At 34.7% G+C, this 72,089-nt stretch overlaps 1 non-coding gene and 1 pseudogene across 1 annotated transcript; both read left to right on the top strand.

The window, feature by feature from the left end:
* Positions 1-23,690: 23,690 nt before the first annotated feature.
* LOC121211578 (small nucleolar RNA R71) lies at positions 23,691-23,797 on the top strand. The gene has a single exon (XR_005906800.1). It is a non-coding gene; the product is annotated as a small nucleolar RNA R71 (small nucleolar RNA).
* Positions 23,798-46,181: 22,384 nt separating this feature from the next.
* On the top strand, positions 46,182-57,259 carry LOC107925760 (phosphoenolpyruvate carboxylase 1-like; annotated as a pseudogene).
* The last annotated feature ends 14,830 nt before the right edge of the window (positions 57,260-72,089 follow it).

The following is a 72,089-nucleotide window of genomic DNA, read 5'->3' as shown; positions in this document are numbered from 1 at the left end:
TAGCATCTCCATTCCCTTGAACTTCGTTTCAAATTTCAGGGTCCATTTCTGCGACTTTTCTCTGGGCTAATATTTCTCGTCTCCTTTGTCTAAATTTCCACTTGATTTCAAAGTCTACAATGAGTAATTTGATGATTCAATCAATACTCATAAACACTTGAAAAGAAAATACAAAAATAAAAAATTAATTAAATAAAATAAATAAACCAAATTGCCCGTATGTACTCCAGCCAGAGAAGTTAAGGAGGTCTGAAATAAAAGAATTCCCTTGGTTAAGGTTTTATGGAGGAATCATAATACTGAAGAAGCTACCTAGTAAAGATAGAGCTTAATGAAAGATGAAAACCCTCAGTTATTTTCAGGTACGAATTTCAACGATGAAATTTCCTAAGTGGGGGAGAGTTGTAACATCCCACCCGTCGAAGACCTAATGTTCGACTACTATTTATAGAAGTAAGGCATATAGAGTAAGTTCAGAGCAAGTAGGTGATCTATCGAAATTTGATGCAGCAGATTAAACTAGTTTTCACACTTTAGGAGCTTGAGCATAAGCATTTTAGTAATGTTTTAATTACATTTCAACAAATTTAGTTAAGTGTAATAAAATGTGTTATTCGAGTCTTTTTTTGACTTCAGGGACTGAATGATGCCTAAGGGTGAGCTAATATACCTTGTGAGTATATAGGAGACTATTAGAAGGCGTATTAACTCAATCCTGGTCATTAAGTTTGTAACACCCCAAACCTAGGCTAGACGTTATGGCTGAATCTTGGAAATTACATTAACGACACTCGAATTTATTTGCTTCTTGAAAATCAAAAGATTTGAGTTGTTTTGAGAAAACTTAAAAATTTAAAGATTGAATAATTTTATTTATTTTTTAAAAAAATACTTAATAATATATTTATTCAAAAAAAGAAACATTTATTGAAATATCGTTTTAAGTTATTTAAAATAAAGAATTTTGCATTATAATTATAAAAATGGTTTTTGGAAGAACTTCGCAGCGAATTTCAATAAAACTATTTAGAAAATTTATGAGCTATTGTTTTTTTTTAAAAACCAAGTAAAATCATATATAGTTTAGATAAATTTTATAATTTAAAAATACTTGAAATCTTATAAATTGCATGCATGTATGATAGTTCTAAAGTTTTAAAAACAAACCACATCCCAAAATAAAAAGTAATGTCCAAAGTCTACAAACCAAAATCCAAACAGCTTTTAAAATTCATAAAAATGTTCATAAGGTAAAAATATCTGAGAGGCTCCAAGTCTTATGTCTGAGTGTTACTTGAAAGATTATAACACTAACGGGGTGAACTTTTTTAGCCCGGTGTGAGATTAACATAAACACAATCACAAACATATGAACATATACAATATACAATCAGAATAATCATATCAGTTTCATATAACTCAATATTTCACATTTATACTATGCATGATCATGTTAATGCACATTTTGTAAAACGATGCAAATTTTATAAAAATGGTCCTACCCATCTCCGCTACACACCACAATCGAGTTTCCCCGAACTCATCCATCCGATAACACCCCAAGTTGTGAACAATGTCACGGTAATGCAGATAAACTGCCACAAAATCAAATTGTGGACAAGCCACCACTTTTGCAAATAAACTACACATTTTTTAACCTTTCACATATCTCACCCCATGCATGTGATATGGCCACAAAATCAGTTTTCACTTTGGCATGTGAGACATGCTCATTATATCATGATCACGTGATTTTGTGATATGTTTTAAATATTTATTGTGACAGCCCAAAATTGACCCTAGCCGGGAAGTGGTTTCGGGACCGCTAAACCGAGTCACCGAAAGGTTTGAATGTGATGTTTATTGTCTAGAATATGTAATCATGAATGTGTAAAAATTTCAAGCTTCGATTTAGTCGATTGCATGTGAATTTAGTCAATAGGACTTATATGAGAAAATTTTAAAATGTGATAGGTCAATGCATGAGGACCTATTAGTGCATGTGGAAGAAAAAGGGGACTTGCATGTCAAATTCCCCCTCCCTAATATGTAGTGGCCGGCCATGCTATAGGTGGAAACATGTCTCCAACATGTTATGCTAGTGATGCATGTTAAGAAAAATAAAATAATAAGCATGGTGATTAAAAAAATGAAAGGAAGGGTGATGGAAAAAAAAAAGTACATGGTCTCACCCCCCCTTGTTGCCGTGAGTTGAGGAAAGAAAACAAAGAAAAATGTGTGTTCATTCTTGAACACCTTTGGCCGAATAGAGGAAAGAAAGGAAGGGGAAGAGCTTGAGAAAATCGGCTATGGTGGTTTGCTAGACTAAGGTATGTTTGATGTTGTTCTTGAGATGCATGCATGTTTTAGTAGTTGACTTGAGTTCTAAAAACCCATGGTTCAATTTTGTGGATTGATGATGATTTTGTGTTTTGCCATTGATGAGTGCTTGAGCTTTTTGATAGTTGTTGATGAAAAGTGAAAGATATGTTAGAGATTAATATGTTTTGTGTTGAAGTTTTTGGTGATTTTGAGTAGTTAGGGCTAAATTACAAAAACAAATTTTTGAAGGACTCAAAGGTGAAATAAATGAGATGTATGGACTTATATGGGCACTAGGAAGATTCGGCCCTTAAGGAGTGTGACCAAACTTTGTGTATTTTGTGTTTTGTGGAATAAAGACTAAATTGTAAAAGTGCGAAATATTAGGGGTAAAAATGTAATTTACCCATTTATGCGTTATTAGACCAAATTGAATGAAAATATGTTAAATTAAGGCTTGGCAAGCTAGCTATTAAGGTGCAATGCTAATGTTAGTATTTGATTCGGTAATAATCTGTTTGGGGACAGCAGCAGTAAGGTGATTTTGGAAAATCGCCATAATTTGTAGGAGTTGAATTAGAAGCTGAGTGAATTATGCCATTAAAGCTTGAAGAGTCTATTTTCTTACAAAAGAAACTATGAAAACAAAAGAGTTACCGATCTTGAGATATTTGAAGTATTGTGGGGCTGAGTCAAAATGACTACTAGATTCCCTGTTCTGTTTTTAGAAAATCATTATAAATTGTACAAAAATGATTATAAGATAAAATTTATATGCTTAGACTCCTTAATGAGTCTAGTTTCAAATGAGATCAAATACAACACATTTTGAATTCTGTAAAATGAGAAATTTGATTCGTAGTGAAGAGTGGTCAGAATAGTCAAACAGTGAAACAGGGGAAACTTTAAGAAAAATCTGGTATTGATTGGCCAAGCCAAAAATTCTGGAAATTTTATGGATGGAAGATATACGAGTCTATATTCAGGGAAAATTAACGGCTAGTGATTTGGAGTTTTGTAGCTCCAGTTATAAACAATTTAGCGACTACTGCTCAGGAAAACAGATCGTAGTGAATATGTGATTTTGTTGTAAACATTAATGAAAATTTGCCAATGAGTTATTTATTGACTATTATAAAGCTTACTATAAGCTATGTGTGTGAAAGTCAAATCAATATATATATTATTCTGAAAGTAATACTTGAATAGTCGATTAATGACTATTTTAAATTATTGATTTGGCTCAAGGAGTTAAAGGAGGTGAATCGAGCAAAGGCAAAGAAAAGGTTATCGAGTAGTCGAGTTGGAACCGTCTTACCCAACACGAGGTAAGTCATTAAGCATGTAGTTGGTATTATTTCAATGGTCATAATGTTGTGTATTGATGCTGAATGGAATGAATAAATGTACATATATATATGCATGTACGTATGTGATGATGAAATTGTTGAATGAAATAAAAGAGGTAAGATGTAATGAGTTGTTGATCTCGGCACTAAACGTGCGGGATAACCATTTATGACCATGAGATTGGCGCTAAGTGCGCGGGATTAAATTGTACAGCACTAAGTGTGCGATTCGACTATGTTGCACTAAGTGTGCGAAATGAATATGATGCACTAAGTGTGCGAATTGACCATGCGGCACTAAGTGTGCGAGTTTGACTATGTGGCACTAAGTGTGCGATTTGATTATGTAGCACTAAGTGTGCGAGTTGATTATATAGCACTGAGTGTGCGGACTCGATATACATTCGTGAATCATTACGGACACTATGTGTGCGACACTATTGAGTCGATCGCGGACAGCGGATCGGGTAAGTGTTTTGAGTACATGGCTATTATGTGCTATGCTTATACTTGGTGTTGAGCTCGGTAAGTTTGAACCTATGTGACAAATATACTTGAAGTCACGTACATAAAATTTATCGTAGGATGGGTGAAAGGCCGTTTAGTCGTTTGATTGTAACGAAAATAAATTGAATTATGAAAATGTTTCAATGTCCTATTGATGAGTATATGGAATGTGAATGCATGAATTGATATGAAATTGAATTGATAGGTTGGAGGAACTATGGTATGGTTCGGAATGGATGGAGTAATTAGCCTCGTTCCATTTTGTTTTCTCTTGTGATAATGTTATTGATGGATGGTAGTGCATAGCTTATGACTTACTGAGTTATAAACTCACTCGGTGTTTCCTTGTCACCCATTATAGGTTGCTTGGACTCATCTATTTTTGCGTGGTCGGGCCGTCATCGAAGTCATCACACCGGATAGCAAGTTTTGGTACTTTCTTCTTAGTTGGCTTAGAAGAACATTTTGGCATGTATAAGCTAGTACGTTGTGTTTGAATTATGGCATGTAAACTTTAAGCCATGCGAAAATGGCACGAATGTTCGATTGAGTTGGATCAAGGGTAGGCATGAAATGGACCTAGTTACTTTCGTAACAGATGCTGGCAGCAGCAGTGTCATGAGATTGAAAAATCACTAAAAATAGTAGGAGTGGAATTAATTGATGAATAAATTATGTAATCGAAGCTCGATGAGTCTGTTTTCATGAGGAAGTAACGAAAAGATCATATGAGCAGTATATTAAGAGATAATCAGATTTTTGTGGGACAGGGCCAGAACGGTTTCTGGATTCCCTGCTCCGACTTTGGAAATTCATTATAAATTAACCAGAGATAATTAGGGGTCGTACCATATATGTACAGATTCCCCTCTGAGTCTAGTTTTCGTAGAAACAAACGGCATCAGTATTGAAGCCCCGTGCAGGGAGATATCCAAGTCGTAATGGGCAAAGGTCAGTGTAGTCGACCCCTGCAATATGGGAGATTTTGACTAATAAACTGTACTAATTGGCCCGACCAAAAAATTCTAGAAAAAAATACATAGATGGGCACATGAGTCTAGTTTCTGGGAAAAATCACGAAACTGATTTTTGAGTTACGAAACTCAAGATATGATTTTTAAAACGACTAGTACACAGATTGGGCAGTGTCTGGAAAATAAATTTTATAAGGGGTTAAAGTCAGTTAACACCTCGTGTTCGACTCCGGTGTCGGTTTCGGGTTCGGGGTGTTACATTTTATTGGTATCAGAGCTATGGTTTAGTCGGTTCTAGGACTACCATAGCGCGCATGAGTCTAGCTATACATGCCGAATGTTAATGTTTAAATGTGTGATGACTTCCGACGGTTGAAATGTTTTTGTTTTGATTAGTAAATGGATCCCGGTGTAGAAAGAACCCTAGCGGATGACGTTGAGAGCGTAGCGGCTGCTCCTGCACAAGGGACGCCGCCTGTTGAACCTCAGTCATCTGCGAATAATCAAGGTGAGGGGGCTAAACAAGCCTTCTTTACCATGATGAATGAGTGGGTCGCGCAATATGCCCGAGCCAACCCGGCTGTCCAACAATTCCCAAATTTGAATAATCCACCCCAAGAGCCTGTAAGGCCATCAGTCGCTGATCCTGTGAGGCTGAGTAAGCCACCTGTAGACTTGATTAAGAAGTGTGGGGCCGAGGAGTTCAAGGCCATAGTAACTGATGATGCCGAAAGGGCCGAGTTCTGGCTTGATAACACCATTCGGGTGTTCGATGAATTGTCATGCACACCTGATGAATGTCTAAAATGTGCTGTATCGTTGTTGCGAGACTCAGCCTACTATTGGTGGAGGACCTTGATTTCCATAGTCCCGAACGAGCGGGTAACTTGGGACTTCTTTCAAACGGAATTCCGGAAGAAATTTATTAGCCAACGGTTCATTGACCAGAAGCGTAAGGAGTTCTTGGAACTCAAGCAAGGCCGTATGACTGTATCTGAATACGAACATGAATTCGTAAGACTTAGTAGGTATGCCCGGGAGTGTGTAGCTGATGAGGTTGCTATGTGCAAAAGATTCGAGGAAGGATTGAATGAAGATTTAAAGCTACTAATGGGTATTTTGGAAATAAAGGAATTCGTAACACTAGTCGAACGAGCCTGCAAGGCGGAGGAACTTGGAAAGGAGAAGAGGAAGGCTGAATTTGAAGCTAGAGATTATCGTAAAAGATCGACGGGTAAAGCTCCGTTCTCAGCTGTGAAGAAGTTCAGGGAGGACATTAATAAGTCGAGGGCGACTGCGGGAATTTCCATCAGGGCAAGACCATCGATGGGCTCCCGAGCTACTTCGGTAGCTAGTGTGGGCAATAATCGTCACGAGAAACCTGAATGTCCCCAATGTGGAAGACGACACCTAGGTGAATGTTGGGGCAAGTCTACTAACAGGACCTGTTACGGATGCGGTTCGAAGGACCACTTCATTAGAGATTGCACGGAGCTGGATGAGAAGAATAAGATTCAAGGTGCAAGACCTAGTGGAGTGACATCTAGAGGTAGACCACCGAGAATTTTAGGAGGCAGGGGTGGTAGTCAGAGGGGGGCCTCTGATACGGCCGATCGCGCCGAGAACCGTACTCCTGCTAGAGCATATGCCATTCGCGCACGAGGGGAGGCATCCTCCCCCGACGTCATCACTGGTACCTTCACTCTCTTTGATACTAATGTGATTGCATTGATTGACCCTGGTTCTACTCATTCATATGTATGCGAAACCTTAGCAACCAGTAAGACTCTACCTGTAGAGTCTACTGAGCTCGTAATTCGGGTATCAAACCCTTTGGGTCAATGCGTACTTGTTGATAAAGTGTGTAAGAGATGCCCTCTATTAATCCGAGGATCCTGTTTTCCGGCTGATTTGATGCTTTTGCCATTCGACGAGTTTGATGTTATTCTTGGTTTGGATTGGTTAACCGCGCATGATGCGGTTGTGAATTGCAAAAGCAAGACTATCGATTTGAGGTGCGCAAATAACGAAATAATCCGAGTTGAGTCTGCGGACTTAAGGGGGGGTTGCCAACTGTAATATCAGCAATGTTGGCCCAGAAATATGTAAGGAAAGGGTGCGAAGTATACCTCGCGTATGTACTTGATGACAAGGAGTTAGAAAAGAAACCCGAATCGGTGCCGGTGGTCTGTGAATACCCGGATGTTTCTCCTGAAGAGTTACCGGGTTTGCCACCTGTTCGGGAGGTAGAGTTTGGTATTGAGCTTGTACCTGGAACTACGCTTATTTCGATCGCTCCGTATCGTATGGCACTAACCGAGTTAAAAGAGTTGAAAGCTCAGTTGCAAGAATTGACGGACAGAGGTTTCGCTCGACCGAGTTTCTCACGTTGGGGTGCACCAGTATTGTTCGTGAAAAAGAAGGACGGAACCATGAGGTTGTGTATTGACTATCGTCAACTGAATAAAGTGACGATAAAGAATAAATATTCATTGCCGCGCATCGATGATTTGTTCGACCAACTGAAGGGAGCCACAGTGTTCTCAAAAATAGATTTGAGATCGGGCTATTATCAGTTGCGAATTCGAGAATCGGACATACCAAAAACTGCCTTCAGAACGAGATATGGTCACTATGAATTCTTAGTGATGCCGTTTGGACTCACTAATGCCCCTGCGGTATTTATGGATTTGATGAATCGGATCTTCAGACCATATTTGGATCGGTTCGTAGTTGTGTTCATTGATGACATTTTGGTCTATTCAAGAGATGAGACCGAACATGCTGAGCATCTGAGGCTAGTGCTGCAAATTTTGCGGGAGAAGCAGTTATATGCTAAGTTCAGTAAGTGTGAGTTCTGGTTAAGAGAGGTTAGCTTCTTGGGTCATGTGGTATCCGCGTCGGGTAATCGAGTTGACCCGAACAAAATTTCAGCCATACTTGACTGGAAATCTCCGAGAAATATTACTGAGGTTCGGAGCTTTTTGGTGCTCGCCGGTTATTACCGACGATTTGTCAAAGGTTTCTCGATGATAGCCACACCAATGACGAAGCTACTTCAAAAGGACGTTAAGTTCGAATGGACGGAGAAGTGTCAGAAAAGTTTTGATCAACTGAAAACTCACTTGACTGAAGCTCCAATTTTAGTGCAACCCGAATCGGGTAAAGAGTTTGTCATTTATAGTGACACATCCCTACTTGGGTTGGGTTGCGTATTGATGCAAGACGGTCGAGTTGTGGCCTATGCGTCGAGACAATTGAAGCCACACGAGAGAAATTATCCGACCCATGATCTCGAACTAGCCGCCATTGTGTTTGCATTGAAAATATGGCGACATTATTTGTTTGGTGAGAAGTGCCATGTATTTTCGGATCACAAAAGTCTCAAATATTTGATGACTCAACGAGACTTGAATCTGCGACAAAGACATTGGCTTGAGTTGTTGAAAGATTACGAGCTTGCCATTGGTTACCACCCGGGAAAGGCTAATGTGGTTGCGGACGCCTTAAGCCGGAAATCACTGTTTGCTTTGCGAGCGATGAATGTACACTTGTCTGTTCTACCTGACAATGTGTTAGTAGCTGAATTAAAAGCCAAACCATTATTGACTCATCAAATTCGTGAAGCTCAGAAAGTCGATGGTGAATTGGTTGCAAAACGAGCTGAGTGTGTTCCGAACAAGGAATCGGAGTTTCAGATTGATGATGATGGTTGTTAGAGGTTTAGAAGTCGTTTGTGCGTTCCAAGGAATTCGGAACTCATTCCGATGATCCTGAACGAAGCCCATTGTAGCCGAATGTCAATTCACCCGGGGAGCACGAAAATGTACAACGACTTGAAACGTCGGTTTTGGTGGCATGGTATGAAGCGAGACATCTCCGACTTTGTTTCGAGATGTTTAATATGTCAACAAGTGAAAGCGGAACATCAAGTGCCTTCAGGGTTACTTCAGCCGATCATGATACCCGAGTGGAAATGGGACCGAGTCACAATGGACTTTGTGTCCGGACTGCCATTGTCCGCAAGTAAGAAGGATGCGATTTGGGTTGTTGTTGATAGGCTGACTAAGTCGGCTCACTTTATCCCCGTGCGTACGGATTTTTCATTGGATAAACTAGCCGAGTTGTATGTTTCTCAGATTGTGAGATTACATGGAGTACCTATTTCTATCGTGTCGGATAGAGATCCGAGATTCACCTCGCGATTTTGGAAGAAATTTCAAGAAGCTTTGGGTACCCAGCTGCATTTTAGCACCGCTTTTCATCCCCAAACCGATGGTCAATCCGAGCGGATAATTCAGATACTCGAGGATATGCTGAGATGCTGCATCCTTGAGTTTAGTGGTTCATGGGAACGGTATGTACCTTTGATTGAATTCGCTTACAACAATAGTTTTCAATCAAGTATTAAGATGGCACCTTACGAGGCTTTGTACGGGCGTAAATGCCGCACACCATTGTTTTGGACTGAGCTTGGTGAAAGTAAAATTTTCGGAGTTGATTTGATTAAAGATGCCGAACAGAAAGTAAAGGTGTTATGGCTCGAACACGGGATCGAGGAAGCTACTTGGGAAACCGAGAACTCGATGAAAGAACGATATCCAAACCTATTTACCGGTAAGATTTTCGGGGACGAAAATTTCTTAAGTGGGGGAGAGTTGTGACAGCCCAAAATTGACCCTAGCCGGGAAGTGGTTTCGGGACCGCTAAACCGAGTCACCGAAAGGTTTGAATGTGATGTTTATTGTCTAGAATATGTAATCATGAATGTGTAAAAATTTCAAGCTTCGATTTAGTCGATTGCATGTGAATTTAGTCAATAGGACTTATATGAGAAAATTTTAAAATGTGATAGGTCAATGCATGAGGACCTATTAGTGCATGTGGAAGAAAAAGGGGACTTGCATGTCAAATTCCCCCTCCCTAATATGTAGTGGCCGGCCATGCTATAGGTGGAAACATGTCTCCAACATGTTATGCTAGTGATGCATGTTAAGAAAAATAAAATAATAAGCATGGTGATTAAAAAAATGAAAGGAAGGGTGATGGAAAAAAAAAAGTACATGGTCTCACCCCCCTTGTTGCCGTGAGTTGAGGAAAGAAAACAAAGAAAAATGTGTGTTCATTCTTGAACACCTTTGGCCGAATAGAGGAAAGAAAGGAAGGGGAAGAGCTTGAGAAAATCGGCTATGGTGGTTTGCTAGACTAAGGTATGTTTGATGTTGTTCTTGAGATGCATGCATGTTTTAGTAGTTGACTTGAGTTCTAAAAACCCATGGTTCAATTTTGTGGATTGATGATGATTTTGTGTTTTGCCATTGATGAGTGCTTGAGCTTTTTGATAGTTGTTGATGAAAAGTGAAAGATATGTTAGAGATTAATATGTTTTGTGTTGAAGTTTTTGGTGATTTTGAGTAGTTAGGGCTAAATTACAAAAACAAATTTTTGAAGGACTCAAAGGTGAAATAAATGAGATGTATGGACTTATATGGGCACTAGGAAGATTCGGCCCTTAAGGAGTGTGACCAAACTTTGTGTATTTTGTGTTTTGTGGAATAAAGACTAAATTGTAAAAGTGCGAAATATTAGGGGTAAAAATGTAATTTACCCATTTATGCGTTATTAGACCAAATTGAATGAAAATATGTTAAATTAAGGCTTGGCAAGCTAGCTATTAAGGTGCAATGCTAATGTTAGTATTTGATTCGGTAATAATCTGTTTGGGGACAGCAGCAGTAAGGTGATTTTGGAAAATCGCCATAATTTGTAGGAGTTGAATTAGAAGCTGAGTGAATTATGCCATTAAAGCTTGAAGAGTCTATTTTCTTACAAAAGAAACTATGAAAACAAAAGAGTTACCGATCTTGAGATATTTGAAGTATTGTGGGGCTGAGTCAAAATGACTACTAGATTCCCTGTTCTGTTTTTAGAAAATCATTATAAATTGTACAAAAATGATTATAAGATAAAATTTATATGCTTAGACTCCTTAATGAGTCTAGTTTCAAATGAGATCAAATACAACACATTTTGAATTCTGTAAAATGAGAAATTTGATTCGTAGTGAAGAGTGGTCAGAATAGTCAAACAGTGAAACAGGGGAAACTTTAAGAAAAATCTGGTATTGATTGGCCAAGCCAAAAATTCTGGAAATTTTATGGATGGAAGATATACGAGTCTATATTCAGGGAAAATTAACGGCTAGTGATTTGGAGTTTTGTAGCTCCAGTTATAAACAATTTAGCGACTACTGCTCAGGAAAACAGATCGTAGTGAATATGTGATTTTGTTGTAAACATTAATGAAAATTTGCCAATGAGTTATTTATTGACTATTATAAAGCTTACTATAAGCTATGTGTGTGAAAGTCAAATCAATATATATATTATTCTGAAAGTAATACTTGAATAGTCGATTAATGACTATTTTAAATTATTGATTTGGCTCAAGGAGTTAAAGGAGGTGAATCGAGCAAAGGCAAAGAAAAGGTTATCGAGTAGTCGAGTTGGAACCGTCTTACCCAACACGAGGTAAGTCATTAAGCATGTAGTTGGTATTATTTCAATGGTCATAATGTTGTGTATTGATGCTGAATGGAATGAATAAATGTACATATATATATGCATGTACGTTTGTGATGATGAAATTGTTGAATGAAATAAAAGAGGTAAGATGTAATGAGTTGTTGATCTCGGCACTAAACGTGCGGGATAACCATTTATGACCATGAGATTGGCGCTAAGTGCGCGGGATTAAATTGTACAGCACTAAGTGTGCGATTCGACTATGTTGCACTAAGTGTGCGAAATGAATATGATGCACTAAGTGTGCGAATTGACCATGCGGCACTAAGTGTGCGAGTTTGACTATGTGGCACTAAGTGTGCGATTTGATTATGTAGCACTAAGTGTGCGAGTTGATTATATAGCACTGAGTGTGCGGACTCGATATACATTCGTGAATCATTACGGACACTATGTGTGCGACACTATTGAGTCGATCGCGGACAGCGGATCGGGTAAGTGTTTTGAGTACATGGCTATTATGTGCTATGCTTATACTTGGTGTTGAGCTCGGTAAGTTTGAACCTATGTGACAAATATACTTGAAGTCACGTACATAAAATTTATCGTAGGATGGGTGAAAGGCCGTTTAGTCGTTTGATTGTAACGAAAATAAATTGAATTATGAAAATGTTTCAATGTCCTATTGATGAGTATATGGAATGTGAATGCATGAATTGATATGAAATTGAATTGATAGGTTGGAGGAACTATGGTATGGTTCGGAATGGATGGAGTAATTAGCCTCGTTCCATTTTGTTTTCTCTTGTGATAATGTTATTGATGGATGGTAGTGCATAGCTTATGACTTACTGAGTTATAAACTCACTCGGTGTTTCCTTGTCACCCATTATAGGTTGCTTGGACTCATCTATTTTTGCGTGGTCGGGCCGTCATCGAAGTCATCACACCGGATAGCAAGTTTTGGTACTTTCTTCTTAGTTGGCTTAGAAGAACATTTTGGCATGTATAAGCTAGTACGTTGTGTTTGAATTATGGCATGTAAACTTTAAGCCATGCGAAAATGGCACGAATGTTCGATTGAGTTGGATCAAGGGTAGGCATGAAATGGACCTAGTTACTTTCGTAACAGATGCTGGCAGCAGCAGTGTCATGAGATTGAAAAATCACTAAAAATAGTAGGAGTGGAATTAATTGATGAATAAATTATGTAATCGAAGCTCGATGAGTCTGTTTTCATGAGGAAGTAACGAAAAGATCATATGAGCAGTATATTAAGAGATAATCAGATTTTTGTGGGACAGGGCCAGAACGGTTTCTGGATTCCCTGCTCCGACTTTGGAAATTCATTATAAATTAACCAGAGATAATTAGGGGTCGTACCATATATGTACAGATTCCCCTCTGAGTCTAGTTTTCGTAGAAACAAACGGCATCAGTATTGAAGCCCCGTGCAGGGAGATATCCAAGTCGTAATGGGCAAAGGTCAGTGTAGTCGACCCCTGCAATATGGGAGATTTTGACTAATAAACTGTACTAATTGGCCCGACCAAAAAATTCTAGAAAAAAATACATAGATGGGCACATGAGTCTAGTTTCTGGGAAAAATCACGAAACTGATTTTTGAGTTACGAAACTCAAGATATGATTTTTAAAACGACTAGTACACAGATTGGGCAGTGTCTGGAAAATAAATTTTATAAGGGGTTAAAGTCAGTTAACACCTCGTGTTCGACTCCGGTGTCGGTTTCGGGTTCGGGGTGTTACATTTATAATTACTCGTTCTTGAAACTGACTATTATCGTGATGTAGGCAAGTGTACCTATCGAAAAGTAGTATAGTTTTAGCAAGACCAGATTGTCGAACCCAAAGGAACTAAAAGTACTAGTAATGACAGTCTTTTTATTATCTAGCCTAAGAATAAAGAGGTCTTTTTTTAATAATTAATTATCTAAACTAAGAACTCACAGAGAATAGAATTGGGAAATTGCTTTTGGGAAAATCGATTGAATGAAGGCAATACCTAAGGAAAAATCCACCTAGACTGTACTTGTTATTCTAGCTCTGAATCGGACGATTTATTCATTTAACTTGTTCCGTAGAGATCCCTAAGTTATGTTATTATCCCTATTAAAGAATAATAACACCTAATCCCTAGATTGAATAATCGAGACTTTTCTCTAATTAACACTCTAGGGTTGCATTAACTCGATCTATGGATTCCCTTATTAGGTTTCACCCTAATCCGGCAAAATTTGTCACCTTATGTCTAGGCGCGCAATCAACTCCGCTTAATTATGACAAATGTACTCTTAAACAGGGTCTATTCCTCCTCTGAATAAGAGCTTATCTTGAATCAGTATCCTGGGATATCAAAACAAGAATTAAGAACACATAATCCTGGGATATCAAAACAAGAATTAAGAACACATAATTAAGAACAAGTTAAATATTTATCATACGATTCAGAAAATAATAACAAGATTCATCTTAGGTTTCATTTCCCTTAGGTATTTAGGGGTTTTAGTTCATAACTAAACAAGAAAACATCTCAGAATAATAAAGAATACAAAACATAAATAAAACCCAAAACTCCTGAAGGGAAATTGAGGAGAGATCTTCAGTCTTGATGATGAATCCGGCTTCTGAGATGGATCAATCGACTTTCTTGGGGTAATTCCTTGGCCCCTATTCTATGTGTCCCTTTTTTCCTCCTCTAGGGTATATTTATAGGCTTTGGAATGCCTAAGAGCTCTCAAAATTAGCCTTTTCTGAATTGGACTCAATTTGGGCTCGGCAGGGACACGCCCATGTGACACACCCGTGTTCGATTACTTCAGGCCGTGTTCGAGCCTGCCAAATTTACACTGTCGTGTGGTCTACCCGTGTGAGGCAGTTCAGGCCACGTTGATTTCGTACTTTGGCCCATTTTCTCTGTTTTTGGCCCGTTTCTCGTTCCTTTCACTTTCCTATGCTCTCCTAGGTATAAAACATGAAATTAAAGCATTAGGAGCATCGAATTCACCAATTCTAATGGGAAATCATCCATAAAATATGTTAAACATGGGATAAAAATATGTATAAATTACGATTTATCAAATACACCCACACTTAAGCATTTGCTTGTCCTAAAGCAAAATTCTCAACTCATAATCAAAATAAATTCTTCTCAACTTATAATTTCTATCGATAATATCTCAAATTCATCCATAGGTAATCATACATTGAGAATTCAACTAAAAGAAGTAAAAGTTTCAAACATTCGAAGTTGAGCATTTTATTCCGAAAACATAGGTGTCTCCCCTCATCTAAGTAATTATCTTCGATTTAGAATATCACAGAGTTTCACATCCTCACTAAAAAATCACTCAAATCACTCGAGGTGTTTAAGAACAATAAATGAAGCACTCAATAGTCAATAATGAAAGGTCATTACCATAGGCTTGCATGAGAATCAAATCTCCACCACTATAATTTAAGATGATACATCAATCAAAAGGTCTTTAGAGGGTTGTAATGAGGCTTGGTTAGGGGGTGTGGTCACAAGTTGAAAGAAAGGGTTAGAATTGAGATTGAATTGGAAAATTGCCTAACTAGAAAAAGAGTTAATCATCACTTGCGTACAACAGGGCTTCTTTTCAGAATATGGAATTACTAATGTGTATACATAATTTTTTTTTAAGAACAAGTTAAATAACATAGACTAACTATTAAGAACAAGACATAGCTAAGCAATTTGTTCAACTCAAATCTCGACAAAAATATGGATTAATTTAGGGGATTTCAACAATAATGGGTTAAGGGTTAGTATTAAGGGTAATACAAGAAATGGCTTGTTAGGTTCAAGGGGGTTTACTAGGGGTTAATCGTGGAGGTAGGCTTTTCATGGCATGAGTGGGTTAATCCTAAGTGCCTTAATCATTTTGACATATAAAATCAAATGGTGTGGTCTCGACATGCATAATCAAGCAAGTTCTAGAATAACAGTTCAATACTGATGCACTCCAAGCAATAATAAAAGTGAGCATGAAAGAATCAATGATGCTCAAAAGGCTCAAAAATCTCACAAAAATTATGGCTTTTTAATGTTTAAAACTTGTGAATTCCAACTCAAACTAATACCTAAACTTTGGGGAAACAACCTAAGATTTTAAATTCTTAAAAATCAACTTATCATGCTTGATTCTCTAATGTCTTGAAGTTTAAACAATCAATGCATAAATGCCTATGTTTTAATTCAAGATATATCAACAAAAATCATAAATCAATCAAAATTTATCCTGAATGATGAATTCCTCGAACTGGAGGTTTGGAGAGTAATCGGTTCGAGAGTGGAGGAGGATACTCTAGCAATCGTAGAGGTTCATTAGTCCATAAGTCCTGCGCCAAAAGAATATTATATCTAGTGGTAGCTATGGTCTTGGTCGATCAGGACATGACAGTCGTAGAGAACCTTTCCCGATGGAGTTTTTAGTTCCTATGCGATGATAAGCTGAGGAGCTCTATATAACTGTGATAAAATCAGGAACTTTTTAAGGGATATTAGGAAGAAGAATTACTCATAAAGAAATAATCGAAATTGATAATTAAAAATAAAATTCTAAGATCAACTAAAAATAAAAAAAGTACTTGTAATAAAATTGAAAAACATAAAATAATAAATAATTTTTTTAAACATCTTCATCACTGGATGGTTCGCGAGGTGGGACTGGCGATGAGATGTGGAGGTGCTGACAAATCTGCTGTAGAGTAGCATCAATGTTGTCAAAATGTTGAAAACATTGTTGCTCGAATCGAGTTAGGCGCTCAAAGATGTCAGCATATAAAGCCGCCGCATGAACTGGACGAGAGGGTGGTGGTGGCTGAGTCGATGGGTCCTCGTGCTGTGGAGGGACATCATCAAGAATGTCCTCATAAGCTTCCTCCTCGGTAGATTGGGTGAGACGATATTAGGGAGGGTAGGTTCCGCGGTGCCTCTCGATCATCCTCATGCTAAACATGCTCGAGATGCCTTGTGGAGACATCTGGCTGATGAGGGTAAGGGATGATTCTTGGGCTACGTGCTAAAGAGCCCGAAGTGTCGAGCCAATAGGGTCACGTAGTGGCCAATAGAGATAACCCCCTTCCGATGCCGCTCTGTTTGGTGCTAAATTGTGAGGGTAATGAAATAGGCGAGGTCGATGACTTTCTCGTGCGACATGCGCCATAAGAAGTAGGCGTCTTGAGTGTTGACGACGCTGGTGCTCTCTCGCCTCCCTATAATTGTGTGAGCCAAAATGGCGTGTAGGTACCTTAGAGGGGGAGGGAGAGCCGATGCCTTAGAGCGGTTGGGATTGTAGGTGGCCCCACCTAGTACTAGTGCTTCCCAGCATCGTAAAGGAGAACGATGGATGTGGCGGCTTAGAGCATGTAAGTCATTCTCCTCTTTGAACTTCTCTATATATAAGTCCAGTGCAGCACCAAACTCTGGGACGCTTAGCTGGCGGACTAACCCACCTAGGCAAAACTGGACTGTGCCGGGATCATCGTAGTTCGTCATTACTGTCTAAAAATTGAACGTTGAGCATAGTTCCATCGTTAGCTCGAGGTATGTTGGCTCAATAATCACAAAGAACAGCTCCCAAGGGTCGGTGGTTAGGAGGGCCAGAATCACATCAGCCAACTAAAATTGTTCTACAGTAGTCCAGTCGATGCAGTGGCTCGCAATTAAAGGTCGGGCTCGAAGGATTTGGAAAAGTTCTTCTTGAGGCCCTCGGGGAAACTAAAGGAGAGGGTGACGAATTTTCGCAGTTAGACCCACGGAGGATGACGCTCCCTTCCTTTTCTTCGAAGCAGGGACAGCGACCTTCTTTCCTTATGAAGACGACATTAAAAGCCTGTAATATAAACAATAATAGTAATAGATAAATGAATAATAGTGATAGGTAAACAAATTCGAAGAAGTAAAAAGTCATGAATTTGAACTAACTTATTTCATCCAAGACTACTAATATAAAGCAAACTCAACCACAATAACAATGAGAATGAGAATATAAATGCAATGGGTATGAGGTTTTCCTAATCTCGATTTAACACGAAATGTATGATAACTTGTAACGCCCCTAACCCGTACCCGTCGCTGGAGGGTTAAAGAGTATTACCATATACAAAAGGGGTCATATCGAGATAATTAGGTATAGTGATTCATTTCTTAAGTTCAATTCACATCAGAAATTTAAAACATTAATTAAATCTCAACCACACATTCACAATAACCATTTGGAACACATATAGTAACTTATCAAGCCATTTTCTCATGGCTAAACATATATATATCATCAAAAAGTTAATTATTAAACAACAAAAAGTTAAGCCTATACATGCCAATATCGAAATTTAACTACTAGAGTACCAAAAAAAACTTAGATAGTGTGGACGACTTTGACTTTGAGATCTCGAGACCATAGCTGACGAACAAAATCTATAAAACAAAGAATTAAGGCAACAAAGTAAGCATTACTATGCTTAGTAAGTTTTAAGCCTTTCAACAATTAAAACATGTCACTTAAATCAAACAATGAATATTACCAAACTCGTATTCTAATTACAATCACTAGGCTGAATATCCACAATTATACCACACATAAAGACTATTGGCCGAATATAAATTCACAAAGAAATTTTCAGCACATGCTTCACTTTACTTTATGGCTCATACAACTAATTTAATTCACATATTTTCATATAATGGCAGACATCGATCGAATAGGTCATTTCTCTTACTCATAGATATATTAATCATTCACACAATTTTATCGTTGTTTGATACTAATGACTCACTTTGCAATCAATTCACATATCAATACATAATACGTACCTGGTCATTTCCATGTATCATACATATTCGATAATAGTTTGCTTTGATCATTTGAATTTGAAATCTCGTTCGAATCACCGGCGTTAAGCCTGCTAGGTTTCGAAACCCGAATCCAGTTACTAGCACAAAGCCTGCGGGACTTTAGGCCCGGATATAGTACCAGCACTAAGCCTGCGGGATTTAACCCGGATATACTTTACCAGCACGAAGCCTGCGGGCTTTAACCCGGATATACTTTACCAGCACGAAGCCTGCAGGATTTAACCCGGATATACAATATAGCGAGAGCTAAGCGTATTTATCCACATGATAATTCGGCTCATATAACATATCACATTTGTACTTCACTTTCTTCATTCGAGTATAAGCACCCAACGAAAACACACTTTCAATATAACTTTCGGTTCAACACTTTTACGCAAGAACACATAACCATTTCACTATCTCAGCTTAACTCCTAATATCCATTCGATTACATTCCATATACTCAAGTTATTTATTAAACAACCTTACTCAAGTAGAGACAATAGATTGCAATTCATTTATCATGCTTATCTCATTACATCAATTATCTAATAATTATAATTACACAAAACTTACCTCGGATATTTTTGAACAGTTGCGGATAGGCTATTCGATCGCTTTCTCTTTCCCTTACCTGGTCTAGTTCCTCTTTGCTCTTGAGCTTAATTTAAACAAATGAATTTGTTTAATCAATTCGAACATCAAAGGCCTTTTAAAGTACTTAACCCTTATACTCAATAATGAAACCAAACCATATACCTAATTATTTTATCACATCACCTTAAGCACACATATAAACTATCATACACCCATTTCACATGCCAAGTTACAATGAATAAAAATACATACACACTAATAATTTAATTACTTATTTCGACCTTATAGGGTAACTTCAATACATCATGTTTATACAATTTGCCATACAAGTACCACATATTTAACAAGCCGAATTTACTCTTACATGTTATTTAAGCATGTATATCACCAATAGATTTCATCATATATATCTATAAATTCACTTAAACATAATATCAATACAACACATTGAGCTCAAATCATTGTTCAAGTTCCATTTCGGCTAATACACATACAAACACTAGCAACTAAATATTAACATTTGCATTTCACCATAATAGCCAATTGCCATTAAGAAATTAAGCCACAATTATTCAATTTTACCAAGCTTCAATCTAATTCAACCTATAATAGTTCATAACACATTTAAAGCACAGACATTACTAAATTTTATTCAAGTCCACAATCGGCCATAGTACACCCAACATATTAGCCGATTTCCTACTTAGCATCTAATGCACATATATGCTTAATTTGTTTAGTTCAACTTCACCTATCTAACATTATTCATCAAAAGAACATGAAACAACAACATTTAACCACCCTTAAAAACAAGCCACAACATTTTAATTTCATCTTATTACTCCTAATGACCGAATACACATACACACATATATAAAAAAAAACTCAAATAACACAAAAATCTTCTTTCCAAAGTGCATATATACATATACATACGGAAACTTCCATTCTTACCTCCCAACAATGAATTCAACTTATTCAATTAAGTTACTTTAACATATAAAAACATCTTCCAAAAACTCATCAAATTAACACAAATTTATCTACTTGCCGAATGGTTTTATTTATTCAAGAATTCATGAATCTAAACTATGGGTTAACTAGACTATACACTTATCAACTTAATCTCATAATCAATTAAAATAAAATCACAATGCATACCTTTAAATTGGAATAGCCATGGCCGAATGCCTTGGTTTCTTTTTCAATCTTTTCTTTCTTAGTTTCGGCAATGAAGAAGAAAGGTGAGCATTCTTTAATTTTATTTTCTTTACCTTATTTTACTAATTATTATTTTATTTCAAAATAATGCAAATTCTTATTATAATATTTAATTAAACATATATTACCCATCAACAATCATTATGGCCGGCCACCATAATCAAAAATTAGATATTTGACATGCAAGTCCAAACTTTTTGTGACATGCATTAATAGACCCCTTTTAAAATTACCTATCACCTTTCACAATTATTTCACATAAGTCCAATTTAATAATTTCACATACAAATGATAAAATTAAAGCATGAAACTTTTACATATGCATGTACACATATAATAAGCATAGAATATAAAAATTTATTATTTTTATAACTCGGTTTTGTGGTCCCGAAACCACTTTCCGACTAGGGTCAAGTTAGGGCTGTCACATAACTAATCTTAGGAATGCAAAATAAATGATAGACATTAGCATGGTAATAGCATGAGAATAAGCATAGTAATGTCATGACTAACCTAAGAATGCAAATTAAATGATAGAATAATGAGCAAAATGAAGAATAGTTCAAAAGATATGAAGATTATGTTGATACTAAGCATTAGAAATAAGTAAAATAGAAGTGAAAGGAGTAAACAAACACTAGGGGAGAGAAATTGAGCGTCAAAAATGGAGTGGGAAGCGGCGCAAGGGCGTGGCAGGGAGTGCGTGTGGACTTGCAGAGCTAGGGTTAGGGTTTTTGAATGGGGAAGAAAGTGAATAGTGTAGGGTATTTATAGATCTTGGGGCGTGTTCCCCAATTTTCAACCCGTATGATTCGCGAATTTTGGAATTGGGAACGTCTGACATTTAATACACGCCCATGTTCCTTGGGCTTGTGGGTGCACACGGCCATGTCGCACGGCCATGTCTGGCGTTGTTCGCTTCTCCCACGCCCGTGTATGAAAGCCCCATGCCCATGTTCATTTGACAGGTTCGACCAAGGGTGTTAGACACGGGCGTGTCACACACCCGTACTGTTTTAATAGGTTCATCGATGGTTCTTCCACACGGGCGTGTCGCACGCCCGTGTTGTTTTGGCAGGCTCGACCATGGCCATGTCGCACGGTCGTGGCATTTTATCGCAGCCCGTGTTTGGGGAAATTTTTGGCCTATTTTCAGTCAGCCCTACGTACGCCCGTGTGCTTGGTCGTGTCTCTGTGGAAAACCTATATTCAAGTGTTCTATTAGTAAGTTAGATGTCGAATACTAAATTTTAAAGAATTTAATACAGTTAGTGCTCAGGTTGCCTCCCGAGAAGCACTTATTTATAGTCTAAGCTCGACTTACCTCTCCGTTGAATGATCATGGTGGTTTTAAGAGTTTATACTCCTCATTCCTGCTATCAATCTCATCAAAATAAGGTTTTAAATGTGTGTTGTTTACCTTAAAAGTGCCGAACCTGAGATGACTCACCTCTACCGTACAGAATGGGAAAATGCTGAGTACCGTAAGAGGGATTTCTTCATTCAGTGTGGTACCGACAATGTCGGGATCTATGGCATCTAATAAGACTCTATCTCCAACCTTAAGTTGATTTGGAAAGGTATTGACCTCGTTCCGTCGAAGATTCAATTTGTCAGGTGTTCTTGATTTATGCATCCGCCATTTATCTAGCTCCTCGATTTGTAATCTTCGATCTTCATGAACAAGGCCTCTACTATTTCTCGAGAATAGCTCATGTACTTCCTTCAGACTTATCTCCTGCAAAGTGGGTTGTATCATATGGTCAGTTTTAATAGAATGGTTTAGATGATCACCTTCAATTCCGATGTGTTGCCAGAATTGCGAGCTTGAAGGGTGATTGTTTGGTCTCCTACGCGAAGCGTGAGCTTACCTGTGCCAACATCAATAATTGTTTTAGCAGTTGCTAAAAAGGGCCTTCTTAGAATTAAAGGAGTGTTGCTATCCTCCTCTATGTCTAAAACAATGAAGTCAACGGGAAATATAAATTTATCAATTTTAACTAGCACATCTTCAATAATACCCCTAGGAAATCTTATAGTTTTATCTACTAATTGAATGCTCATCCTAGTCTGTTTGGGTTTCCCGAGACCTAATTTTTTAAACATTTTGTAGGGCATGACTTTGATACTAGCCCCTAAATCAGTTAATGCCTTATTAACATCTAAACTACCAATTAAGCAAGGAATCGTAAAACTCCCTGGATCTTTTAGTTTGTTTGGTAGCTTATTTTGCAAAATAGTTGAGCACACTGTGTTTAGCTCCACATGCGATGCCTTGTCCAACTTCCGTTTATTTGCTAAAATCTCCTTTAAAAATTTCATTGCATTTGGCATTTGCGACAGGGCTTCAATAAACGGTAAGTTAATGTGTAATTTTTTTAAGAGTTTAAGGAATTTACCAAACTGTTCATCTAAGCAGTCTTTCCTTATCGCGTTAGGGTATGGCACACGAGGTTTACATTCGACGTTCACTGATTTGTTTGTATTGTGATCTACCTCACCTCGACCTTTGCTTACCACAGTTTTTTGCCTCGGTTCTGGCTCAGGCTCAACAAATCCTTCTTCATCTTGAATATTAATTGCGTTAAGCTGTTCCCTTGGGTTGGGTTCAGTATTACTTGGCAAGCTACCTTGTGGTCGTTCGGAGATTAGTTTGGAAAGCTGGCCTATTTGAGTTTCGAGCCCTTGGATCGACGTTTGTTGATTTTTAAGTGCTCTCTCGGTGTTCTGAAAATAGGTTTCTGACACCGATATAAACTTTGAGAGCATTTCTTCAAGGTTCGACTTATTTTCCTATTGGTAGGGTGGTTGTTGAAAACCCGGAGGATGTTGTGGTCTTTGATTTCCTTGACCGCCCCACGAGAAATTGGGGTAGTTCCTCCAACTTGCATTGTAAGTGTTACTATATGGATTGTTTTGAGGTCGAGGATTATTACCCATGTAATTTAATTGCTCGTTATCCATGTTGTAGCCATAAGGTTGGTATTCCGAATGGTTTGGTCCACCTCCACTTGCTTCGCACTACATTACTGGGTAAACCTGTGAAGAACTAAGAAAACCATCAATCTTTTTATTTAGAAGTTCTACCTGGTTTGACAGCATAGTAACCGAATCGACGTTATAAATGCCTGCTGCTTTAGTTGGCTTAGTCCTCATGACTTGCCACTGATAGTTATTCATTGACATCTAATCTATAAACTCATAGGCATCCTTAGGCGTTTTATTGTTGATGGTTCCGCCAGTAGCTACGTCAACCATTTGTCGAGTCAAAGGATTCAAGCCATTATGGAATGTTTGAACCTGAAGCCAAAGCGGTAACCCATGGTGAGGGCACCTTCTCAGTAAGTCTTTGTATCTCTCCCATGCATCGTACATTGTTTCTAAGTCCATCTGCACAAATGAAGAGATATCATTACGTAATTTAGACGTTTTAGACAGCGGAAAGTAATTGAGTAAAAATTTTTCGGTTATTTGTTCCCAAGTATTAATTGACCCTCGTGGTAACGAGTTCAACCACTGTTTAGCTTTATTCCTCAATGAAAAGGGAAACAACCAAAGACGTATGGCATCATTAAAAACACCATTGATTTTGAATGTATCGCAAAATTCCAGAAAGTTTGCTAAGTAAGCGTTGGGATCTTCATCCTGCAAACCGTCAAACTGAACAAACTGTTGTATCATTTGAATTGTGTTAGGTTTCAGTTCAAAAGTATTTGCAGCTACAGCAGGTCTAACTACGCTAGATTCAGTTCCTGTTAAAGAAGGTTTATCATAATCACACATAGTGCATGGAGTAGGATTTTTGATTAGCCGCAATTGCAAGAGGTAGCTGATTGTCTTGGTTTTTAGCCATCTCTTCGGTTGGGATTTGAGTATCGTCATCTTGCTCGTTCTCTGTGTATCTTAAGCTTCGCCTTATTCCTCTTTGGTTTTTGCGTACTGTACGATTGATTTCTTCGTCAAAAAGTAGTAGTCCTGACGGGTTTCTTCTAGTCATAAACTATAAAAACCTGCCAAGAGAAATAAAAAGTAAATTAATAAATAACAATAATAATAAATTAAATTGCAAAAAAAATAAACGGCTAAAGTAATAAAAATTGAGTGTTCCTAATATCTTAGTCCCCGGCAACGGGGCCAAAAACTTGATTGCGTGATTTCGAGATAGGTTTTAAATATTTATAATTACTCATTCTTGAAACTGACTATTATCGCGATGTAGGCAAGTGTACCTATCGAACAGTAGTATAGTTTTAGCAAGACCGGATTGTCGAACCCAAAGGAACTAAAAGTACTAGTAATGACTGTCTTTTTATTATCTAGCCTAAGAATAAGGAGGTTTTTTTTAACTAACTAATTATCTAAACTAAGAACTCACAGAGAATAGAATTGGGAAATTGCTTTTGTGAAAATCGATTGAATGAAGGCAATACCTAAGGAAAAATCCACCTAGACTGTACTTGTTATTCTGGCTCCGAATCGGACGATTTATTCATTTAACTTGTTCCGTAGAGACCCTTAAGTTATGTTATTATCCCTATTCAAGACTAATAACGTCTAATCCCTAGATTGAATAACCGAGACTTTTCTCTAATTAACACACTAGGGTTGCATTAACTCGATCTATGGATCCCCTTATTAGGTTTCACCCTAATCTGGCAAAATCTTGTCACCCTATGTCTAGGGGCGCAATCAACTCCGCTTAATTATGACAAATGTACTCTTAAACAGGGTCTATTCCTTCTCTGAACAAGAGCTTATCTTGAATCAGTATCCTGGGATATCAAAACAAGAACTAAGAACACATAATTAAGAACAAGTTAAATATTTATCATACGATTCAAAAATTAAAAACAAGATTCGTATTAAGTTTCATTCCCCTTAGGTATTTAGGGGTTTTAGTTCATAACTAAACAACAAAACATCTCAGAATAATAAAGAATACAAAACATAAAGAAAACCCAAAACTCCTGAAGGGAAATTGAGGAGAGATCTTCAGTTTTGATGATGAATCTGGCTTCTGATATGGATCAATCGGCTTTCTTGGGGTAATTCCTTGCCCTCTTATACTGTGTGTCCCTTTCTTCCTCCTTTAGGGTATTTATAGGCTTTGGAATGCCTAAGAGCCCTCAAAATTAGCCTTTTCCGAATTGGATTCAATTTGGGCTCGGCAGGGACACGTCCATGTGACACGCCCGTGTACGATTACTTCAAGCCATGTTCGAGCTTGCCAAATTGACACGGCCATGTGGTCTACCGGTGTGAGGCGGTTTAGGCCGTGTTGATTTCGTACTTTGGCCCAGTTTCTCCTTTTTTGGCCCGTTTCTCGTTCCTTTCGCTTTCCTATGCTCTCCTAGGTATAAAACATGAAATTAAAGCACTAGGAGCATCCAATTCACCAATTCTAATGGGAAATCATCCATAAAATGTGTTAAACATGGGGTAAAAATATGTATAAATTACGGTTTATCATATCCCTTTTAACTTAAAATCACATAAGCATGCTTAACATTCAAATCACATATATGCACTTTATATCAACATTTCACATTTTATAAATCATGGGAAAATCACATATGCCATAAGATCACATAACATGAGAATGAGATTTTCAGACATTTCATATCAATAATAATCATTAAGATCACATAATATGCTTTTCACAATATATACGGTTTGGAATCACTTACTTGACATAGTCCATATCGGTGGGTTTTATCTCTCTTAATGGACACTTAAGGTATCCTCATCAAACATAATTTAAATAATAATGATTTTAACCAATATAAAACATAGTTATTCAACCACTAGATTACACACTTCCTAATTTTTATTCTAACAAAAAATATTTAAAAACATGGGATGTCCTTCGCTAAGGGTTTAAATTATTGACATAGGAATATAACTCAATAGTTAGATTAAATTAGTTCATTAATTTTTTGGAAAAGTCCAGGTTAATTGTAACAGCCTGTTTTTAGGATTAGTCGAAATAGTGGTTTCGGGGCCACCAAATCTGGTGAGTAGGTTTGTAAATATTATATTTAATATTTACGAGTTAATTGTGATTTTAAAAAGGCTTTTGATATTGTGATTTTTGTTTTATAAGAGATTTATTAAGTTCAAGTGGTATGACCCTAAGGTCAAGTGGGTTTAGAAAATGAAGAATCGGGACCTCATTTTTATAAACCGAGTCATAAATATTTTTATAAATAATTACGGAGTGGACCTAAAGATAGTATTAAAGTTCGTTGATAAATTTTATCATTTCGATTGTTAATTAAGCAAAAAGGACTAAATCACGTACAATGCAAAAGTTGCATTCTAATTGTTTAAGTGTTTATTTGCTATATTATACTAAAGTAGAGTCCCTATTTATTAATTAAACCATTATTTTATGATAGTGGAGATTGGTGGTTTGGCATATATGAAATTATGTATTATTATAAGGGATAAAAAGGTAAATGGTATATTAAAATGTAATAATGGCCATGCAAATTTATCTCTTGGCCGAATATTGAGGAGAAAAAGAAAGCCATTGCAGCTTCCTTAGTTTCGGCACTTGCATGAATTGATTTAGGTATGTTTTGTGTTCAGTTTTTAATAATTTTTTATGTTTTTGAGATCGTTGCTTCGTATTCTAGCTAGCCCGTATCTCTGATTTCAAAATTTTTAAGTATTTTGAAAGTTACCATTGATGAATATTGTAGTTTTTTATGTTAGATGATGAATTTGGAATGTTGATTTATATTTAAAAGTAATTTGTTAAGTGATTTTAATGAATTTTACAATTTGGGACTAATTTGTCAAATTGATAAAAGTACAAGGATTTAATGTGAAATTGTTGCATAAATGGGCAATGTTGGATACTATGAACATTCGTTTATCTTGGTTTTGTGTTAAACATGATTAATTTGCATGTTGTGGGCTCAGGGACTAAATTGAATAAAAGTAAAACTTTAGGAGCAATTTTGCAAAAAATGTAAACAATGACCAAATTGTATGAAATGAAGTGTTTTACTGTCTAAATTAATGTATTGAATGAAATTATTGATTTAGATCAAGATCGAGTGGAAAATCAAGAAAAATAGAAAAATTACCAAAATGCCCCTGAACTTTGATATCTCTACAACTTAGCCAGGTAAGTTCGTATGTTAATAAGCATTATTATAATTGATATTTAATGCTTTATATTGAATGGTTGATGATTATAATTGTACGAAAATATTTGAGATAGCTTCGACTATGCATTGGCACTTAGTGTGCAAGATCGGGATAGCTTCGGCTATGCATTGGCACTTAGTGTGCGAGATCAAGATAGCTTCAGCTATGCATTGGCACTTAGTATGCGTGATTGAGTTAGCTTCGGCTACGTATTGGCACTTAGTGTGCAAGATTCCCGAGTAACCAATAATACTCCATATAGTTCAATGTGTAAATGAAAGATGTGATTGAATATGAGATTGGTACGATATGGTACAAGTATGTATGGAAATTTGTACGAGATGGTACAGGTATGTACGAAAATTCAATTGAGTATTGAATCCATGAAAATTGTGAATTCATGATCATTGAGGAAATGAATATGTAATAATAACGTGATTAATGGTTTGGTAATATATTATGTTATATCACTTGAATAGTGATTGAATAATAAATTTGGTTGATGATTTCATGTTAGACTTTTGGGTCAAAATAAATTGCGATATGCCCCATTTTATTCATTTAAATTGTGGCTCAACTGTTATGAGAAAAGGGTAAAGAGTGGCAAATTCTTAGATTTGAATTGCTATTGAAAGCATGGAAAAGAACGAGTTTTGGATGATTTATAGATATTTAGCCATATGCTTGATATGTGAATACACATAAGTAATGTAAACTTATGTCATAATATTTTATGATAATTTTCTAGTTCATGTGATGTTTATAATTTAAAAGCTAATGTTGTTTAGGCTAAGGCCAAGACATGTTGGATTCTCTTAAATGGATTATGCTTATAAATTGAAGTTATAAGCTTTGTTTCTTTGAATTACGAACTTACTAAGCTGTGAAGCTTACTTTGTGTTATTTTTCTATGTTTTGTAGTGCCTCAGATGTTTGCTCAGGTTGGAAGTCAACGGAGATCACATCACACTATTCGGTTATTAACTTACGGTATTTTTACACTTTGGGTTTGGATATATGGCATGTATAGGCTAGTGTTAAGATGATATGATTTGAGTGGTGATTTTAACTATGTGATTTGGCTTCTAAATGTTGATATGTATTTGGCCATTTAAGTTAGCTTAAAGTATGTGCTTGATAAATGATATATGTGATGTATATATAATGCTTTTGTGGTGGCATATCTTAGTATGAAGTATAAATGATGAATTGATATGTTTAAGAAACATGATTTAGGTGATAACAGATTGAGAAAAATGCATAAGGAAGATAGGAAAAATTATTGATAATGATATGTTGTTTTGGATATGTTTAAGTTTGAGTTTTGAGTAGTGATTTGGATTGTGATATAATGGCCTAATCTGTATATGAATTTGGCATGTTGTAATTGCCTATGTGTGTATTGAAATGGCATGAAGTGTGGTGTTTAAGTATGCTTGTGGAGGGTGAGAAATGTGGCTTTAACCAAGCCTATTTTCACTTCACACGGCCGAGCACACGGGCGTGTGGCTCGACCGTGTGTGACACATGGCCTTGGTACACGACCGTGTGATCCAAGTCAATATGTATGTCCTGTTTCCCCACGGCTTGGACACGGGCGTGTGGATGACATACGGACTAGATACACGGGCATGTGGTCTGGCCGTGTGAGGTAAGTCAGTGAGCTTCACGGGGTTGAGCACGGGTTGGGACACGACCATGTGTTCCTAATTCGAATGTCCACACGGCCAGAGCACGAGCGTGTCTCTTGGCCGTGTGAGTGACACGGCCAAGGCACACGGGCTTGTGAGCCTTGCAGAGATGAAAATTTTCCAAGTTTCCAAAAGTTTTAAAATGTCATCAATTTAATCCCGAACCTTTTCCGAGCATGTTTTAAGGCTGCGATGAGCCTAGTAAGGGACAATATGATTGTGATTGATAAAAGTTTTAAATTGTATGCAAGATTTATGACTTGAAAGTGTTTAAATGTTATGATGTAAGTTCGGTAATGCCTCGAACCCTGTTCCAGCTTCGGATATAGGTAAGGGGTGTTACATTAATAATTAGCTCTATTAGGATAAATTAAGTCGAGAAGGATCAATTAGCCAACACAATGGATGAAATTGTAATAATAGGGTTTCACTATTGATTAGTTATTATTTTTAATTTGCATCACCTATTTTCATATCTTTTCATTTTTTTATTCTCTCAAATGATATCATATACCACAATACGGTGCAACAAAACCTTTTTTATTTGTAAAATTAACATTAACTTTATAAATTTGGGTTTATAGTCCAAATAATTTGTAGCTTTAATTATAAAATTTTATATAAACTTAATTTTTTTTAAAAAACCTTATGTTAAGTTATATCTCTTTTTATAGTACGTAAATGAAGTAAAAATTAATATAAAATTTATAATATATAACATTTATATAAAAAAAGTTTTATAAATTATCCAAATCTTTCGTAACATTTTTTATAAATAATATAATTTTTTTCATAACTTTAGAAAGTTATTTTTTTAAGTTATGACACAAAGAACAATATTTGCTTTCCATAAATAAGTGTATTATTTTTATAATATAGCATGGACACATAAATATGTGATGTCCATACTTGGTTATAACTTTTTATAAATAAATATATCGTAACACTTTTATAATATGTAAATTAATTTTTATAATAAAATTTTTGGTAACTTTAGAAATTTTTTAGGGTTTAAATAATATAAGTTTTTGTTATAAATTTATAAAATACATAAATTACTTTTATAATATAACTTTTTAGGATTTATAATATAAAAAATTTTGGCCATAACCATCCTATTCATACAAGTTTATTCTTATAATATAATTTTTATAACTTGTATAAAAATATTTTTTTTAAATTGAATTTAAATATAATTACTTACATAATTACTCCAATTCTCACCTCTACCTCTAAGAATTGGAAAGTATAAATGTGATACTCCAATTGTACCCAATTGAGTGAGATCCACTAATTACAATGATTACTCAAACACTACCTAAGTGTTATCAAAGGATTTCTAGAGTGTTAGCACACTTTTTGATGTTGCTCCTTTGTCTTTGTTCTTAATTGTTGATCATCATCCATCATTGTGCATGTTCTTCTTAAAGTATTTGTGAAATCCATTGCTGAAATTTTGAGTGAGCAGTAATTTTCTTTTCTTTCTAGATCTTCCAAGAGAAAGTAAAATTGCCATACCTTCCATCAACACTGCTTTCAACAGATGGAGTCTAACTTGTTATGATAACATGCCATACCCTTACATCGATAGCTTTGATGAAGGCTCTCATGTGAGCTTTACAATAAGCATAGTTAAATCCACCAAGCAATTGTGTTGAGAGAAGAATCATCCTTCCTTTAGATAGTCTTTAGCTAATAGCCAGGCAATTAGGATCACACTAAAAATAAAATTTTGATGACTCATTCTGATACTCATTAAAAAGTTTGGTTATTAGCAAGTGTTGTATGGCATGTTGTAACTTCACAAAGAAAAATTAATAAAAAGAACACAAATGAATTATTTACGTAACTCGATGATCACCACCAATGTTTGCAAGATCAAGCTCAAAGAATGAATCCACTACAAGGATTAAAACTAAAATCACCATATGAGCTCAATCAAAGTAGCATATCATATGATTATTATAGTCTCGACGTGTATGATGTTATGTGGATAACAACAAGATCCCCTTACTCTCAAATCAGAATAAAAACCCTAAAGTCCCATGCCACAGTACCATAATTTAACATAAAAAGTATCAAATAGAAATAAAGTCCATAAAAATCCAAATCATAAATAAAAGTCCATATTTATTTAAAAACCATTTTTCGAGAGCATCTCTGATGACTGAATTCGAGTCCTAACCACGGGGATTATTTGAAACATATAAGTAAAGTAGGTGAGCTTTAAAGAGCCCAATGTGAGATTAAATAAACACAATCATATACATATAAACATATACATTATACAATCACAATAATCATACCAATTTCATATAACTCAATCTTTCACACTTATACTATGCATGATTATGTCAATGCATATTTTGTAAAACAATACATATTTTGTGAAAACGGACCTACCCTTCTCCGCTACACGCCAATATCGAGTTCCCCAGAAGTTGTCCATCCTAAACACCATTTGTGGACAAGCTACCACTGATTTGCAGATAAATTGCCAGTGATAACACTTTTGTAGACAAGCCACCATTGATATGCAGATATATTGCCACTGATAAATTTTGTGGACAAGCTACCACTGATTTGCAAATATACTGCCACAGCTTCAACCTTTCACAATTACCCACCCCATGCATGTGATATTGAAAATTCACTTTTTAACACATATGGATCACTTTTACACTTATGCGTGTAAACATGCTCTCATTATCACATATCACATGATAATCACCTTTAATATGTTAAACATGCTTTTCACATTAGATCATGGATCTCTATATTTTTAACATATACTATATAAATCTCACATGTTTAAATCATCACGTATATCACATAAGCTATACATCATAGATCATGAGGATGAGATCTATACATACATCATAGTCACAATCATAATCACATCAATTTTCATGTGTTTCATCAAATCACTCGGTTAGAGTCACTTACTTGGTGTACATCTTGATAAGTTTTTCAACTCTTCGTAAATATTTAGTGTGCTCAGGTTTATTATAATTAAGTTATTAATATAATAAAATAACTATATCACATACAAGGAAATAGTAGTGATCCGACACCTTTTATCGAAGATCTAATTTTCCACAATCCTTATTAACGATTTCACTTTGATCTAACTCGCAAGACGAACTAACATGTAACATCCCAATTTTGGGTCTAGTCAGAACAGTGGTTTTGAGACCACAAATCTGAAGTAGAAATATTTTTTTTATGATTGTTTTGAGGTCCATGACATGTTTGCATGATTGTATGAAAGTTTCATGAAGAAATTTTATGAATAAGTGTCCAATTCAACTTTTAAGACTAAATTGCAAAAGTTGCAAAATGTGAGTTCTAGAAGCTTTAAGGATGATTTCCATGGATTATTAATTAGAGGTCCTTAAATAGAATTTTCTTAATTTCTATTTTTATGGAAAAAATGGGCATGAATAGGAAAATTTTGAAAGAAAGGCCTTAAGGGCATTTTTTGTCATTTGGTTAATAAAAGAATAAAAAGGGAAAAATGAAGCCAAAATCTTGTCCATCTTCTCCTACCTTAGCCGAAATTATCAAGGAGCCATAACTAGGGTTTCTTTTCAACTTCCAAGCTTGATAGTAAGTGCATCCAAGCCCCGTTTTTAATGTTTTTTGTATTTTTTAAGTTGTTATCAACCGATCTAGCTATTTCTACCATTATTTTGAGCTAGGGTTCATGTTCAAAAACTTAACCATGTGTGAGATGCATGTATTTTGATGTTTAACGGAGGAATATGAAAGTTTCATGTATGATAAACATCTTTTACTAAGTGGTTTTTCATGAAAACACCTAAAAATGACCTTTTTGTAAAAGTTGTAAAATAGGTGGTAAAAATTTGATTTGAAAGAAAATGTGGGCTGTTATAAGTATGACATAAGTTCGGCTAGGCTTGAGTAACAAAGAAAATAAACACATTTCATTTTACGAGCCTAGGGGCTAATTTGTAATTATGTGAACGTTTAGGGGCAGAACTGTAATTTTTCCAAAGTATGATTTATGGGCTATTTTGAACAATTTGATAACTAAATAAGTGAAATTTTCTATTATAGATCAAGAAAAATGGAGTCCAAACCTAAACCGAGGAAAGAACTAGGTCGTGGACTAAATCGAATAATTAGCCATATTTTGGTACCGAGGTAAGTTCATGTGTAAATAATGCAATGTTTTGTCATGTTTTAATACTTTATTAATGTATGAATTTCTACGTTTAATTGTTATAATGAGTGTATGAACAATATTATGGTCAATGAGAATGACATTGTGAACAAGTTCGACGAAGATGTGACATCGAGAAAATCCCGTTTGAATCTTAGGAATAGATTAGGATACGTGTGACATGTCACTAGGAACTATGTGATTATGAGCTCATGAGATTATGTGATGTATGTAATGTGATCCGTGTGCTGGTCTTGTACGTTCTACCGGTGGCTGGGTAGCCCGACATGTGTTGCGGGTACTTGTCAGCTTGTGTGAGCAGCCCGTGTAGTTACCTCCTGACTATCAACTTGTGTGAGTAGGCCCGTGATTAGCTTGAGAGCAAGCAATGTGTGATATGTGATATTTGGTAGCATGTTGTAACGCCCCCGTACCCGAGACCATCGCTGGAGTCGAGCACGAGGTGTTAACGGACTTAATTCATTAATTAAACAGCTCAAACAATTTATTTTTAAAATTTCTAGACAAGCTGGCTAACTACGTCACAGTCGCTTAAAAATTCATATCTTGAGTTTCGAAACTCAAAATTAAGATCTGTAAATTTTTCATGAAACTAGACTCATATATCTATCTACTAATTTTTTTCTAAAATTTTTAGTTGGGCCAATTAGTACAGTTTATTAGTTAAATTCTCCCCTATTTCATGGTTCAGCTACTCTGACCCCTGTGCACTACGAATCAAATTTCTTTCTGTACAGAAATTAAATTACTATACCGTTTGTTTCACTTAAAAATAGACTTAATAAGGAATCCATACGTATAATTTTTTAGTCCTAATTATTATTACAAAAATTATGGTGAATTTCTAAAGTCAGAACAGGGAATCTAAAAATTGCTCTGACCCTGTTTCACCAAAACATTTATATCTCATAAAATACAACTCTTTTACCTATTTTTTTCTTCCACATGAAAATATATTAATTAAGCTTAAATTCAATATTTTATTAATCATCTAATTCTATCTCTATTATTTTTAGTTATTTTTCAAACTCACATCTCTGCTGCTGTGTGATTCTGTTTTATAGCCAATTTCACCATTTTATGGATTTCATAGATTAGTTAGCACATAAAGCATACGTGTTATCAAATATAATCTCGATTAGCCACTCCAATAGCTAATAATTCTCAAACATTTCCATGCCATCCATGAGCTATATCATAAGATTATATACACAAAAGGATTATAATGCTATACATGCCAGATTCCCTAAATATGCAAGCCACCATACCGAGATGGTCCGTTGATAGTGTGAGTGTGCCTCTGACCGTCCTGATCTCCAAACCAGCTTGACAATACTACAAGGAATGGAAGGGAAGGAGTAAGCATAAATGCTTAGTAAGTTCACATCCGAATAACAAATAACTTAATAAAGCAATTATACCAACCAACATTAGCATAATATCACCAAAACATATATCACATTTCTATTCATCATTCATCGTCTTACTACATTATTGTTGTCGTATCAAGTCTCAACCCGAGGGTTAAGTACATACCTGTCCAAAGTGCCCATTCCATAACTCTTACCAATACGTCACTTGCATCTTGAGTATTCTTCCAGTTCATTAGAATTTTACTCGTTGAACACATCGGAATATAACTCGGATACATGGAAAGTTTGCACATAAGTGACACATTGTAGCCAAGCTACCATGTAACCCACCCATAAGCGAACTCAGACTCAACTCAATGAGATCGGGTGTTCCCATCCATAAGTGAACTCAGACTCAACTCAACGAGCTCGGATGCCTAGTTACATCTCACAAACTCGGACTCAACTCAACGAGTTCGGACGTTCGATTCCATAAGTGAACTCGGACTCAACTCAACGAGTTAGGATGCCCAAATATCCGAATCTATTCCTAAGGTTCAACGAGACTTTCCTCGTTCGTACTCCTTTACCATTCTCCTTGGAATACCAATGACGATACTTTGGTAGTCTTTCACATTTTTCACATAATTCATAAAATTTTTGCATGTTGTCCAACAATGACCACAAAGCATAGAATTGCATGATAACAATCATAATATCGTATAAATAGCATTAAATGATTTAAAATAACTGTTATATTTCAATATTTACATATGAACTTACCTCGTATGCGAAAATAGTCATTTTTACCATTTTGTCCACAACTTGATATTTTGCTGATTTTAGCCCGAATTTTGATTTTCCTTGCTCTATCATTTCAAATATAGCCTAATTAGGACCCATATTATTCAAATCAACCCAAAATCATATTTTGGAAAAATTACAATTTTGCCTCTAAACTTTCACATATTTACACTTTTGCCCCAAATCTCATAAATTAAACTTCATCCTATTTTCTTATGTTTTATGATATGCTTATCATTTTTCCCTTCTACAGCAACATCCAATTCTCACTCTAACATGTACTTATGAATATGAGGTATTTTTACCGATTATGTCATTTTAGTCGTTTCTACGTAAAATTACTTAGAAAAAGTTGTTTAACATAATCTCAAGATTCATATTCTATCATAAAACATCAAAATTCAGGCATATCATTCATGGGTAAATTTTTAAATATAAACCCTAGCTCAAAATATTGGTAGAAACAGGTAAACCGAGCTACGAGGATTTTAAAAATGTAAAGAACATTAAAAACGGGCATAGCAATCACTTACAACCAAGGCTTAAAAGTGTTGAAACCCTAGATATGGTGGAGAGAAAAATTTGGCAGCAACTTATGGAGAAGATGATCATTTTTGTGTTATTTTTCCCATTTTATTTCATTTAATATCAAAATGACCAAAATGCCCTTCCTTATTAAACTTTCAAAAATTCCATCCATGTCCAATTTTTGTCCATAAACTTACAAATTGGTCAAATTTCTATTTAAGACCTCGTAATTAATATTTCAAAGCAATTTCATACTAGAAACTTCTAGAATGCAAATTTTGTAACTTATTCAATTTAGTCCCTAACTTCAAATTAAGCACTTTATGCATAGAATTTCTTCACGAAATTTTCACACAATCATGCAATCATATCATAGACCTGAAAATAATCATGAAATAATTATTTCTATCTTGGATTTGTGGTCCTGAAACCACTATTTCGATTAGGCCCTAATTTGGGATATCACAACTCTCCCCCGCTTTAGGGATTTTCGTCCCCAAAAATCTTACTGGAAAAGTGGTCTTCATTTAGATTCTTCAATTTCATATTCAGTGTCGAAGAACTTTCACTCAGGCGGTGCCTCCAATATATCTCTTTAATTTCTCATATATTTTAAAAGCTTACGGACTCATCTCTAAATTGTTCTTAAATTTTCAACCCTTCTCAGTTTCCCTTGTCATCTTGACATAAAACCCAGATCTCAATTTGGTTAATGGAGACTAGAATTCCAAGAAATCCAACAATCAAAGGGACCTGCACTCTTCCAAAATAATCATACAAATTTTCATCATCGATAAATCACAATCCAATAACATCTGAATCAATTTACAGTACATGTCATTACTCTCTGAATGAATAGGCAAATTTTCACTGTAAGCTTCATACAATTCTTTTTGTATAAGCCTCGGAATAATAATACCATGAATCAGATCCAATCTGAAATTCAACATCAGAAGTTGATCCTCACTGTACTCTTTTAGTTTACTACTCACTATCACATTTTCCTCTTTCCGCTATGGAAATAATTCTGATATAGCCTTGAAAATAATCCTTCTCATTCTCATCCTAATATCAATACTGGCAAAGATAATTCTGGTAGATCCTGATACTCAGCTTTAACCCCATCAACAACTCAAATTTTCTGTGACATCAAATGCTCCAAACTATCACATTACCTTATTTTCATGAAACACGTCACCATTCATAAAACAATGCATTACTGAAAATTAGGAAATCTTTACTCAATGCAGACTAGTCTAGTTCAGACGCTTTGGTTAGCAATATTCTCATCTGTCCAAACCTTGATAACATGTAATAAACTTTTCAGCTTTCGTAAGATGAAAACTTTATCATTCTTAATAGCTTCAACTCATATCAAAATTTTCTAAGAGATATACACTTCTCGTTCAGACTATTTGCCTTTTACTCGTAAAGATATGAAATTCTATTATCACACTTAAAAAAATGATCCTGACATAATTGTCATATGAAATCTTTCAAATAAATAATTCACATAGATTAAACACCCGAGTCGATATAAACACCGTTGAATGACATTTCAAGTAATCCTTTCTTCTAGTTACTAAATAATTCATCATGCAGCCCTTTACTATTCATTTCTTACGCTAATCAAAACCATCTTAATTGCATTAGCTCAAGTAACCAAAATAACTCAATTGAAGTCATTAATTATAATTGACTTACTTGAGAGAAGTAATCCACCATATCGATTGAAACTCGCACTTTTATCACTTATGCCTTTACTGTTGTCAAATCCTTACACAGAAATTTGAGAAATTCCAATATTAAAATCACCACATTACCAAGATCAAATCAAAAGTATAGTCATGCTTGTCATGATTATCACGAGCTGAAGAGCGCACTTCGAACATAAGTCATAATTGACAAATTATGGAATAAAGATAACAAGAAAACCGAATAAAGAAATCCAAGATTGAGAAACCCAGAATAAAGAAATCCAAGATACGATACTATGCTGGAAAATCAAAAACCTAACTCATAGGAAAATATAGAAGATCTCGAAAATTCCTCAGAGAAAAGAAGTCCAGAAGAAAACATCATTTAATCCCACTGGAATCAAATATAACAAGAACAATGTATCCTCCCATACATATATATCAAATTGAGCAATAAGTAGAAGAAACAGTATCATAATATCATACATATCCTCTCATCAATTCTTATCAAACGAAATGTAATAAAATGCTCGAGGAAATACAGTAATACAAATTATAAACCAGTCGGACTACCAATGCATCCATCTAACACCAGGATTAGAAAACATTCCCATATAACAAGAATTTCTTAAAAAGATCAACAGCCATAGAAATTTTTTTCTGAGAACGGATAAATACATAGAACATCTCAGAAGAAACTGTTAAATCTGTCCAGCTGTAACTGTCACACTCAGATATTACACATTTCAAATATCATTTCCCACAACTAGTTCTGCCATCACAAATTTCATGTTAGACCTTTCACTAAAGAAGACCAGTTCTGAATAAATTTTGATTTACACTTTTCTCGACCTTGTATTTGAGTAATTCAATTTACCAAAGTAAATTCATTCTTTAACTGAGACAGTGCATAGCTCCAATAATCTTTATATCAACCTTATACTTTTCTATCTCTAACTTTATTTACCAACTCATTCTTAGTCTCTAATCATGTTTATGATTATTCTATCACTGGATTCTTTAGTTTCTCAACCGGAAACTTATTCAGTTCAAATCTCATGAAATTCCATTATAAACTCCACTTCAGTAAGGGGGAGGGGTTGTAGGGCCTCTGACTCGACTTTCTTATATATATACATATGACACAATTTCCATCATCATAACAACGTCATCAAAATCATATCATTCATTCAGGCAATGCATCATTCATGTTGGTTTACACAAATTTTCTAGTTATCCCATTTAGACAAGTATACTTATGCATGCATCCTATGTTTTCTGGATAGCTTGACTTATCTATTCATTTACTCAAACAAATCATACTCATGACATCATATAAGGGCTAAACAAACATAGATATTTGCATCAAAATCGGAACTTTCATTTCGTGCATTATCATATACATATCATTACAATCATATAATTCAGTCCAAACAATTTAACATAGATAAATTCATTTCATTATAATCATTTATCTCATAAAAAATATCAGTGACATTCATCAACATTCAACGTTCAATCAAGGCAATGACATTTTCATTCATATTATGATATTAGGAACCTTTACTCATACCTCTACGAATTTCTCGTTATCCCTTTCATCTTATCAAGTAAGCCAAGTGCACTACATCATATGAGCATTAAGCAAGTATGGATATTTATCACAACATGAGCTTTCGTCTCACGTGTAATCACACATATATATATCATAAACTTTTATTCATACTTTTTTGAATTGAGACTCATCATAATCGTAATTTTATTCAAACACCTTCGCATCACATTGAACATGGCTAGTGCAGCTCGGTTGGAGAGTACCTCTGTCTAAACAAGACGGTGCTCATACGCGTCGGGAGGCATCACACTATCACGGATCCGTGTCATGTATAGCTAGACTCTTACACATGCTAGGTTAGTCCGAGAACCGACTAAACCTGGCTCTGATACTACCAAATGTAACGCCTCCGTACCCGATACCATCGTTGGAGTCGAGCACGAGGTGTTAACGAACTTAATTCATTAATTAAACAACTCAAACAATTTATTTTTAAAATTTCCAGAAAAGCTGGCTAACTGTGTCACAGTCCCTTAAAAATTCATATCTTGAGTTCCGAAACTCGAAATTAAGATCCGTAAATTTTTCATGAAACTAGACTCATATATCTATCTACTAATTTTTTTCTAAAATTTTTGGTCGGGCCAATTAGTATAGTTTATTAGTTAAAGTCTCCCCTATTTCCAAATTTCTTTCTATACAGAAATCCAATGACTATATCGTTTGTTTCACTTAAAAATAGACTCAATAAGGAATCCATACATATAAATTGTGAGTCCTAATTATTTTTACACAAATTATGGTGAATTTCTAAAGTCAGAATAGGGAATCCAAAAATTGCTCTGACCTTGTTTCACCAAAAAGTAAATATCTCATAAAATACAACTCTTTTACCTATTTTTTTTTCTTCCACGTGAAAATAGATTCATTAAGCTTCAATTTCATATTTTATTCATCATCTAATTCTATCTCTACTATTTTTAGTGATTTTTCAAACTCACGTCACTGCTGCTGTGTGATTCTGTTTTATAGCCAATTTCACCATTTTATGGATTTCATAGATTAGTTAGCACATAAAGCATACGTGTTATCAAATATAATCTTGATTAGCCACTCCAATAGCTAATCATTCTCAAACATTTCCATGCCATCCATGAGCTATATCATAAGATTATATACACAAAAGGATTATAATGCTATACATGCCAGATTCCCAAAATATGCAAGCCACCATACCGAGATGGTCCGTTGATAGTGTGAGCATGCCTCCGACCATCCTGATCTCCAAACCGGCTTGACAAAACTACAAGGAATGGAAGGGAATGAGTAAGCATAAATCCTTAGTAAGTTCACATGTAAATAAAAAATAACTTAACAAAGCAATTATACCAACCAACATTAGCATAATATCAGCAAAACATATATCACATTTCTATTCATCATTCATCGTCTAACTACATTATTGTTGTCGTATCAAGTCTCAACCTGAGGGTTAAGTACATACCTGTCCAAAGTGCCCATTCCATAACACTTACCAATACGTCACTTGCATCTTAAGTATTCTTCCATTTCACTAGAATTTTACCCATTGAACACATCAGAATATAACTTGGATACATGGAAAGTTTGCACATAAGTGCCACATATGTAGCCAAGCTACCATGTAACCCGCCCATAAGTGAACTCAGATTCAACTCAACAACCTCAAGTGTTCACATCCATAAGTGAACTCAGACTCAACTCAACGAGCTCGGATGCCTAGTTACATCTCACGAACTCGGACTCAACTCAACGAGTTCGGACGTTCGCATCCATAAGTGAACTCGGACTCAACTCAACGAGTTCGGATGCCTAAATATCTGAATCTATTCCTAAGGTTCAACGGGACTTTCCTCGTTCGTACTCCTTTACCATTCTCCTTGGAATACCAATGACGATACTTTGGTAGTCTTTCACATTTTTCACCTAATTCATAAAATTTTTGCATGTTGTCCAACAATGACCACAAAGCATAGAATTGCATGATAACAATCATAATATCGTATAAATAGCATTAAATGATTTAAAATAACTGTTATATTTCAATATTTACATATGAACTTACCTCGTATGCGAAAATAGTCATTTTTACCATTTTGTCCACAACTTGGTATTTTGCTGATTTTAGCCCGAATTTTGATTTTCCTTGCTCTATCATTTCAAATATAGCCTAATTAGGACCCATATTATTCAAATCAACCCAAAATCATATTTTGGAAAAATTACAATTTTGCCTCTAAACTTTCACATATTTACACTTTTGCCCCAAATCTCATAAATTAAACTTCATCCTATTTTCTTATGTTTTATGATATGCTTATCATTTTTCCCTTCTACAGCAACATCCAATTCTCACTCTAACATGTACTTATGAATATGAGGTATTTTTACCGATTATGTCATTTTAGTCGTTTCTACGTAAAATTACTTAGAAAAAGTTGTTTAACATAATCTCAAGATTCATATTCTACCATAAAACATCAAAATTCATGCATATCATTCATGGGTAAATTTTTAAATATAAACCCTAGCTCAAAATATTGGTAGAAACAGGTAAACCGAGCTACGAGGATTTTAAAAATGTAAAGAACATTAAAAAGGGGCATAAAAATCACTTACAACCAAGGCTTAAAAGTGTTGAAAGCCTAGCTATGGTGGAGAGCAAAATTTGGCAGTAACTTATGGAGAAGATGATCATTTTTGTGTTATTTTTCCCATTTTATTTCATTTAATATCAAAATAACCAAAATGTCCTTCCTTATTAAACTTTCAAAAATTCCATCCATGTCCAATTTTTGTCCATAAACTTAGAAAGTGGTCAAATTTCTATTTAAGACCTCCTAATTAATATTTCAAAGCAATTTCATACTAGAAACTTCTAGAATGCAAATTTTGTAACTTATTCAATTTAGTCCCTAATTTCAAATTAAGCACTTTATGCATAGAATTTCTTCACGAAATTTTCACACAATCATGCAATCATATCATAGACCTGAAAATAATCATGAAATAATTATTTATATCTCGGATTTGTGGTCCTGAAACCACTATTCTGATTAGGCCCTAATTCGGGATATCACACATGTGGCTACGTATGAAGCACTATGTACAAGCTTTCTGTGTATCCAATAGTATTCTAAGTGTTCAACAGGTAAATCAATGAGTTATTCGACAAGTCAATGATGAGGAATTATGAGAATGTGATACGAGTTGGTATAGGTATGTACGAAAAACTCATATGAATGGGCCCGTATAAAGGACTATATTTTGTGTACAAATGGTTTTAATTTGGGCAAAATTTTATGGCTCAGTTTTGTATGAATGTTTATGTTTAAGTCTAGTAAAGCCTCGGACCCTATCCCGGTGTCGAATACGGGTAAGGGGTGTTACATAACACATGAGTAGCGTTTATTAGTTAGGATCATTTGAAAATAATTTATCACTTAAAGATCGATTACTAATAGTCCTATTAATACTTACCTTACGGTTTTGGATTCTTGAAAAGATGATTTCTAATCGAACTTAGGGGTCTCCCGTATTATTATCGTTTGGTCCTTCAAATGATATGGAATAATATTAGTACAATAATAAATAAATAAATAATGATAAAAAATGTAACATTGTCCTTTTGGCCACTATACCATTTGGCCATGATATGAAATCACCAAGAAAAGGATTTTACCAATCTAAATAACCCACACTTACAAATTGATTAAACCGGGATGGATAATAAATCGAGAAAGGAATGAGCTCATGAGTTGAGCAATCTAAAAGAATCGTTAAAGCAAAGTGAGTATAAATTTAATCAATATGCAGAATGAAAAAATAGAGAAGGAAGAAAAGGGAATAAATTCAACCACCGGAGGCGGCAGTCCGGCAGTTGCTGCTATGGTCCGGTGACGAGGGAGCGGTGGTCCAGCGATGATTGATAAAAAGGAACAATATGGGTTTCGGCGCAACAATGTTGGATAAGAAAATAAAATGGAGGGAGAGAAACGGAGGAGAAAAGAAACTCCTGGTAGCTCATGGCGGTGATCACAAAAGCAATGAGAGGAGAAAAAGGAGAGGAGGTGCGGTGAGTACAATGCGCAGTGGTTAGTGGTGAAGGATTCGGTCACAGTGGAGGAAAGGGGCAAAAGTTAAAAGAAAAGGTGGTGATTTTTTTACAAAATGGATAAAAAAAGAAATGAAAAAGAAAGAAAATGAGAGTAAGAGAGAGGTAGGGACGACAAAGGGGTGGTGAAAGCTTGGTCAACCATGACTAGGTTCAATGAACCTCAATTAAAGGTAAGGTAAGAAGTCTTGGCAAAAAGAGGGAAAAATGGAGTGAAATGGGGGATCATGCTTCCTTAACTTAAGTTTGACTTATATTGGAGGAAAGAAATCCTCCTATTTATGGTGAAAATGGGGTGGATCCGTTGATGGCAAGCACTAAAAGCACATGGAAATGTCTAAAAATTTAAAAAAAAAAAAAGAAAAGAAAAAAGAGTGTGAACATGAGGGCTTAAACTTAGGACCACTAAGATAGCTAAAGAGTTATTAAACCATTAAACTACACACTTCCTTATTTTTATTTTAACAGAAAATATTTAAACACATGGGATGACATTTGCTAAGGGTTTAAATTATTGACATAGGAATATAGCTCAATAGCTAGATTAAATTAATTCTTTAATTGTTTGAAAAAAATTAAGGGAATTTTAGTTTTCCAAGTTAATAATTAGCTCTATTAGAAAAAATTTAGTAGAGATGGATCAATTAACTAACACATTGGATGAAATTGTAATCATAGGGTTTTACTATTTATTAATTTTTTTAATCTGCATAACTTATTTTCATTTCTTTTATTTAGTTAGAAAATTAAATTATCGATTAATTTGGATAGGTTTTAAAATAATATTTGGTGATTGGCATGTTAATTAGTATTAATTTTTGGTGGGATCTATATTTTATACTATTTGTAACGTACATATACTTGCGTGTGCAATTTTCGATCAAGAGACATAACATATACAATAGCTTTCTTCTCATTTATTTTCCTTCTTGTTCCTTCCTTACCCCAATTCAAATAAATACTAAATATTTTGTTGGAAAAATTGCATTTTATGGGAACTTTGAGGCATATTCTTAATACATAAAGGTAGAGAGTTGAATCATATTACTATGGTTTCATATTTTACTCCATGAGACCTTTACAACTGTATATCATATGCTCAAAATGGTTGAGTGATGAATGAGAAATTGATACTCAAAGTAAGCCACTTGAAAATATTGTTGAGGAAAAGTAAAAGCTTAAATCCCACATTAGTTAAATTCCAACATGTGAGATGTGCTTATATATGTGAACCCTCTTAAAAGGCAATTGAATGACTAACCTTGTAACATTGTCTTGCATGTAGGGGGTGAAGCTCTAAACTCAATAGGGTTAGAGTGCACAACGTGGGCAACACGAAATATTTGGACATGTTGGCCCAAATAGGCTTACGAACTTTTAGCCCAACACGAATTTATTTTTTCTTAGTAGACATAACCTACTAAATTTCTAAATTTTCCACTATCCTAAATGTCTATAAAAGGTTGTGTATTCTATAAGATAAAATACACATTCGACTAATTTCTTATACCGAAATTCTGTTCATTTCAAAACTCTTCTTTTTGCTTCTCCGTATTTTTTACAATATTCCAATGATAGAAAAAGGCAAAGTTCATTCGTTGATCGTTGTAGAGGTGCTATTACTTTGATCACTGCTGTTGTTGTATCCTGGGAGACATTCGACCAACGTTTCTCCAAGTATCGTAAGAGCGGCCGAATCTGTTTTAAGGAAATTGTGTTTCACATGCCTCAATGTTTTGTAAAATCTCTATTCTTTTTTATTTCAACTTTTTATTATAATTTTATTTGATTTTTCGTATTTAATAAATTAATTATAAATCATTTTATTTATATTTTAGTTCATATGTATTTATTTATAATTAATTATATATATGTTTGCTAACATGTATTATTGTCCAACATATTTTTTAAAATAATATTTTATCTCTAACAATTAAATTAAGGTGTCACTTAACACCGAAGTGCGTATATCACCTAACCCGGTGACAAGAAAGGTAAAATTAGCACAAAATAAAAGAAATCAATCTTATAAATTTTAGAATTTAATGTTTTTTTTTCCTTTTTTACTTTTAAGGATCTGGCAGTGCTTCATAATTCCTACAGCACATTCCAATTTCTAAAGCTACAAGAGTAGCCTATACTCTCTTGTTGCATGGCCATGCAATACGTTTGGGTTGTTAATTCAAGTTCTACCTTAAAAAAATTTATTGATTTAGTAGACATTAAGTTCAAATCTAAACTGTTCGTTTTATTTATTTATTTAAGATTACATTGTTTCACTTATAATTTACATATTTTATTATTAAAATAATTTAATATCTTTATAAATTCTTAAAAACCTAAATTTTACTCACCACCCGCGAGCCAACTAAGTTCCAATTTGTTTCCCTTATAGAATGCAAATTATATATTTAAACTATAAAATAAAATAAATTTTTGTGTGAATAAGGTCAATATTTTAAAATATGAGGCTGTTAATTAAAAAAAAGAAAAAACAGTTGCTTTTTTTGTTGCTAAAAAGTACAAAATAAACAAAGCTAGCGAAGGAAGTGTGTTTCGGTTATGATGATTGATACCTTAAGAAAGGAAAGAGAGTAAAAGTCTCTCTTTTGGGCTTGTACTTTTTCTGAATGTCTCCTAATTTAATCAGTTTGTAGAAAATTTCTTCATTGCTTTACAACATAACAAATAACTCCACTTGTGAATGTTTTGATCCATAAGAAAATGGCGAGTAGGAAAGTAGAGAAGTTGACATCAATAGATGCACAGCTAAGGCTATTGGCACCTGCCAAAGTCTCGGAATATGATAAGTTGGTGGAATATGATGCTTTGCTATTGGATCGTTTTCTTGATATTCTTCAAGATTTACATGGGGAAGATATCAGAGAAACGGTAATTAATCCTTTCTGGCTTCATTCCCTCTCTCAAATCATTACTATGATTATTAATAATGTTAAAATGTTGATGTTAGGTTCAAGAATGTTATGAACTTTCAGCTGAGTATGAAGGAAAGCATGACCCTAAAATATTGGAAGAGCTTGGGAAAGTCATAACAAGTTTGGATCCAGGGGACTCAATCGTTGTAACCAAATCGTTCTCCCACATGCTTAACTTAGCCAATTTGGCTGAGGAGGTTCAAATTTCATATAGAAGGAGGATCAAGATGAAAAAAGTGTTAGGTGTGGGTCCCACTATGTGGGAAACCCATATTTTCTGCCATAATGTTTTGTCTTTCTTTGATTTTGTCAAAAGCCAATTTTTTTTATGTGTGGGATGTGGGCAGCCTTTCTATTATTATTGAGTGTCAAATTCTCAATTCAAAAGAGAAAAAAAACAGAGAGTGAGATTGAAGCTCGTTGGAGAAAAAGAGAGAATAGAAAAAAATCAGTTTTTCAAGCTTGGTGTAGCAGTGATCAACTCCTCGATCGAAGGTCCATCCGTGGTTCGATTGAGCTGATTTTTGGACAGCAGCTAGGTGATAAGGTGTTCTTGACTTTGTACAGTCGGATTTTTCATCCGAGACTTGTAGCGTCGGAAATACCCATTTTTCAGTAGCTACGTTTTTGGTGATTTTCTCTCATTTTTCTCTCTTTTGCTAAAGATTACATATTGTTAGCCTTGTCGGAGTTGAATGCTTGTTGTAGGCTTGATATTGTGATCTTGTAGCCGAACATTTGATGATAGTGGAGCTCTTTATCGGACTCTAAAGTCCCGTGGTTTTTACCCTTGATTTAGAGGGGTTTTCCACGTAAAAATATCGGTGTCTCTATTTATTTTTGTTGTGGTTGCATTAGTTGATTTGTGGTTGATTAAGGTTGCTAGAGAACATATCTTGTGCTATTGTGCTTGCCATAATTTTTGACAGGAGTTATAAGGAGAGAAAGAACACCGGTTGTGCTTTCGCTTTGTTTCGGTTGTTCGGTTTCTTCCCAACAAACTGGTACCAGAGCTTGGTTATTGTGTCAAGATAATTATGGAAATTAATACGAGCAAGATGATTATGTTGAATGGCACAAATTATCAACTTTGGCAGAATAAAATGAAGGACTTGTTGTTTGTGAAGGCTTTGCATCTTCCGGTCTTTACTACTCAAAAACCCTATTTGAAAAGTGATGAAGAATGGGAATTTGAGCATCAACAAGTGTGTGGCTTTATTCGGCAATTTGTTGAAGAAAATGTTTACAACCACATTGATCAAGAGACACATGCTCGAACATTGTGGGAGAAGCTTGAAAGCTTGTATGCTTCGAGGTCGGGCAATAACAAGTTGTTTTTGCTGAAGAAAATGATGGCGCTAAAATATAAAGAAGGAATGTCTATAGCTGACCATGTTAGTGAATTTCAGAGTGTGATGAATCAGTTGCTTGGTATGGGTGTCAAATTTGATGACGAGATTTTAGGACTTTGGTTGCTTGCTACTCTACCAGACTCTTGGGAGACCTTTCGAGTCTCACTCATTAATTCTGCCCCACAGGGTATTATTACTTTGGATTTGGCTAAGAGTGGTGTGTTGAATGAAGAGGTTAGAAGAAGATCTCAGGGTTCTACATCACTGTCCGAGGTGTTGGTTATCGAGAACAGGGGGAGAAACAGAGACAAAGATGGAAAGGGTAGAGATAAAAGCCGAAGCAAGTCAAGATCGAGATACAAGAATCTTGAGTGTCATCATTGTGGTAAGAAAGGTCATATCAAGAAATATTGCTTCAAGTGAAAGAAAGAGAACAAAGGTGGTGGTGATAAACACGATCGGAATGACGATGAAAAATCCGAGCGTGTTGCTACTGTTACTCGTGAAGATCTGTTAGTTATTTGTGATGAGAATTTGGTCAACCTAGCATGCGACGAGACTAGTTGGGAGATTGATACTGGTGCATCACTTCATGTCACGTCGAGGAAGGAATTTTTCACATCTTATACTCCTGGTGATTTTGAGGTATTGAAGATGGGTAATGATGGTTTGGTTTCGGTTATTGGTATGGGAGATGTTAGCTTGGTAAGTAACAATGGAACAAAGTTAACTCTCAAGGATGTCAGACATGCACCGGATGTCCGTTTGAATTTGATTTCTGCAGGAAAGCTTGATGATGAGGGATTCTGTAACACCTTCAATGAAGGGCAGTGGAAGCTGACTAAAGGCTCATTGGTTGTGGCTCGAGGAAAGAAGAGCTCAAATTTGTACTTGATGCAAGCTTTGACTTCTCGAGAGACGGTGAATGTGACACTGAATGACAACTCAACTGAGTTGTGGCATAAACGACTCAGTCACATGAGTGAGAAGGGGCTTAGCTGTTTAGCGAAGAAGAATCAACTTTCGGGTTTAAAGAATGCTACACTGAAGAATTGTGCTCATTGTCTAGCAGGAAAGCAGAGAAGAGTTTCATTTAGAAGCCATCCTCCAGATAGGAAATCAGAGTTGCTAGAGTTGGTCCATTCAGATGTTTGTGGTCCGATAAAAGTAAGATCACATGGTGGTGCACTTTACTTTGTGACTTTCATTGATGATTGTTCAAGAAAGCTATGGGTTTACACTTTGAAGTCTAAAAATCAAGTCTTTGAGGTGTTTAAATAGTTTCAAGCATCAGTTGAAAGGGAAACTGGGAAGAAGTTGAAGTGCATTCGTACTGATAATGGTGGAGAGTACACAGGGTCGTTTCATGAGTATTGTCTGCGACAGGGAATCAGACATCAGAGAACACCACCAAAGACTCCACAATTAAATGGGTTAGCTGAAAGAATGAACCGAACATTGATTAAGAGAGTCAGATGTTTGTTGTCAGATGCAAAGTTACCAAGATCATTTTGGGCTGAAGCTTTGAATACAGTGACACATGTGATAAATCTGTCTCCTAGTGTTCCTTTGAAAGGTGATGTGCCAGATAGAGTTTGGTTTGGTAAAGACGTGTCATATGATCACCTACGTGTGTTCGGTTGTAAAGCATTTGTTCATGTTCCAAAGGATGAAAGATCCAAGTTGGATGCCAAGGCTCGACAATGCATTTTTATTGGTTATGGTCTAGATGGTGAGTTTGGTTATAGACTCTATGATCCAGTTCAGAAGAAACTCGTGAGAAGCAGAGATGTTGTCTTCATTGAGGATCAGACCATTGATGACATTGATAAGACGGAGAAAGTGGATTCACAAGGTAGTGGTGACTTGATCGATGTGAATCCGGTTCCCCTAGACTCTTCACCAGATCCTATCCAGGATGATGTGCATGGTGATGTTAGTGGTGACCATCAGACTATAGGTGACTTTGATACTCCCATGGATGATGTTGTGAATGATCAACAACAAGCACCTATAGCTCCACCAGCAGTTCCACTTCGAAGGTCTTCTAGAGATCGATGATCTTCTATCAGGTATTCTCCTGATGAATATGTTCTTTCGACTGACGGGGGAGAACCTGAATGTTATGAAGAGGCTATGGAGAGTGAATGCAAAGATCAGTGGGTTGAAGCGATGAAAGACGAACTTCAATCCTTGCATGAGAACCATACTTTTGGATTGGTGAAACTGCCTAAGGGCAAAAGAGCTTTGAAGAATCAGTGGGTTTACAGGTTGAAGCAAGAAGAGAAGTCTTCATCTCTATGATACAAAGCTAGATTGGTCGTCAAGGGTTATACTCAGAAAAAGGGGGTTGATTTTGAAGAAATATTTTCTCCGTTTGTGAAGATGTCCTCTATCAGAACTATACTGAGTTTGGTAGCTTGTTATGACCTAGAGGTTGAACAAATGGATGTGAAAACTGCTTTTCTTCATGGTGACTTGGAAGAAGAGCTTTACATGGAGTAGCCAGAGGGTTTTGTTGCACAAGGGAAAGAGGACTATGTGTGCAGATTGAAGAAGAGCTTGTATGGTTTGAAGCAAGCTCCAAGGCAATGGTACAAGAAGTTTGAGTCTGTTATGGGGGAGCAAGGCTACAAGAAAACTACTTCTGATCATTGCGTGTTTGTTAAGAGATTCTCTGGTGATGATTTTATTATTCTTTTGCTCTATGTTGATGATATGCTTATTGTTGGTTAGAATGCTTCTAGAATTGAGAAGTTGAAACAAGAGTTGAGTAAATCCTTTGCAATGAAGGATTTGGGGCCAGCAAAGCAAATTCTTGGCATAAGACTGACACGTGATAGAAAGGCCAAGAAATTATGGTTATCACAAGAGAGGTACATTGAGAAAGTACTTCAAAGGTTTAGTATAGACAAAGCTAAAGCGGTGAATACTCCTTTTGCTATGCACTTTAGATTGAGTGTTAAGCATAGTCCTTCCACAGAAAAGGAGAAGGAAGAGATGCAGAAAATTCCTTACTCTTCAGCCGTGGGTAGTTTGATGTACGCAATGGTTTACACGAGACCAGACTTGGCTTATGCCGTTGGTACAGTTAGTCAGTTTCTTTCTAATCCATGCAGAGAGCATTGGAATGCAGTGAAGTGGATTATGAGATATCTTCGTGGCACTTCCAACATGAAACTTTGTTTCGGCAATGAGAAACCTGTTCTTGTTGGGTATACAGATTCAGACATGGCCGGAGACATTGACTCGAGGAGATCTACTTCAGGTTACTTAATCACTTATGCAGGGGGAGCTGTGGCATGGCAATCGAGACTGCAAAACTGTGTTGCATTGTCCACCACCGAATCAGAGTTCATTGCAGCAACCGAAGCGTGTAAGGAGATGCTTTGGATGAAGAAGTTTGTGCATGAGCTTGGTTTTACTCAGGAGAAGTATGTCCTGTACTGTGATAGCCAGAGTGCTATTCATCTTGGTAAGAACTCAACTTTTCATGCTAGATCTAAGCATATTGATGTGAGGTACCATTGGATACGAGATGTTCTTGAAGCTAAGCTGTTAGAGCTTGAGAAGATACACACTAATGATAATGGTGCTGATATGTTGACGAAGGCCTTACCAAGAGGAAAGTTTGAAGCATGTTGTTTGACCTCCGGTATGGAGGCATTCCCCACATAGTTGGAAGGGGAGATTTGTTAGGTGTGGGTCCCACTATGTGGGAAACCCATATTTTCTGCCATAATGTTTTGTCTTTCTTTGATTTTGTCAAAAGCCAATTTTTTTTATGTGTGGGATGTGGGCAGCCTTTCTATTATTATTGAGTGTCAAATTCTCAATTCAAAAGAGAAAAAAAACAGAGAGTGAGATTGAAGCTCGTTGGAGAAAAAGAGAGAATAGAAAAAAATCAGTTTTTCAAGCTTGGTGCAGCAGTGATCAACTCCTCGATCGAAGGTCCATCCGTTGTTCGATTGAGCTGATTTTTGGACAGTAGCTAGGTGATAAGGTGTTCTTGACTTTGTACGGTCGGATTTTTCATCTAAGACTTGTAGCGTCGGAAATACCCATTTTTCAGTAGCTACATTTTTTGTGATGTTCTCTCATTTTTCTCTCTTTTGCTAAAGATTACATATTGTTAGCCTTGTCGGAGTTGAATGCTTGTTGAAGGCTTGATATTGTGATCTTGTAGCCGAACATTTGATGATAGTGGAGCTCTTTATCGGACTCTAAAGTCCCGTGGTTTTTACCCTTGATTTAGAGGGGTTTTCCACGTAAAAATATCGGTGTCTCTATTTATTTTTGTTGTGGTTGCATTAGTTGATTTGTGGTTGATTAAGGTTGCTAGAGAACATATCTTGTGCTATTGTGCTTGCCATAATTTTTGACAGGAGTTATAAGGAGAGAAAGAACACCGGTTGTGCTTTTGCTTTGTTTCGGTTGTTCGGTTTCTTCCCAACAAAAAGGAGACTTTACTGATGAAAGCTCAGCAACCACTGAATCTGACATTGAAGAGACTCTCAAGAGATTAGTGGGACAATTGAACAAGTCACCTGATGAAGTTTTTGATGCTCTTAAGAATCAGACTGTAGATTTGGTCTTCACTGCCCATCCAACTCAGTCTGTTCGAAGATCTTTACTCCAAAAGCATAGAAGGTTCGTCTCATTCCACTCTGTCTCAGCATTTTAAAATATCTCATATATTTTGTCATTGTCAAACTTTCAGGATTCGTGAGTGTTTGACTCACTTGTATGCTAAAGACGTTATGCCAGATGATAAGCAGGAACTAGATGAGGCGCTACAAAGGTAGGTATGAATATTCCCATCAACTAATTTTTGCATGTAAGATTAAATAATAAATTGATCTTTCTATTAAGAATTCATCATTGTACACCAATACACTCGTGTAACTGTTTAGTTATTCCGTAAACCCCTCTAATTTTTAATAACAGAAATGGATGAAAATTTTAAACAGAAAAGACCAATTTGCTCTTTAATCTAATGTATAGGGATTAATTTACTCTTTTCTTGAGTAAAGAAGATAAAACACAATCTAATTTTTAATAAAGAGGCCTCCATAGTACTTTTGTCTAATTCAAACTACTAATATGTGTATCTATATATTCTTATAATCTTTTAGATATTTGATTGAAATTTCTTTTGTATACAAGAGGTTTCTTCATTGCTTTTTTATTATATAGAGTGCCAACTTTCATTTTTTTAATGTTTTAATTTTCTTACTATATTAAATGAGAAATGTGTCATCTTTTAAATTTTTTATGGAAATTATAAAAATTTCAGTATGACGTATCAAATAAGAAAAAAAATATTATTTATATGCAAAAGGATTTTTTTTTTAGATAATGCCTTTTTAATCCACTTATAGAGTTAAAAAAAATAGAACTGTTTATGTATCAAATAATATTCATTTTATTTTCACTTGGATATATTTTAACCAAAAGTTTTACCCATACATCTCGTTTGTCTCTCAAAATTTTGGATATTATAGAGATTGATATACACCTATAACAGTATTTTAGATTCAACTCATATTTTATTTTAATTTTCTAATAAAAATATATATTACATTATTAATAATATTAATTAGTGAGATTTAGATCATATCTTTAATAAAATTTACAAATGTAATTTCATTTATTTATATTATTTTATTTTATTTAATAATATAATATTAATACATTTTTATATAAAATTTAAATATTTTAACTAAAATTTATTATTTTTACTTCATTTAGGAATAAAACTAATTTTACTAAAATTTGAAACAATGGAATGTTATAAAGAATTAAATTAGTAAAGAGTGTATTTTATACTTTATGGTTGTTGTTATAGATAAAAATTATTATAGGAGATAAAAATAAATTATAAAAAATCGGTTAATTTTTAAAATAAAATGTTGTTATAGAGGTTAATTATTATACATAAGGTTAACTGTATTTATAAGTCATTCCAAATCACTATTTCAATGGTTATATTATTTTCTTACTGAAATCCAAAAATTCATATGAAAATCTTCTAACAAGAAAGTTTATGTCAAGCCATAACTGATGATTTGAACAAGTAAATATGAGGCTTAAAAAATAACAAAAAATAGCAATAATGAGGTTAATATGTTGATTGACATGCTCACAACTATTTCTCTTTTATTAAATACAGATTCAAGCTGCTTTCCGCACAGATGAGATCCGAAGAAACCCTCCCACCCCACAAGATGAGATGAGGGCAGGAATGAGCTACTTCCACGAAACCATCTGGAAAGGTGTACCACAATTTTTGCGTCGTATCGACACAGCTTTGAAGAACATAGGGATAAATGAACGTGTTCCTTATAATGCCCCTCTTATTCAATTCTCTTCATGGATGGGAGGGGATCGTGACGGTATCCTTCTCTTCCACATTCAACTATTTTAATTCCAACATCTCTAAGTGTGAGATGTCTATTTGATGTGGTACGCAGGAAATCCCTGGGTAACTCCTGAAGTTACAAGAGATGTATGCTTATTGGCTAGAATGATGGCTGCTAACTTGTACTTCTCTCAAATAGAGGATCTTATGTTTGAGGTATTACATTTATGGATAGAACGTAGTCGATGATTTATTACAATTTTGATCCATTCTTCATGTTTCTTCTGTTTTCAGTTGTCAATGTGGCGATGCAATGATGAACTTCGCCTTCGTGCAGATGAGCTTCTTAGGTCTTCAAGAAAAGATGCAAAGCATTACATAGGTTCTAACTATCATCTTAACCATGTGTTTTTTAGATTGGTTTTAGTTTATCACTAATCACTAGTTTTTCTTGAAGAGGACTTTGTATTAAAAGTTAGATTGCATTTTATTTTCTCTACTCAAAAAATGATCAAATTAGTGTTTATATGTTAGATTAAAAAGCAAATTGGTTATTCTATTAAATATTTCATCCGTTTTTACTATTAAAAATTGATCATTTTATGTCAGAATGAGGTACATGTGGCACGCCATGTGTAGTTGTTTGATTGTTCTATTAACCACGCTAGTTTTTAACAACGATGAAATTTTTAACAGAAATAACTAAATTGCTCTTAGATCAAATATATAAGGATTAATATGTTTATTTATTAAGTAAATAAAACAAAATATAATCCAACTAGAAGTATCCGTAGCACTGTATGGTTTGTTTGATTTTGAAATTTGTTTGAGCTCAGAATTTTGGAAACGGATTCCACCAAATGAGCCCTATCGTGTTATTCTTGGTGACTTGAGGGGCAAGTTATACAACACACGTGAACGCGCTCGTAACCTACTGGCCAATGGGATTTCTGACATTCCTGAAGAAGTAACTTTCACAAATGTGGAACAGGTTTCTTTTAAAATCCTTCAAATCATCTTCATTTTCGCTTTCCATAAAAAGCTTTTTTTGTTTTTGTTGACTGGTTCAATTTTGATTTCCTGTAGTTCCTGGAGCCTCTTGAGCTCTGCTATAGATCACTTTGCGCCTGTGGTGATAGATCAATAGCTGATGGAAGCCTTCTTGATTTCTTACGACAAGTTTCCACTTTTGGGCTTTCACTTGTAAGACTTGATATCCGACAGGAGTCTGACAGGCACACTGATGTCCTTGATGCCATTACAAGGCATCTAGATATTGGATCTTATCGAGAATGGCCTGAGGAACGCCGACAAGAATGGCTCTTATCTGAACTCAGAGGGAAACGACCTCTATTCGGCCCTGATCTTCCCAAAACAGAGGAAGTAGCTGATGTGTTGAACACATTCCATGTCATTTCAGAACTACCGCCAGATAACTTCGGTGCCTATATAATCTCAATGGCAACAACCCCATCTGATGTGCTTGCGGTTGAGCTTTTACAACGTGAATGCCATGTGAAACAACCGTTACGGGTTGTTCCATTGTTCGAAAAGCTCGCTGATCTCGAAGCTGCTCCTGCTGCTGTGGCTCGTCTCTTCTCTATAGATTGGTATATTAACCGGATCAATGGAAAGCAAGAAGTAATGATAGGTTACTCAGATTCTGGTAAGGATGCTGGTCGTCTCTCTGCTGCTTGGCAGCTGTACAAGACACAAGAGGAACTTGTAAAGGTGGCAAAGCAGTATGGTGTTAAGCTTACGATGTTCCATGGTCGAGGAGGGACAGTTGGACGTGGAGGGGGACCAACACATCTTGCTATACTGTCTCAACCACCCGACACAATTAATGGATCACTTCGTGTAACAGTTCAAGGTGAAGTTATAGAACAATCATTTGGAGAGAAGCACTTGTGCTTCAGGGCACTCCAACGTTTTACTGCTGCTACGCTTGAACATGGAATGCATCCCCCTGTGTCACCAAAGCCTGAATGGCGTGCACTCATGGATGAAATGGCAGTTGTTGCAAGGAATACCGTTCTGTAGTCTTCCAGGAACCTCGATTTGTTGAATACTTCCGTCTGGTAAGTATTTCACCATTATTTGGTACCGACAAATTTTGATTAAAAGTACTTCCCAACAGTGAATTTTGAATGGTTGCAGGCAACACCAGAATTGGAGTATGGTCGGATGAATATTGGCAGTCGACCATCAAAAAGAACGCCAAGTGGAGGCATTGAAACCCTCCGTGCAATCCCCTGGATCTTTGCGTGGACTCAAACAAGATTTCATTTGCCTGTGTGGCTTGGCTTCGGGGCTGCTATTAAGCATGTGATCGACAAGGATAAAAAGAATCTCCAAATTCTTCAGACCATGTACAACCAATGGCCTTTCTTTAAGGTCACAATGGACTTGATAGAAATGGTGTTTTCCAAGGGAAACCCTGGAATCGCTGCTTTATATGAGAAGCTGCTAGTATCTCAAGATCTCTGGCCTTTCGGACAGAAATTGAGAACTAACTATGAAGATACGAACCGTCTTGTTCTGGAGGTAATATATAGGATATATTCATCATAGGGTTAATCAAAATTAACTCTCTTCCATTCCATTGTAGGCTGCTGGACACAAAGATCTTCTTGAAGGAGACCCATACTTGAAGCAGAGACTTCGTCTTCGTGATGCTTACATCACAACTCTTAATATGTGCCAAGCGTACACTTTGAAAAGGATCCGAGACCCTGATTATCACACCAAAGTGAAGCCTCCTTTAGCCAAGGAATCCACGCAGTCAAGCAAGCCTGCTGCGGAACTTGTGAACCTTAACCCTAAAAGCGAGTATGCTCCTGGTATTGAAGACACACTTATTTTGACCATGAAGGGTATAGCTGCTGGCATGCAAAACACTGGTTGAAACCCCTCTTCCTTTCTTATTCTCAATTTATTTGTATGAAATGCGTTGCCTTTCAAGGCCCGATTTGCATCCAATAAATCCTTTATTATTTTTTTTTTTCTGGTTTAATCATCTAGAACTGGAAACAACTTTTTTTTTCCCCTTCTCTTTCGATAAGAGGACCATCTTCAAATATGCATGAAGGTGAAAAACATGGATACCATGGGCGAAAATTTTCCCCTTTGAGTGTGTTGTTTACCATCTGAATTCCAAACATGCTTTATGAGTGGTTTATTATTATTATTATTATTATTATTAGAAAAACTCATGGAAATAGTTTGAGTACTAAATTAATTACCAAAATATATAAAATCAATTGGAAGGGAGGAGATAGTGGTGTTTAGGCCAGGGTGGAGCCTGAGTGTAATATTAATATATTTTATACTTATTTAAGTTCGGTTTGATAAAAAATTTGGGCCTTAATTTTTTCTAAATTAGCTCATATTTACAAAAAACTAATTCACCATCCAAATTATTTTCTCTACTTTTTTAAAAAATATATTTATATTTATATTTTAATATTTAATAATTTTATACAATTTTTCATTTATTGAAATTTTTATATACTTGTCTTAAATTTTTTTTAATGTTTACATTAGAGTAGTATTATATATTTAGTATAGGTTTATTTTTTTAATGTGTTCTAAATTACATAATATATAAAAATAACATAACATAAAGTATTATAAACTTAAAACTGGTTGGGTCGGGCTGGGTTCAAGACTTGAATGTTAAGGCCTAGCCTGGCCCATATTTTAAATTGACTTAATTTTTTGCTTAAACCCATTTTTCAGGCTTAATATTTTTTTTCAAATCCTTCTGAATTTTTAGCAAGTATTCGAATCTAGATAGATAACCCGATCCATGAACAAATCTAGGAAGAAAAGAAACTTTCAGAGAAAATTTAGAAGAAAAAGAAAGGGTAGGAACAAGCTTTGATTTTTTACTTTAATACATTAACCAAATATCTTAGGTGCATATTTATAATAAAAATCTTATGTAAATTATCTTTTATGCACCAATCATTTTTTCTTATTTTTATTTAAAACATAATCCTTATTTAAATTAAATTATATCCAAAATCTACTATAAAAGTATTTTTTTTATTCTCTACTATAAAAGGATGTTGATCACTAAAATAACAACAAATCTAATTAAAATAAAATAATACAATAAATATTTTAAACATTAAAAATAGCATGATCTTCAACATCCTCCATGCTATTTTTAATGAAAAACAAAGATTTTTCCTTTAATGTTTCAAAATTTGCCTTGACTAAATGTCCGCAAGTTGGTCTTCCAAGCTATAATAGACGAACTTTACTTCACTTTCTGCTTCAGCCTCTCGAACAAAATGTTACACCAAAATCAATTGTCCTCTTAAAGTATCTTAGTACTCTATTTTTTTATTATTATTATTATTATTATTATTATTATTATGAGATAAGCTTCTTTAGGACAATTCATAAATCTATAAAGAAGATTGACAGCAAACATTAGTTGCTGTCAAATGCAACAAGTAACCGGTTAGCCTTAAGTAATTGGTTTCGCCAACCATGGCAGAGCTATTGTCTTTGCTAAGCTTCTCATTTTGAGCCAATGGAGTGCTAACATTTTTGCAATTCTTCATGTTGAATTTTTTATGCACTTGTTTGGCATAGTTTTGTTAAGAAATGAAAATTCCGTATTTGAATTGAGGAATTTTGATTCCAAAGAACTCTGTCATTTCAAAGACCATCATCATTTGATCTTTGAATTGTTGCACCAATTCAAAGTTGCTCCTTATCACTTGTATGTCATCAACATATAAAAAGACAACTAACAAGTCATTGTTGTTACTAGTTTTGGCATAAAATGTAGCCTTACTAAGATTTTTCTTATAGCGGTATCATTAATGGTAATATTCCGGAAACAAGAATCATAAAATTTTAAGTGCATGAAATACTTATGAATTTAGACAAACATCGAAAAGTGAATAGTAAGGCAATAAATAATATCTTTTATTCGTGTTATTAGATTAATTTAAAATGCAGGACTTGTTGAGATATTTATCCAATTTAGAATGTAGGGTAAATTATAAAAGAATAAATTGCTCAATGATATATAGAATATTATGACATGTGATATGGAGAGAAAATAGTATACGAGAAAACATAAATTTTATGAGAGTTATTAGATTAAACTTGTGATTTAATCTTGGCCGCCCTTGGAACTCATTAAGGATAAAGTGATAATTTTCTATTGAAGTGTTTTGAAGGAGCTACTCTATGTCATTGGATTTAAAATCTCATGTGAAATCTTAACCATTAAATTTTGGAGGGATTTGAACCATTTAGATCAAATGACTTAAAATTAACGTTAGTCATTAGATTTAGGGGTCAAATAATTATGATCTTTTTAATGAAAACGGAAGAAAATTTCCCCTTTTTTTTTCTGGAAAGAAATGTAAAAAATCTCTTTCCTTCATTTTTTTTTCATCTCTTTTCTTTTATATTAAACCTTCATTTGAAGGCTTAATGAAATTCTAGTTAATTTTTTTGAAAACCTAAAAAGCTTTCCACTGATCTCTAAATCTTTTTTTGAACTTAATATTTAAGAGAGCTAAAAATTTCAACAAAATATATATATATATATATAAAAGGTAAAGTTGAGAATCAAGGTAGGAAAGCTAGTGATCTTCTTATGTTCCATGATTTTATTAATACAAGCTTCAATTTTTGTTTAATTTGAGTATTTAATATTTATTTATTTATTTATTCATTGTGTCTTCAATAATTTTTTAAAGAGGAAAAGGAAGGCAAATAAAAGAAAGTGGATTGAGAGAGAAATATTTTTTTTGTCAAGCTAAGTCATGAAATTTACTTGTGTTAGAAATAAATTGTAGATTAGATGAAATAATAGAAATATGTTTTTTAAATGTTTAAAAAAATTGTTGAGACAAGTTAAATGAAATGAAATGGTGAGGTTAAAATATATTAAATTGGAAAAATTAGTTGTGATAAGAATGACAATTTAAATGGAGGGTATTTTAAAAATAGAACAATATAAGAGAATTGTTAAAATAAGTTGTTTATCGAGATGGATTTGATATTAATTTATTCTGAGTATGAATGTTATTGAGATAAGAGTGGTGATACACTTGAAATGAATAAATATTGTGAAATGTGAAAATAAATATTGAAATGGTATATTTTTTATTCTTTTTTATTATAAATTGATGTTGATAATGTTGATTTTCAGTGGAATGAATGGACTTGAAAATGTTATGTGAATTGTGACTAGCCCTAGTAATTTGGTGGTACATTGTCCATATGTAATTAACATGACAATAGAAATAGAATAGTACACAAGGTACGAGATTTGGGATTGTACGAGACATGATGAATTCAAGTTTTTGTATGTTTATGACACTTCAATACCTTATATTGGAGTGTAGGATGGAGCATTTTGGTGCATATGTTAGAGTGATTGATGGTCACATTCTGTACATCCGATGTATGAATCACCAAAAGTTATTAAGGGCCAAAATTTAAATTGAGCATATATGTATTTCTTAAAAAACATGATCTAATAATGATAATAATAAATTTTATGATTATAAAGAAAGTAATTTTAACTTAATAGTGATGTTTAAAGTGAAATAAACATTAAGGAGTAATCAAGACATGAACTAATAATTAAGGTAAAAGTGATAAGGTAAACTTAATATTTATTATGATTAATGATACATTAAAGGAATGGAGAGTCAACCTTGTAACTTAAGGAAAATGTCTTTTATTAATGTCATGGTTAAAGTTTTAATCATAGTGAATGAATGCTCATAGTTATAAATGCTCATAGTTATAAATGCATTTGTAAACTTGGCTTGACAATAAGGTGAGCAATGCGATTTCATTGAGTACTAACTAAGTGTTATATATGCTTAGCACGTTGTTGATTTTTATGCATAGGTCGGAAGTCATTGACTTGAGAAGATCGTTTTGTTTAAAGCCTTAGATCACAACACTCAAAAAAAATATGTATTTTGCACTTTTTTGTATTTTGAATTATGGTCTTTGATGGTATGCACATAGGATTATTTTAGGAGAAAGGCGAGGAATACTATGTCAGAGAAATTACTTTCTTTACTTTGAGAATTAATTCCTTTTTTTTATATAATTTTAGGTTTACATATTAATCAAGTGAATAGTTTTTTACTTGATATGTTTGAATGATACTTTTAGATGATTTATTGTTTACGAATGATTGGAATTTGTTTGGTATTGATCTAACATATTTATATACGTAAAATTAAGCTCTTTAACCACTTAAAGAGCTTATTCTCAAGCATCTTGTTGTCTTTTAATTCTTTTTTTGCATTTTATAGATTTCATATTTAATTTTAGTTTTTATCCCATTTTACTACTTTTATGAATAAAATAAGAAGTATGTCCCATTTGGGGTTTAATATTTTAGATGAGTTTTTTTCAGGCACTAAATAGATGCAATAATGAAAAGAGGAGCTTGAATTGAAGCCAAAGTCATGACATCAAGATATTGGTGTCGCAACAGCAATGTTCTTGCCATCAACTAAGGAGTTGGACTTTATCAAATTGCATATTAAAGTGGACTGTCTCCAAGGTTGTGACACCAATGAGTTGATATCGCGAGACCAACACTCATGGTCACAACATTGGGCTAATGATGTTGCTGTTAATCAAACTTAAAGTGTCATCTTTCACAAACCTTGTGATTTTTTCTTAGTTAATATGATCAAGTCTCAAATGCCAAAGGTATGTCTCATTAGAGTGAGAAGTTTTAAGGTTTTTGTTCAAAATTTCAGTCTCAAGCATTGTGTACATCCATCTATTACAGATAAGTTTGTGATTACTAAATATTGAAATATTATTAAAATTCAGAGTCAAGTAGTCTTTATATAAACATGCAACAAAAATCAAGTTTATTTTGAAACTTGGTACACAGAAATCATCTTTAAAAATAAAATAAAAACGTCTTTAAAAATAATCTCCTTAAAATTATTAAAATAAAGATGTATATCTCCCACTGCTTCAACTGTCTCAATTGTTCTATTTCAAGTCTACAATGACAAACTCTTATATTTAAGATCTTTCATCTCTTGAAACCCCTATAGGGAAACACACATGATTAGTGGCTCTCAAATCAATGACCCAGTGGTCTACTGAATCTTCGACTAAGTAAGCTTCTATCATAAAAAGTTTTATACCTTTGCCCTTAGTTACTAGGTAATCCTTCCACTCTTTGCAATTTGCCTTGAAGTGTTCTTTCTTGTTACAGAAGAAGCACTTGGACTTAGATAAGTATTTAGGCTTTTTTGTTCTCTTTCTTTCCACTTGTGGTGGCTCAAAGAACTTAGCGTTGCTTTTATTAGTGTGCTTTCCCTTCCCTTTTGAGGAAAGAGCAACAACTAAGTTTGCTTATGCTTTTTTGACTAATTAACCGTCATTCAATATCAATTCATAGGATTGTAATTCGTTCATGAGTTATGTAAGAATCATTTCTTGTTCCCAAGGTTATATGCAACCTTAATGCATGCAAAATCCTTGGACAAACTTTTGAACACTATCTCAATTTACGTGTTCAGGTCCAGGTTGGCCTCATTATTCATGGCCTCGGAAAAGTATCCCATAAGAGTGATCATATCATCTTTGATCAAAGTGTCGGGACTTTACTGGACATTCATCAAACTAGTAATAGCCGGCTAGCGAGCCAAGGCAACTTGGCCTTCAAACAAGTCTTCTAGTTTTTCTATAATCGCTTTGGCAATCTTGCAGCCCTTCAGTTTCTTATAAAGAGTGCTAGTTACACTTTCCAGCATATAGCAATGAGCTATCTCATCAGACTCCTGCAACATACCGAGATTAGGCTTCAAAGTTTTAGCCTCGTAAAATAGGGTTCACTAGTGTTACGGTGAGTTGGGGAGCTCACCAAAAGAGTATTAGCAAGGAGTTCACCAACATTTCAATGTTGCAGTATGCTCTAAAAGGATGTGGGAAGAGGTTCACCAAATTCATTGCCAAGCCGAGTCCGCTAGTTGGTTTGGCGAGTTAGGGTTCGCCAGTGTGTTTGGCGACCCAAGGTTCGCCAGGTAAGCTATCAATTAGGGGTTCACTAGTTGAGTTGTGATTGGGGGTTCGCCAGTCAAAGATTGGGTTAGACTGAAAGTAGGAAATAGAGATATAGTGTATCTACAAATGCTTTTTCGTGCAAGTAACATATTTCCTAAGTCAAGTAGGGTATCCTAAGATTTTGAGGACAGTTAGGACTATAAATACGACCCTTAATTCATGAGAATTCTCTCATAGAATATTCTATCGTCAAGTCTCTGTTCAATTGGAGAAAAGATAGTTGGGTTCTGTCAAGGGAGATGGTGATTGAATTTAAACAACCCACACGGTTGAGGCTATTAATTCAAGTTGGGCTTTCTAAATCCCAAAGCTGTCGAAATATTAAATTATGGGCACATTTCACATGGTTAGAAATTTGACAAGGGTCGGTTTGCAAATCGTACCAAAATCGACTACATGAGGGAAAGTTGGCGGTTGAGGCATCCTTAGTCGTTATAACCAACTTATCGATTGGAAGGGAAAAACCTTTTTTTCAAGGATCGGTTCAAGTTTGGAGCATACCGAGGCTAAGGTTAAATATTAATATATTTAGTTCCTCGATTTAATTTAATTCACTTAATTTTATTTTCCAATTTCAAATCTATTCTTATTTTATTATATTTTTTGTTTATTTTATTTTCTCTATCAACTAAATTCCCCCTCTCATTTATTTTACAATTTTGCATACATAGGTCAAGGGCTCGACAGTTGCCTAGACTCAGAAATTTCATCATGAAAATAGGAAAATTACTAATCCAGTCCCTGTGGGATTGAGACTATTACTCTATACTACTATTCAATTAAGTTAGAGTGTAGGAATTTATGTTTGGTGGTTTCAACGCTTATCAAATTTTGAAAACATAAGCCTAAGCTATTTTCCCATGTAACCGAAACTTATAACATAGCAAACTTTAAATTCAAATATCTCGATCTATACTTAATATTTTCACCTAAAACCAATTTCGTTCATTTATTATTCACCTATGAGTAATTCCCAACCTTTAAACTACAATAAAATACTCAATTCATAGTATCGACTTTGCCGACATGTTTTATGGCTACTTTCAAAAAATTCATTAAAACTCAAGAAATCTTCAACAAAACTTCAAAGTAAGTTTAGAAACCTTCTAATAATGTTTAAACAAGTTGAAAACACTTTGAAACCAAGTTTTTATCCACAAACCCAAAATTCACCATTAAAGACCCGATTTTCGGCTTTTATCTAAAACATGCGTTTCAATGGCTAAAAATTTAGTTTAAGGGACTAGATATCTACCATTTAAAACTCATAGAAAGTCAAACGGTTACCTTCGATAGAAAAAAATAAGCTTTGACACAAATTCGGAAAAACCCACAATTGGAAAAGATGATATAGATGATAAAGTTTTTGGGTGATTTTCTTGGTTTTTATAGAGGCTTATGATTCAAGAGTGATAGAAATCAAAGAGCATTAGGAATTGGAGTTCAAAATTGATTGGAATAGTAAGAGAGAACAAGGGACGACAAATACTAGTTTTAGTTTTAGGGGTTGTTTTTACAGGAAATAATTTGGAGAATGAGGGCTTTTAGCTTGAATTTTAAAACCTGGTTAAATTGCTTCATAAAAACTCTCAATTTTGGTTCTTTTACAAATCAATCCTATTTTCAAAATTAAAGGTATTTAAAACTCTTTTTCAAAAGTTAATTTAATTTTCTAAAAATAATAATTGAAAACATTATCGATATGCCATGTCACAAAATTCCAAACACTCTAAGGCTAAAATTCCTAAAATACTCGTAAAACTCTTAGGTCTTATTTTGGGGTGTTACATTTATTGTGTTGCATATTATGAACTTGTATTTGAATTTCATTCAATGTTTAGTTTTGATATATCTACAGTTAGGACTGTTGAAACCCCGAACTTAATTAAATTCAGGTTGCTTGGCCATTCATTTACTATGTCTATTTCTGATTTTAAAATAGCCATGGGTTTCGTTGACCCTAATGATGTTTAGTCTGAATCATACCATATTTCTCTACTCGATACGTAGTGATTTCGATGCCAATTTAGCTTACTCGATTTTGACTAACTCAGTATCCCGGTCTTAAAATTCTAAAACCTCTAAAGCTTTGCTTGTGCATGAACCGCCCTAAGGTACATTCATCGATTTCTCACTTTTAATTATTTTAGCCGCAATGATTCTACGTCTATCTTAAATAAGATAGAACTATTTCCCTTATGGTGCATGCATTTTGATTTTAGGGTCAATTTCGGATATTGGTTTGCACATAGTTTTCATGCTGTAATTCGAGCTCACCGACATCTTATACTCGGCCCTTACATCACACATTTAGCTACAAATATTCTTCCATCCAGAGTTGATTTTTCATCGCTAATGTATGCATATAATATGGATCCTTTAGATGAATATTGTTTGGATTCTTTGGGTTTGCTTGTCGGCACCCCTACTGCATTTTATTTCCCTCTAGGTACACGAACCACTCGAAGCAATAAAGTTTTTCAACGAACAAATGATCCACCTACTAGAGAAAAAGAGGAGCAGCCCTTTTCTGCTGTGGAAGAATGGCTTAATCGCATTGAGACTCACCTAGCAACAATGGAAGCCAACATCTCAAGCATCCTCACCATATTGCAAAGCGGTCACTTGCACCGTCCTCTGACCATTAATTATACATGGGGAGTACACTTTACCTTCAACTTTTGTTATTCTTTTTGCACATTGAGGGCAATTTGGGCCAAGTAGAGGGGACATGTCATGCTATTTCTTCTTTGCATGTGTTCATTCACCAAGATAATTCCTTAATTTGTTTCGAAAATGAACCTTTAATTCTTATGCTAAGTTTATTTAAATAATTGGGTGAATCATGAATAACTATTACTTACTTGATCAATAAATATTTTGTAGAATTGAAAATATTATGGCTTAGTCAATGTTTCATATAAATTGTTGGCTCTTTTAAACTTGTCTAATGAAAGTACTTATTTAAATAAATAAATAATTTTTAATGGCTTTGTTAAGAGTGAAGATTCAAAAATGTGACCGATTTGAGTAACCGGAATGAGGTGTTTGGGTCGTTATCTCATTTTACGTCAAAATATTTTAGTGATGAGCCGAAACTTGTAACACTCCACAACCGAGCTACCTTAAGAAAAGAGAAACCAGGATAAGGTGCTTAGGTTGTCATCTCATTTCACATCAAATTGACTATGTCTTGAATTCGTTTTTGAAAAAAAATAGAAAAAAAAATGTGTCAAGTTAAGTAACAGAGTTGAGGTGCTTGGATTGTCTCGTAAGTTTGATTAAGCCTAGATTTAGTGAAGTAGTTAAATTTGACATATTGTTCAAGATTTTATAAAATGCTTATTAATTGAGTCTAGCATCTTTTTATTTTTTATTCACCTAATTGTTTGACTTATGCTTGAATGAGGAAGGGGTTTGATTTCGAAAAGGATTGTCAAATGATTTTTAGTAGACATCATGCTTGAGGACAATCATCGGTTAAGTGGGGGGAATTTGATGGCAAGATAAATTTGTGTTTTGAATTTATTTATTTTGGGCTAATTTGCTACTAAACTTGGATTTTTCTTATCAGGAATGAAATTAGTGTGTCGAAATTCAAAATCATACAAAAAGGGCTAAATTGGAACGAAAAGCAAAAAGGAGGGCCAAAATTGAGGGATTGAAGATTTAGTGGTTGGCTAGATAAAGATCAGGTTATTTTTTATATTGTCAAAATCCTATAAATAGTTTGAATTTTATCTTTAGTTTAAATTTGATTTTTAAATTTTTATTTTTAGTTGATATTTTCTTAGGATAAACATGTTAAATTTAGCATGAGAAATGTGTATGAATACCTAATGTTGGTAACACTAGAATACACACTTGGTTTTTGGGAATAAAACAGTTCAATTCTTTCTCTTCATTTCTGGATCAGTAAAGAATTTGGCATCCTACCATTCTTTTTCCATTTTCAGCATTTTGGCTAAATTTTTTCCATTTTCAGAATTTGACAGGTCGTACTAGAATCAACTACAGAAGGGAAAGTTAGTGGTTGAGTCGTCCTTAGTCACTTTAACCAACTTATCGATTGGAAGAGAAAAACCATTTCTTTTAAGGATCAATTCAAGTTCAGACCATACCAAGGCTGGGGCTAAGTTTTAATATATTTAGTTCCCTGATTTAATTTAATTCACTTAATTTTATTTTGCAATCTCAAATTTGTTTTTATTTTATTACATTTTTGTTTATTTTATTTTCTCTATCAACTAAATTCCCCCTTTCATTTATTTTACAGTTTTGCACACACAGGTTGAGGGCACGAAAACTACCTACACTCATAAATTTGGTCACAAAAATAGGAAAATTAGTAATCTAGTCTCTGTGGGATTGACCCAACTACTCTATACTACTATTTAATTAAGTTAGAGTGTAAGAATTTATATTTGGTGATTTCAATGCCCATCATTGAGTTGAACTTATCCTACGAAGAAGAGCGTATTTATATCTTGGCCAGAGAAAATAAGTAGCTAAGAAATAAAAGAATTCCCTTCGTTAAGGTGTTATGGAGGAACTATAGCACTGAAGAAGCTACTTGGGAAAGGCAGACCTTAATGAACGATCAGTATCCTCAATTATTTTCAACCATGAATTTCGGGGATGAAATTTCTTAAGTAGGGGGGAGCTGTAACATCTGACCCGGTGAAGCCCTAGTGTTCAAGTACTATTTATAGAAGCAAGGCTTATGGAGTAAGTTCTGAGTAAGTAAGGTGTTAGCTTTGACTAAATGTTTGAAGCCTATGGGTGAGCCCTTGGGCGAGGTCTGTGTTAGGCGAGCTTGGTGGTTTGGTGGACTCTCCTGTAGAGTATGCGCCACTGTAGCTATTAGACGAAAATGTTTAATCCTTAGTGTTGAGCCTTATTTTGAAAGAACCGTCTACTATTTTATTATTCTATTTTTTTTGGTTAAGCAAATTAGTTGGTTTAGAGAGAACTAGTTAGAATAGGACTAAGTTTTGCAATTAAAAAGACATGCATTTAAGATGTGAGAGAAAGTTTTTAGTCACGGGTACTGAAGGAAGGGTAGTGGATTAGTAAACTTGCCAACTAAGTTTTTCCTTTTGTGTATACATGTATAAAGCCAACATTGGCTTCTTAAGAAAGTTTTGTGCTTTCTTTTGCAACCATATTTTCTTCCCAAACTTTCTCTGCAATTTTTCTCTCAGAAAAATCTAGACTTAAGACTTGATTGAAGTTTTAGGTTTGTTATACTCAGCCAACTCCACCTTCATTTGGTACCTGGTAAATATCAATGAAACTCAAGCTATCTTCATGGTTATTTATGGGGTCTTAGTGTTTTATACTTAAGGGTCAGTTTGAGGTGTAAGGAAAGAAACTTCTAGATTCTGGGTTTCCTGTTAATAGTCCTGTAAAAGTTGTTTAGTTTTTCTGGTAAAATAATTTGATAAGTTAACTCTTTATATTATAGCTCAAGAAACTCTTGAAAGCTCTCGTGATAAGGGAAAGTGATACATGCACGGATGGGGTGAAATTTATTAAATTTAGTTCACCGAAGCTGCGAATTTTCAAGTTTAGGAAATTAGCAGAATTGCGACGACGTTTGGATAGAATCCAGACATTTTTTGTTTGAGATATCTTCATGGCATTCAAATATCTATCTCTTAGCTTCGAAACACACTTTAAATCACTCGATTTTGAGTTTGAGAGCTCAAGTTATGATCATTTTAATAAAGATTGGGTGAGAAAAATTTTTGGACGTGATTATGACGGGAATTACAAGTTTTGGGCTTTTAATTTGAGTTTAAAACATATTGGGTTCGAGTTTTGGGCTTAATTTTTATTATATATGAGCCCAATATTGTATTTATCAGCTCTTAAAATTTTATTATTCTGAATTTTTAATAATTACCAAGTAGTTTAGGTTATTTAGGAGTTTTATGTCAATAAAAAAGTTTAGTTTAAAACCACTTTTTATTTAGATTAAATTAGAGTTCTAGTATACTTAAGATGTAACACCCCTTACCTGTACCCAAGGCGGGATAAGGTACGAGGCATTACTGGACAAACATACAAACATTAAACTAAAATACGGGCCATAAAATTTCATTCATATTTCAAAACGTTCATTCACTTACACATAGTCCCTTATTTGAGTCTACGAAGCCCAAAACATACTTTAGAAAGGGTTTGAGACTAAACCAAGAACTACGAAAATCTTGGAAATTTCATGCTTTAAGGCTCCACATGCCCGTGCCCTAAAGTCATGTTCCATACACGGCTGAGACACATGGTCGTGTCTCTGCCTGTGTGGAATATACCTAGGCTATTTTCTAAGCTTTGGTCAACCTTAATCTCTTACACACTTATACAAAATCAAAAGCATATAACATGGTATTCATTTAATGATTAAATATTCTCAATTAAACCACAAACATAGCATGTGTATGTCATCATACATGTGTCTCTCATACTCATTTTACCTTGTTTATTATAGTACCACTTATACATTTATACCAAGATTATCATCTTACAAAATATCTTCAGCTTAATCATCAAGCATTCATATTTAAAACTAGATCATATCTTTATAAAATACCACAATTCAGATACGCAAAATAACATGTTTGCCTGAAACATTTCAATTCAACTCCATACCCAACAAGCATTACATTGAGACTAGTCATATATATATATAAATATATACATGTCATGATACATATCATTCTCTTTCTGTTTTCTTATAAACACATATCATTTATTTCATTATATCAATATTTCATATACCATAGTTTCCATGTATTCCACATATATTTATTTTCCTCCTCCTCCTCCTCTCCATTCCACATCCTTAATGTATATAGCATTCTTGTAAGTACGATTTCACAATTTACTAATAAATGCTCACATCAAATTGTCCACATGAGTCATAGTCACTTACTTATTTATAATTTGAGCTACAGAGCTCCAAATTAATATCCGTAAATTTCCCCTAAAACTAGACTCACATATCTTTCCACCATAAAAATTTCATAATTTTTTGGTTTAGAAAATTAGTACAGTTTATTCATTAAATTTTCCCCTGTTTCACTTTCTGACAGTTCTGACCTCTCTTCACTAAAAATTAATTATCTCACAGTACAGAACTAGGATAATGTTCTTGTTGATTTATCTTGAAAATAGACTTATTAAGGATTTTAAAAATATAATTTTAAGCCTATAATTATTTTTATCCAAAATTTTGTGATTTTCCAAATTCAGAACAGGGGATCACGTAATCATTCTGAACCAGTCTCACAAAAACATAAATATCTCAAAATATAGAATTCCTTTTCTTGCTCTGTTTCTTTTATATGAAAATAGACTCATTAATATTTAATTTTATATCTCGTTAAGTCTCTGATTCAATTTCTATAATTTTTGGTGATTTTTTCAAAATCACGTCACTGCTACTGTCCAAAACAGTTTTATTGCTAATTCACTCTTTCACACTTTCTTTGTATTAACCTCATTTTAACATACATATCACAAATCATTTTCACCACATTTCATACATCACAAGTATAGGTCCATGATCACAAGGTCACCATAAAATCATCCTCATAACTTATATGTTTATAACCTCACCACATCCTGGTCACTTAATGAACACATCATTCACATAATCAAGTTCCAGCATTGTTCATCACAAAACTCACAACACTTCGGATCAATCCTCGATACTTGGCGGTTTCAGCACATAGCTCCACCCATCATATAGTTCGGCTCTCTTGTACACATGGTGAACACTCAGTACCACCCATGTGACCTAGCCAATTTATCTCGTAGCTCTCTTGTCTACATGGTGTCCTTCACCTGGAACCACGCATGCGACCTAGCTACATATATCTCGTAGCTCTCTTGTCTACATGGTGTACACATAGTATCACCCATGCGACCTAGCTACATCATAATGTCTTGTAGCTCTCTTGTACACATGATGTGCACTCAGCACGATACATGTGACCTAGCTACATACTATCTGTATCATCCAATCTTTCTGAAGGTTCAACCGGGATTTCTCTCTCTTTTCCAACAATTTCACCAATCAAGTAATTATCCACAAACATATTTCCAATATTATTATAAAATATCAAAATACAAGTAATATTGATGTATTACTTACATATAAACTTACATCTCATTTAATATCAAGGCAATAACATTAAATTACACATTGCCTTATTAAAAATCATATGAACATACAATTTCTCATAATATCCATAATCATAGAAATCACATTTATGTATGATAATTCAATGCACTTCATGTACCATAGACATATTTTTAAATCAATTCATAAACTTGGCACCATAATCATTTAATTTAATATAATTCAATTAATTCACTAAATTTAATTTTCAAATATAAATTACAGCATTATTGTTGTATTATTATCATACCAACTTACATACTTTCAACACCTCGAAAATCATAATGAATATATTAATTTTACATTGAAACATGCATAAATTAATGCTTATTATACATATGAACGTACCTCGATACTAAAACGGTCATTTTACCAACTTTTCCAATTTTCGATTTTTCTCTCATTCTAGGTTCAAATCTCATTTTCCGGGATCTAAAACATCATATTTTACTTATTTAATTAATTTAATATTCAAAACAGTCCTTAACTCAAACTTTGGAAAAATTACAATTTTGCCCCTAAACTTTTGCATATTTACACTTTTGCCCCTAGGCTTGGGAATTAAACTCCATCCCTTATTTTTATGTTTTATGACATGCTGATCACTTTTTCCTTCTATGTCAACATCAAATTCTCACTC

This window comes from Gossypium hirsutum, chromosome A12 (assembly GCF_007990345.1).
Source record: "Gossypium hirsutum isolate 1008001.06 chromosome A12, Gossypium_hirsutum_v2.1, whole genome shotgun sequence".
Taxonomy (NCBI): domain Eukaryota; kingdom Viridiplantae; phylum Streptophyta; class Magnoliopsida; order Malvales; family Malvaceae; genus Gossypium; species Gossypium hirsutum.
The sequence above is the reverse complement of the archived record's forward strand: the minus strand, read 5'-3'. Positions and strand labels throughout refer to the sequence as shown.